The following is a 72,089-nucleotide window of genomic DNA, read 5'->3' as shown; positions in this document are numbered from 1 at the left end:
AGAATGTTGTCAGATTATAAATAGAACAGAATGTTGTCAGATTATAAATAGAACAGAATGTTGTCAGATTATAAATAGAACAGAATGTTGTCAGATTATAAATAGAACAGAATGTTGTCAGATTATAAATAGAACAGAATGTTGTCAGATTATAAATAGAACAGAATGTTGTCAGATTAAAAATAGAACAGAATGTTGTCAGATTAAAAAATAGAACAGAATGTTGTCAGATAAAAAATAGAACTGAGTGATGTCAGATTATAAATAGATGATGTCAGATTATAAATAGATGATGTCAGATTATAAATAGAACAGAATGTTGTCAGATTATAAATAGAACAGAATGTTGTCAGATTAAAAATAGAACAGAATGTTGTCAGATTTTAAATAGAACAGAATGATGTCAGATTATAAATAGAACAGAAAGTTGTCAGATTATAAATAGAACAGAATGTTGTCAGATTTTAAATAGAACAGAATGATGTCAGATTATAAATAGAACAGAATGTTGTCAGATTATAAATAGAACAGAATGTTGTCAGATTTTAAATAGAACAGAATGATGTCAGATTATAAATAGAACAGAATGATGTCAGATTATAAATAGAACAGAATGTTGTCAGATTTTAAATAGAACAGAATGATGTCAGATTATAAATAGAACAGAATGTTGTCAGATTATGAATAGAACAGAATGTTGTCAGATTATAAATAGAACAGAATGTTGTCAGATTAAAAATAGAACAGAATATTGTCAGATTATAAATAGAACAGAATGATGTCAGATTATAAATAGAACAGAATGTTGTCAGATTATAAATAGAACAGAATGTTGTCAGATTTTAAATAGAACAGAATGATGTCAGATTATAAATAGAACAGAATGATGTCAGATTATAAATAGAACAGAATGTTGTCAGATTAAAAATAGAACTGAGTGATGTCAGATTATAAATAGAACAGAATGATGTCAGATTAAAAATAGAACTGAGTGATGTCAGATTATAAACAGATGATGTCAGATTATAAATAGATGATGTCAGATTATAAATAGAACAGAATGTTGTCAGATTAAAAATAGAACTGAGTGATGTCAGATTATAAACAGATGATGTCAGATTATAAATAGATGATGTCAGATTATAAATAGAACAGAATGATGTCAGATTATAAATAGAACAGAATGTTGTCAGATTATAAATAGAACAGAATGATGTCAGATAATAAATAGAACAGAATGTTGTCAGATTATAAATATAACAGAATGTTGTCAGATTAAAAACAGAACAGAATGTTGTCAGATTATAAATAGAACAGAATGTTGTCAGATTATAAATAGAACAGAATGTTGTCAGATTAAAAACAGAAGAGAATGTTGTCAGATTATAAATAGAACAGAATGTTGTCAGATTATAAATAGAACAGAATGTTGTCAGATTATAAATAGAACAGAATGTTGTCAGATTATAAATAGAACAGAATGATGTCAGATTAAAAATAGAACTGAGTGATGTCAGATTATAAATAGATGATGTCAGATTATAAATAGAACAGGATGATGTCAGATTATAAATAGAACAGAATGATGTCAGATTATAAATAGAACAGAATGATGTCAGATTATAAATAGAACAGAATGTTGTCAGATTATAAATAGAACAGAATGTTGTCAGATTATAAATAGAACAGAATGATGTCAGATTATAAATAGAACAGAATGATGTCAGATTACAAATAGAACAGAGGGATGCCTCAAAATTTTGTTATATAAGATCAAGTGTTGGGACTGATCAAATAAGATGATGGGTGTCATATGCAACTACCTTTTAATTGTATGCAGATTTCATGTAAAGTTTCCCTATTTGTATTCCAATATTTCAAAAAAGAGGGTAAAGCAGAAAAAAAACTATAGGGGGCACAAAGATCCACCTGTGATCTCTTCATATGAATGAAGGTCAAGGTCATTCATTTGAACAAACTGGGTAGCCCTTAATCTCAGCATGCTATAGGCCCGATAGGAGTATCCTGGGCCTTCTGGTTCATGAGAAGAAGTTTTTTTAAAATGATTTTAGCCTTTTTGACCCCTGTGACCGTGAATGAAGGTCAAAGTCATTCATTTGAACAAACTTAGTAGCCCTTCATCTAAGCATGCTACATTTCCAATATGAGTATCCTGGGCCTTTCGGTTCTTGAGAAGTCGTTTGAAGATTTAAGACTATTTGACCCCTGTGACCTTGAATGAAAGTCAAGGTCATTCATTTGAACAAACTTAGTAGCCCTCCATCCCAGCATGTCACAGGCCCAATATCAGGTCACTAGGCCTCTTAGTTATTCAAAAGAAGTTGTTTAAATATTTAAGACTACAATGGTCATCCTGACCCTTATGGTCAGATGACCTCAAAATCTCTTTTTGACACTGAATGAAGATTTTTTTTCTGACACTTGATTATTTGCTTACAGGAAAGGACAGTGCAACAGGAAACAAACCAGCTAACTATTTAGAATACATAAAATCTGAGAGGGACTATAAGCGCCGTCGTCAGACCTACAGAGCCAAGAATGTCTACACAACAAAGAAATCCTATACTGAGGCAAGCATCAGATTCTCCTTTGTTCATTATCTGTATCTCCATTGTTGGAATGTCGTTGGGTGGAACAGCATAAAATACTTGTACATTGTAATGGTAGAATGGTTGAGATGTCTGACATTCTACCAAAATTTTAATCAAGTTAATCATATTCGATTGAAACTTAGTCGGGTTACCCTTTGCAACAAATAGGCATCAAAGACTACCATGTAAATGTTCTGTAAGGTTCTGATGTTTTTGGGGTGAAGCCATAATCTTACACTTTCCTGGTCCACTTGGCAGACCCATGTAAGATCCTATTACTATATGTTTTGTGATCTTTTACAGGTTATAAGAGATGTTATAGAAAATCAGACAGATTTGTTTGCATCCTTCATGAATCTCGGACAGCAGGGAGGTACAGAGAAGGAGGACTCCGAAGATATGTCAATAGATTCAAGTCGGACTGGTGTTCAATCTGAGGAGAAAAATAAAAATTCCACGTCTTCAAGAGATCAATTCAGAGATAAAAGTGTAGATAGGCCGAAGGAAAGAAAATATGACAAATCAAAAGAACAGGGGAGTCATTGGTCAGGGAATTCAGATCATATTTCAAGTCCATCTGATGAGCGAAGAAAGGAAAGAGTTGTCGAGAATTCTATAGATAGAGACTTTTCAGGGTATGGTTATGGAGATCATAGATTGGGAAAGGAAAAGAAAAGATCTTTATCTGCGTCAGAAAGCAGTGATAGCGATTCCAGCAAGAGACGTAAAAAACATCACAAGAAACATAAGCATAAAAGCAAGCATAAACATAAGTCAAAGTATGCTGAATAAGGTTAGCAGTATAAGACATGTACATAAGGTAGATTGTAAAGGGACACTATTCATTAGTGCTATGTCCCAATGGAAAATAAGTATGGCCTTGTTCAATAAAAATATTAGTAAAATGTTGATGTTAAAATGTTTGTTATAATTTGAGTACTCAGGCGGTACCTAGGTAAATACAATCAAATACATTAACTGTAATCCTTTTAGGGTTTTTCGCATCAGTATTGTTCTGCTAAAATGTGATTGCACTTACCTATTGTATTTTTTTGTATCTAGTTATTGTGGTGACCGCTCTTCATTGTGCGTAACTCTCTTAGAATGTGAATAGGACAAACTAAGTATGTTTACAGTAAACCAGATATATCAAATATCAGAGAAACATTTAAAATATTCATGTTAATCACTTTTTAGCTTATGCCATGGCGCGGCGTCCGTCGTCCGTCCGTCCGTCAACATTTCCTTTAAATCGCTACTAGTCATAGAGTTCTGCATGGATTGTAACCAAATTTGGCCAGAAACATCCTTGGGTGAAGGGGAACAGAACTGTACAAATTTTGGCTCTGACCCCCCCCCAGGGGCAGGAGGGGCGGGGTTTATTAGGGGAAATAGAGGTAAATCCTATAAATCACTACTTGTCCTAGAGTTCTGCATGGATTGTAACCAAATTTGGCCAGATACATCCTTGGGAGAAGGGGATCAGAACCTGTATACATTTTGGCTCTGACCCCCCGGGGACAGGAGGAGCGGGGCCCAATCGGGGAAATAGAGGTAAATCCTATAAATCGCTACTTTTCCTAGAGTTCTGCATGGATTGAAACCAACTTTGGCCAGAAACATAATTGGGGGAAGGGGAACAGAACTTGTATAAATTTTGGCTCTGACCCCTCCGTGGGCAGGAGGGGTGGGGCCCAATAGGGGAAATAGAGGTAAATCCTATAAATTGCTACTTGTCCTAGGGTTCTGCATGGATTGTAACCAAATTTTGCCAGAAACATCCTTGGGGTTAACAGAATTGGTATAAATTTTGGCTTTGACCCCCTGGAGGAGAAAGAGTGGGGCCCAATAGAGGAATTAGAGGTAAATATCCAAATTCCTTCAGAAAAGAAACAATGAACTTATATTCAGAACATTACTTGGCATTACAAACCAGGTGAGCGATACAGGCCCTCTGGGCCTCTTGTTTTGACTTCTACATGTATTTGTAACGAAGCTGCGGTGCGCTTCGGTGCTATATTTTCCGGAAATTATATCAACCGAGACTTTGGCGGGAATTTGCTGGGCACGAGATCTCGGGACTGCGCCGAGACTTTCAGTTTTCTACCGGGCCTTGAGAGGTGAGGGTTGTGTTTTTGAATCCTATGTAATTTTTATATATTTATCGCCCATCCTTTCCCTAATTTGCTGTTATTGTATAGTATGGAAATGCATTAACATTACTGTGTGTGTATTTTTCGCTGTCAGTCGATATTTTTGCTATATTTTTGAGTTTGAAATACTTGTGAAATTGTGCAATGTTGGACTCGTTTTTAGACGGGTTTCGATAGTAATTAAAAGTCTTCACTCTTGTGTTGAGAGCTGTTGGTAGGCTGGAAAAGAGTGGGAGCCTCCTGTGTTGAGTTTCAGGGTTAACCGTTAAGGAGATATTTTGAGAATCTTCGCTGGAGAACGGTGTTTGTGAAATTGGAGGTTAAACTATCGATAATTGGCCCGGTGTGTAGCGCCATGTGCACGGTCTTTCATTGATGGGTAGGAGTTTATTCTGATAGCGAAGATGTGAGAATATTAGCAGCAAAACTGTCCATTACACACTACTTCCCACTGCGGGTATTTTCTTGATGTCGCCTTTACACATGTTAAATATTAATAAACTTTAAAATGAATTTGATATTGTCCATTGTCCATACTCACTAGTACCTTTGAATATTGTAGCGAGACATAGGAATCTGCAAGCTAACGCAGCAGTCGAACCCAGAGCAAAACAAATTAATTGTATCATTCTTACTCTATGGTAATGACTACGGTCGTAGCAAATCAAGTCGTTACAATTTGGCGCCCAACGTGGGGCCCTAATTAACTAATTAATTGAATTTTTGATTGTTGACTTACTTACTCGTTTATTTACTATGCGGTGTGACGAATCCCTGTGGTTGTGAAATTTATACAGGTATACTGTTTACGTTTCGGTTGAGTGGTTACGCTTGTGTGTATAATTTCTCAGGTGTGAGCTATTTATAGCTTGCACTGTGTTTCTCTTTTATATTCTGGACTTAGTCTTGTTGGCTTGATTAACGAAACTTGTGTAGGCGTTTCACATTAGTACTGGTGAGAATATGGACAGTGCGGATTTGGGAAATGAAATATAGGCTTTACAATCCTGGGTAAAAACTTTCATTGCGAATGCTCATGGGAGGTGTCGTGTAACAGGGTACAGCGGAAGGATGGGCGACAGTATTACTGGGGAGGCCGCTCATGGGTAAAAGGGACTAAGTAGGATTTATTGTAGTAACTGATATGGGGTAAGAGTGGGTTAAATTCTGAAACTGATAGGCCAGCACTGAAAATACAAACTTGTGATTTGGATATTTGAGGGGTTGTTGTTATTTAGTAGTATTGATATTACATTTTGATAGGACTAACATTTGTTGTTCAACTTGTTTTTCATATCTACTATATACTGGTGCCCCTGACCTGGGGGGAGGAGCCAAGGAAGAGGACCCAGGCCCCTGTGTCATTGCTGGTGCCACAACGTCAAAGCGGTTTGGGGAAATGCGTGCAGTCCTGTCCGGACCCAGACGTCCTTATTAATATTCCTGGAAGTACAAAGTGTGATATAAAGTGCCCGGAGGAACTTTGATGTGATAAGTGTCGGGACATTGGGGTGTTGCTTTTGGCCATGGTAACAATAACCCCCAGTGCTTGATTCCAGGAAATTTCAGTGTTACACAAGGAGAACATTATAGTTTGGGCCCGATCCGGCAGGGTAATTACCCCGAACCGCGCAGCACAGGGGTCTGGAGGACACTGTGTCGAGCCCTGAATATCCCTTCCCCCAGGGGGCATCGGAACCCTGAATATCCCTTACCCCAGGGGGCATCGGAACTATTGGATAATGTGCATATAGTGAACATTCAAATTTCAATGTATTGATAAGTATTCCTGAAATGTTAATATCAGTTATATATGTTTTTCGTTTCGTTATTGGTAGGCTAAATATAGCTATAGTCATGTAGTGTTAGGTATAATTGGGGGGGGGGGGGGGGCTGTTTGTAATATTGTCTATATAATGGGGGTTGTAATGTAGGTGAACCGGGGGGTATATAATGTTAGGTGTAATCGGTGGGGGCAACCAGGGGCATTTAGATAGGACTTGGGGTAGTTGTAGTTAGTTAGGGAGAAAGTCCAAGGACTTCTCCTATTCAAAATTGTTGGGGAGGGTATTTTTGGCTGTTAGGTATTCTGGCCACTGTGGGGACTATGGTTCTGGTGGTTAAAGTTGATATGACCAACACTGGGGTCTTGTACTTACGTGGTCAGACTTAATTAGTTTGGGAGGGAGCTATACTAGGTAACGGGAAAAGTCACTGGTCTACCCCAAATTTTCATTCAAGTTGGCTTAAGTAAAATCATAAGAGTGGCTTCCCCAGTCTTGTAGGATCGTTTAGGGCCCGGTGGAAAACTTTGTTTTGTTAATTGTATGTTTTTTGTATTTGTGTTTTTTTTCCCCATAATGTCATATTTTTTTTCCTTTTGTTCTAAAAATCGTGTAAAAAGGAGGTGGTGTCCAAGGCAGGAAAAAAAAAATTATCTAAGGGTACTTTTCTGGTTTTGGAATTGTCTAAAAGTATAAGGGTAATTTAACATGGTTAAAAGACTCTTGGGACATTGTTCTGGTTTTTTTTTTATAAATGCTGGACTGGTTCGCCCGTTGTCAGTATAATGTGACCAGGTGGGGTGTGGTGCTTGGTGTCTTCGGCGGCATGCTTCAGTGATATAGCACTATAAAAAGGGCAACAGTTCCACTATACAAGAAGACACTACATGAATATACCGCAGTCTCCCAAAACACGCACCTCGCACAACATACACGCAACAGACCGCATACATGGGAGGCCGTCCTTACATGACCATAGCTGTTAATAGGACGTTAATCAATCAAACAAACAAACAAAATATAAATGCTGGAATCTTGTGAAACCAACAAGGTTAATGACTGCAAGGGATTATCACGTTTATCTATAATCTTAAAGTTTTCGTATACGAAGTTCAGGGACATGGAGCTTAAGCTTTTTCTGCCTTGGAAAATTATTCAGCTCTCTATTATTATATAAGTTATGTTTGGTGGTGTCTAACTTTGCACAGTGGAAAGTGTAATGCGTGCAAATATATATGTTAGGGGTAAAATCAATTGCTGATTGATGTCCATTTCACAATGACAATTATTATGGTCTCACCATGGTAATACTCGACAACATCTTCTAATATACATTTATTGCAAAAGTAAGCAAGGACCCTTGCTTACTTGCCTGTTACAATTCGTTTAGCACCCATTTCTGCGCTGAAATTCTCCAGTCTGCTCCGAGGTCACTTGGCATTGTACATACGTCAGGTGGTAGTACAATATATATATATATACATGGCATTTGCAGTTGATTGCTAGGGCTGTAAAACAAGTATACAAAGAGAAAGAAATACAAAAGAAAAGGAATGAAAAACAACCATGCCCTAAGCTATATATATATAATCACTACTAAACAGAAGTGATTGATGTACTCGTAGAGAAAATAAGTGATATTACAGGTGAGCGGAGTATTGAATTTTGCTAGCCACCAGCTACTACCTATACCAAGGGCACATAACTCATGTGACTCTCTGAGCTGTCTGGGGGTTTCATAGCTTGTCGCTGCCAATACTACATTTGATACAACAGGTTTGGCTATAGTGGATGTTTTCAGGTACATACCAGTGGTGTTACAGAATAAAGATGTTGTAATAATTAGATATCTGGAAAAAAAACATAAGAGAAATAAAAAATAAGGAAATATTACTTGTAATTGGTTGCAAATGAAAAGTCGTAGATTTGCACAGGATTCCTTGATGAAATATAATGTTTTCGTTGTTTTAACCTTTGATGCACTAGCATTGTGGTTATTTAGCAAAAATATTAATATTGAACATCTTAGGGATAATTAATCGGTGATACTTGTACATGTTCTATACTTGTTATGTGATATAATTGTGTACTGGCATTGGGATGATTGTGTTTTTTTAATTCCCAATTCCACTTCAGTATATTTGTTATATAGAGAGTCCACCTCCTTTGTTTTTGGTACCTTGTTGTTCAATTGTTTTTTTGTTGTTGTTATGATTGTGATTTTGGCCAGTGAGGGATAATTTAAAGATAATGACATGTTCTATCTCCTGTTTAGAATGGCTGCGGTATGTTGATGCATTTCCGTCCTCTGTAATTGTAGGAAGTTCTCACATTATTTATTTTTTATCTTGCAGTAGGTTGTTAGTGGCTGCGGGTCGCATCCTGTGTAGGTGGTTGGGGGGACAATATACAAACTTGGTGTTTTTTTTTTCATTTTTTTCCCTTAGCTGACCTTTCCTTATTAAGGCATGTTTGTCTTTGTGCAAAATTTTGGGTTTTATTTTTTTTTCTCGGATTACCTCCCTTTATTAAGAAATGTTCGACTTTGTAGACTTAAGGTTTTTCTTTCCTTAAATTACCTCCCCTTGATAGGTTCTTTAAAATTTAGTTGTTTTTTTTTATTCTATTTTTATTGTAGTTCGAGTTCGTGAACTGGATACTTCCAAATTTGAAATTTGTGCAACTTACTTTCGGCTTTAAATGTTTCGACTTTTGGCCGGAAACATCCTTGGGGGAAGGGGAACAGAACTTGTATAAATTTTGGCTCTGACCCCCCCCCCCCCCCCCCGTGGGCCCGTGGGCAGGAGGGGTGGGGCCCAATTGGGGAAATAGAGGTAAATCCTATAAATTGCTACTTGTCCTAGGGTTCTGCATGGATTGTAACCAAATTTGGCCAGAAACATCCTTGGGGTTAACAGAATTAGTATAAATTTTGGCTTTGACCCCCTGGAGGAGAAAGAGAGGGGCCCAATAGGGGGATTAGAGGTAAATATCCAAATTCCTTCAGAAAAGAAACAATGAACTTATATTCAGAACATTACTTGGCATTACAAACCAGGTGAGCGATACAGGCCTCTGGGCCTCTTGTTTTGACTTCTACATGTATTTGTAACGAAGCTGCGGTGCACTTCGTTGCTATGTTTTCCGGAAATTATATTAACCAAGACTTTGGCGGGAATTTGCTGGGCACGAGATCTCGGGACTGCGGCGAGACTTTCAGTTTTCTACCGGGCCTCGAGAGGTGAGGGTTGTGTTTTTGAATCCTATGTAATTTTTATATATTTGTTGCCCATCCTTTCCCTAATTTGCTGTAATCGTATAGTATGAAAATGCATTAACATTACTGTGTGTGTATTTTTCGCTGTCAGTCGATATTTTTGCTATATTTTTGAGTTTGAAATACTTGTGAAATTGTGCAATGTTGGACTTGGCATGTCTCGCTTTTAGACGGGTTTCGATAGTAATTAAAAGTCTTCATTCTTGTGTTGAGAGCCGTTGGTAGGCTGGAAAAGAGTGGGAGCCTCCTGTGTTGAGTTTCAGGGTTAACCGTTAAGGAGATATTTTGAGAATCTTCGCTGGAGAACGGTGTTTGTGTGAAATTGGAGGTTGAACTATCGATAATCGGCCCGGTGTGTAGCGCCACGTGCACGGTCTTTCATTGATGGGTAGGAGTTAACTCTGATAGCGAAGACGTGGGAATATTAGCAGCAAAACTGTCCATTACACACTACTTCCCACTGCGGGTATTTTCTTGTTGTCGCCTTTACACATGTTAAATATTAATAAACTATAAAATGAATTTGATGTCGTCCATTGTCCATACTCACTAGTACCTTTGATTATTGTAGCGAGACATAGGAATCTGCAAGCTAACGCGGCAGTCAAACCCAGAGCAAAACAAATTAATTGTATCATTCTTACTCTATGCTAATGACTACGGTCGTAGCGAAACAAGTCGTTACATATTGTAGCCCAAGATACTCTGGCTCTGACAACAGACTTAGACCTTATGACAAATAGATGTCTGGTGTAGGGCCTGAGCGCACTGCTATATGAAAACGTGGAATTCACGACACTGTTTGATATTTGCCCAGGTCCTTTTCAGACTGCTTACAAAACATACTACAGAGTAACGCTGCTTGCCTTGCTCTTTTCAACAGTTGAGTAATTTATCTACCCATAGCAATCCATTGAGATTTGAGGCAATTTACATATTATGAGAAAATGGTGACGGCGACAATGGAAGTTTAAAGTTGCGTCAAAAGAAACTACTCTATTGACATAATAGAATGTGCATGCCTGATAAAATGGATTGCTATGGGTAGATAAATTATTCGTTTGATATCTATCCGTCATAATGTCCAAGTCTGGTGTCAGGGCCAAGGTATCTCTTGCTGCATGTATTGTAATCCAAGGTTTGTTTATGTAGGAGAGTAGATGTTCCACCGCTGACAAATGGTATTTTTTCACCATCAAAAACAGGAGCAGACTATTTAGTATTTTTCTTCAGTTACAAAAGTTACTTTACATCATTACCACCATTGAAAAGTTTGAGCTTCTAATTTTACTTCAAGTTAAAAATATGAAAAAAATAATAAATTGCATCCTGAAAAAATTCCGTGGCACTATATCCTATATGGAATGAAGCATTGCACATGCACCAAAGGCGAAATAAGTTATTTTATGTTATTTTTTGTGTTAATTAGGCATATATATACATGATTAAACACCAATTATTGTTCAAATGATGAATATCATTTATGCTCTGTGGGCGGTGGAGCATCTTTAAGTTCTGAGTTTCCTTTTGTCCAGTGCTGGTTATCTGTATCTTTTCATTTACATTACTTGGTCATGTGCTAGATTGACTTTAGCTAAGTTTTGGCAGAAACATCTTTTGGGAATGTCATCAGATACTGCATAAATGGGAACACCCCAGGCCAGAAAGGCAGAAATAATCATGCAACTACAGTAATCTAGTCATTGAGATTTTAACCAAAATTGGTCAAAAAGATTTAATTTTTTTTGGAAAGGGGATCAGATTATGCATAAATTATGATTTTGACCCCCCTCAGTCATTCCTGAGAATTTTTTTTAATCAATTTCATATTGATAAGAACTACAGTTGTTATTAGCATGAGGTAGGAACTTAACATTTACTTATATTTCAAAATTATTCTCAACTTCCAGATAAAATAATTCTCTTCACGGCCACCAGTTCTAAAAGTGTGCAAAGGTGTTCATTTTACCAATTTTTAGGTCATCTGACCCGAAGGGTCAGGATGACCTATAGTCATCATGTTTCGTCCGTCGTCGTGCGCCGTCCGCCGTGCGCCGTCCGCCGTGCGCCGTCCGCCGTGCGCCGTCCGCCGTGCGTTAACTTTTCACATTTTGAACTTCTTCTCAAGTTTGACCAGTGGGATTGAGCTGAAACTTACCTGAAATGATCCTGAGATGGTCCCGACAAAGTGTTGATATTTTTCGGGTCGATCCGAAATCCAAGATGGCCGCCACAGCCGCCATCTTGAAAACACATTTTAAACTTCTTCTCAAGTTCTACCGGTGCGATTTGGCTGAAACTTGCATGAAATGATCCTGACATGGTCCCGACAAAGTGTTGTTATTTTTCGGGTCGATCCGAAATCCAAGATGGCCGCCACAGGCGCCATCTTGAAAACACATTTTGAACTTCTTCTCAAGTTCTACCGGTGCGATTTGGCTGAAACTTGCATGAAATGATCCTGACTGGTCCCGACAAAGTGTTGTTATTTTTCGGGTCGATCCGAAATCCAAGATGGCCGCCACAGTCTCCATCTTGAAAACACATTTTGAACTTCTTCTCAAGTTCTACCGGTGCGATTTGGCTGAAACTTGCATGAAATGATCCTGACATGGTCCCGACAAAGTGTTGTTATTTTTCGGGTCGATCCGAAATCCAAGATGGCCGCCACAGGCGCCATCTTGAAAACACTTTTTGAACTTCTTCTCAAGTTCTACCGGTGCGATTTGGCTGAAACTTGCATGAAATGATCCTGACATGGTCCCGACAAAGTGTTGTTATTTTTCGGGTCGATCCGAAATCCAAGATGGCCGCCACAGGCGCCATCTTGAAAACACTTTTTGAACTTCTTCTCAAGTTTGACCAGTGGGATTGAGCTGAAACTTACCTGAAATGATCCTGAGATGGTCCCGACAAAGTGTTGTTATTTTTCGGGTCGATCCGAAATCCAAGATGGCCGCCACAGCCGCCATCTTGAAAACACATTTTAAACTTCTTCTCAAGTTCTACCGGTGCGATTTGGCTGAAACTTGCATGAAATGATCCTGACATGGTCCCGACAAAGTGTTGTTATTTTTCGGGTCGATCCGAAATCCAAGATGGCCGCCACAGGCGCCATCTTGAAAACACATTTTGAACTTCTTCTCAAGTTCTACCGGTGCGATTTGGCTGAAACTTGCATGAAATGATCCTGACATGGTCCCGACAAAGTGTTGTTATTTTTCGGGTCGATCCGAAATCCAAGATGGCCGCCACAGGCGCCATCTTGAAAACACATTTTGAACTTCTTCTCAAGTTCTACCGGTGCGATTTGGCTGAAACTTGCATGAAATGATCCTGACATGGTCCCGACAAAGTGTTGTTATTTTTCGGGTCGATCCGAAATCCAAGATGGCCGCCACAGGCGCCATCTTGAAAACACTTTTTGAACTTCTTCTCAAGTTCTACCGGTGCGATTTGGCTGAAACTTGCATGAAATGATCCTGACATGGTCCCGACAAAGTGTTGTTATTTTTCGGGTCGATCCGAAATCCAAGATGGCCGCCACAGGCGCCATCTTGAAAACACTTTTTGAACTTCTTCTCAAGTTCTACCGGTGCGATTTGGCTGAAACTTGCATGAAATGATCCTGACATGGTCCCGACAAAGTGTTGTTATTATTCGGGTCGATCCGAAATCCAAGATGGCCGCCACAGGCGCCATCTTGAAAACACATTTTGAACTTTCTCAAGTTCTACCAGTGCGATTTCGCTGAAACTTGCATGAAATGATCCTGACATGGTCCCGACAAAGTCTTGTTATTTTTCGGGTCGATCCGAAATCCAAGATGGCCGCCACAGCCGCCATCTTGAAAACACATTTTGAACTTCTTCTCAAGTTCTACCAGTGCGATTTGGCTGAAACTTGCATGAAATGATCCTGACATGGTCCCGACAAAGTGTTGTTATTTTTCGGGTCGATCTGAAATCCAAGATGGCCGCCACAGTCTCCATCTTGAAAACACATTTTGAACTTCTTCTCAAGTTCTACCGGTGCAATTTCGCTGAAACTTGCATGAAATGATCCTGACATGGTCCAGACAAAGTGTTGTTATTTTTCGGGTCAATCCGAAATCCAAGATGGCCGTCACAGCCGCCATCTTGAAAACACATTTTGAACTTATTCTCAAGTTCTACCGAAGGGATTTGGCTGAAACTTGCATGAAATGATCCTGACATGGTCCAGACAAAGTATTGTTACATCTCTGGTTGATCCCAAATCGAAGATGACAACCATGACACTATGTATAATTAAGTTCCTATATTTAAAGGCCCTTGGGCCTCTTGTTTGAAATAAAATTTGTTGAAAGAAATTGAAAATGATCCTGACATGATCCTGACAAAGTGACACCATATATAATTAATTTTACTATTGTCAAGGTAGTCAGATGACCGTTAAGGCCCTTTGGGCCTCTTGTTTATATGTCAAAGCACTTGCCTAAATTTGAATGAAAAAATGAACAAAGCCTGTGTATGGTCGCCAGGTGTCCATTGAAATCAATTTGTTTGAAAAGATAAAGTCATGTTGCACATCTACACATGGTACTGAAGTTTCATCGCAATTGGTCCAGTAGTTTAGGAGTTGTCTAGACGACTGAAGGACATCCAGACAGGGCGACTACAGTACACACAACCCAACTTTGTTGTAGGGGTTCAAAAACAAAACAACAAAACAAGCAAGTTATACATGTTTTTTATTTATTTATTGACATTTTTGGCATTTTTATGTTGAATTCTTCCCTTTCCACATACATAAAATATAGGAGCTGTAGTGTGTAGAGATGCAATATACAAAGCATGATAATTTGGTGCTGATATTCAAATTAAGTATAATAAAGCAGCAATATTGACAGCAAGCATAAGTACATAGTGTGAAATGATATGTACACCGTGAATGTCTACCATAAACGACAGAAACATTGATATTGGTTGAAGCAAATAATAAATTATTAACATATATATATAATATATTATATATATAACTATAGAAATTGAATCCATATACTATGTAAAGAATGTGATTTATCATGGTGTTTTTTTTCCAATTCTATAATACATCTTCAAGCACTTACAAGAACTTCACCACCCTATTTGTATACATTGTATATGTAATATGTAATATATGTCATAGTTTTTTGACAAAACAATAATTTCATTTAAAATGTTGTTCCAATAAATTGTAATTATTATGCAAACTTAATCGTAATTCTGACTTTAATATCCTACACTGAGAGAATAAATCATGCCACATTACAGAACAGATATAATACAAAACATTTCCTTGGTTGTTTTCTTATAAACAGATTTGATTTGAATTCAGAATAACTGTTCGACTTGAGTGAAATAACTGAAACAACGTCATTTTTGTCTAACTCTGTGTTAAATAATTGAAACAAGGTCATTTTAAAAGAAAAAACAGAAGGGATTCAAGATACAAGGAAAGTATCAACACCAACTTGACCTGCATGTTGTGGGGGAAAGAAGAAAAACAAAGAAAAAAATATCTCTGTTTTTTCTCACTAGCTATACCTTTGTGACTTCCCGGAATTTCTGCAGTTCGTTAAGTCAGCACCTTTGAAATGAGTTCCAAGCGAGCACCATGAAGTCAAAAATGTTGGCTCCTAATTCAGCAAATTTTTTTTCTCCTTTTCTTGGTTCAAATTATACAGAACAATTTTTTTAATGTTCTACCAAGACTAATTCTTCAGTGATTTGTTGCAGCCCTAAAACTGGATGAATTTAAAGGTGTTCCGAGGGGTTAAATGAGTGTTTTTGTCCTTTGGTATATATGTAATATAGGGTGACTTTATATAAATTTGATCACTGCCTCCACTAGGGATCGAACCCTGGACCACCTGGATTATTGTCAATTATTCAAGATAAAGAGAAGTGTTCGTTTGCCGAAAGGACTATTTAGATTAGTATTGTTTACCACTATCGTATTCAAATTTATATCACTTTTAAAATCCAATAACATAAGAATTGGGGTTCCCTACATACCTTCACACAAAAAAAAATCTTAATTGGAATATAATATTTTCTAAATACAGTATAATGTACCGAGTTTTTGTTGCACAAAGTTCTATTATTCTACCATTATAAACTATGAAATCTATATAAAATGTGGCACATACACCTATCACAAATAATTCGTTGGATTTTACATAAAATCAGAAAAAATTTCTGTGACTTCATAACGATTCATCAACAATAACTTGAACTACAATATTTCAAAAACAATTATACAAGGTATCTAAACAAGAATTGCACCATTATAGATTGGTATAATAAAACATTTATAACACTCTGTATCGGGCTATATCCAGAACCATGTGAGGGTTTCCTCTCTGTCTCGGGTTAAACCCTCAATCAACACCAGGAACATGACTTTGGCCACTTTCCTACACAGCGGGACCTAATTTGTATTATCATATTCATGTATGAGTAGAGAACAGAGTACTGGTCAGTAACGAGACGTATAGTTTTCATTTTACCATTTCATTGATGTGTGAAAATTTACAATGGGATATAAAAGTGCATTAAATGATATCATACAAGATGTCGCTAGCAACGATAAAAAAAAATAATAATACAAAAAAACAAGAGATCCCAGAGGGATCTTGGCACCCACCAAAGAATGATCTATGTCTGACAAACAAAAGAGGGATCTTTTCTCTGCTTTTCAAACTTTTTGTACAGCTATACATATTACTACATATGAAATGTGAGAATGATCTTTTGAGTACTTTCTGAGTAACAAACTTCAATTATCAATATCCAAGATGGCTACCTGTCGGCCATTTTTTTGACTGATTAGTCCGAAAATGCAATATGCACAAATAAGGTCCTAGGGGAACTTCCATATACAATTTGAGACAGATCACTTCAGTACTTTCTGAGCAATAGTGGTAACAAGCTTCAACTATCAAAATCCAAGATGGCGGCCTATATATCGGCCATCTTGTTCATCAATTTGTCCGAAAATACAATATGCACAACTAGACCCCTAGGGGAACCTGCAAATGCAATTTGAGACAGATCCCTTCAGTACTTTCTGAGAAATAGTGGTAACAAACTTCAATTGTCAAAATCCAAGATGGCGTCCAGTCGGCCAACTTGTTAACCGATCGGTACCAAAATGCAATATGCATAACCAGGGACCTAAGGGACCATGCACATAAAAATTTGAGACAGATCCCTTCAGTACTTTTTGAGAAATAGTGGTAACAAACTTCAATTGTCAAAATCCAAGATAGCGTCCTGTTGGCCATCTTGTTGACCTATTGGTCCCAAAAAGCAATATGCATAACTAGACCCCTTGGGGAACCTACATGTAAAATTTGAGAGAGATCCCTTCTTTACTTTCTGAGAAATAGCGGTAACAAACTTAAACTATCAAAATCCAAGATGGCTGCCTGACGGCCATTTTGTTGATCGATTGGTCCCAAAATGCAATATGCACAACTAGAACCCTAGGGGAACCTACATGTTAAATTTAAAAGAGATCCCTTCAGTACTTTCTGAGAAATAGCGGTAACAAGAATGTTGACGGACGGAAGGACGACGGACCACGGACAAAAAGCGATTTGAATAGCCCACCATCTGATGATGGTGGGCTAAAAAGAAGAAGATAAATTTAGGTAGTTATAAATGTATAAAATGATTGGTACCCACATGCTTGATCCAGTGTGCACAATTTGATAACTATAGTATCAAAAAGGGAAACAAAATGGGATATTCATGTACATAACTTCACTAGTGACGGTCCATATACATAACTTCACTAGCGACGGTCCATGTACATAACTTCACTAGTGACGGTCCATGTACATAACTTCACTAGTGATATGGTCCATGTACATAACTTCACTAGTGATATGGTCCATGTACATAACTTCACTAGTGACGGTCCATGTACATAACTTCACTAGTGACGGTCCATGTGCATAACTTCACTAGTGATATGGTCCATGTACATAACTTCACTAGTGACTGTCCATGTACATAACTTCACAAGTGACATTCCATGTACATAACTTCACTAGAGACGGTCCATGTACATAACTTCTCTAGTGACGGTCCATGTACATAACTTCTCTAGTGACGGTCCATGTACATAACTTCACTAGTGATATGGTCCATGTACATAACTTCACTAGTGATATGGTCCACGTACATAACTTCACTAGTGACGGTCCATGTACATAACTTCACTAGTGACGGTCCATGTACATAACTTCACTAGTGATATGGTCCATGTACATAACTTCACTAGTGATATGGTCCATGTACATAACTTCACTAGTGACGGTCCATGTACATAACTTCACAAGTGACATTCCATGTACATAACTTCTCTAGTGACGGTCCATGTACATAACTTCTCTAGTGACGGTCCATGTACATAACTTCACTAGTGACGGTCCATGTACATAACTTCACTAGTGACGGTCCATGTACATAACTTCACTAGTGATATGGTCCATGTACATAACTTCACTAGTGACGGTCCATGTACATAACTTCACTAGTGAAAGGCCATGTACATAACTTCACTAGTGACGGTCCATTTACATAACTTCACTAGTTAAAACGTAAGTGTAAATGCAAATAAGAAAGGCAGTATAATAGATATTCAAGAAGAATAATGCATTATTGGTAAAAAAGGCACACAAATGATGAACTTTCAGGAAGGAAATGAACAAGACTACCAACTCCTGTAAAACATAAATGCTGCTCCAGGGATCCTGAAATATCAAGTTGATTGATAACTCGTCTAGGTGAGGTTTTTATAGATTTGATTAACAGAAACTGGATGCTCCCAAAATGTGCAACCTGAACAACACATGAACACGAGTACAAAAGTAGGGATTATGTTATTGTAGATATTTTGAGATGAGATTTTTGTCCTGGAGACAAATCCCTCCAAAAGTTTATTTTCAGATACATGCATATATTATTTGGATAGATAAATTTCCATACACAACATTAGTTTGCTCACTGGAACAAATGGAAACACTTGACACTACACTTTTAAGTTGCTTTTGAAATAACTCTCATTTGAAAATTATGTTTATAAACTGCTCCTGTGTTGATAATGAGCTGTTACTAAGTTGACCTTAGAATTTTTATGTACATGTATAGAGTGTATAGAGACACATTTGTGACCTTGACAGTTGGTCACTGCTATCAATTTAAACTGACTTTTAAGACTTTTTTTGAAAGTTTAAATCATTCATCTAACTTGAAATTATATACAGCTAATGAAGACGAATGCGTGAAAAATGCCCTTATGATTTATGTGTAGGCTTCATGTCGGATGACTGAAGAGCTATAGCAATGCTGTAAACATATACAGTATTCACATTTTGACTTGCAGAAAAAACTTATAGAATGTTATCTTGAAGAAGTACTTTCAGGAAATCACTGAATATTAAGCCTAGGTAAAGATGTGACTTATCTGGACCACCAATTAGCACTGAACCAGGCACACACATCAACAAAATGTACTCTCAATATCCTTAGTGGTTAAGTACATCTGCCATAAAAACAGTGTAAATAAGGCTGAGGTAGTTCAAAGTGAATCAATTTTTATGTTTATACATGCAAAATCTGACACAAGAGTTTTATATGATGTAAATATCCTGACATCAAACATCAGCTTATACTGTCAAGTAGCATAATGTATAGACTGACAGGACCAAAATGTTTATATTTTGATTAAGATGAAACAAAATAACTATCTTTTTCTGTCAAGATTTGTCATTTAGTGAACATTACAAGTAGCTTTGGTCTTAGAAGTAAGTGAATCGTTGATGTACGGTATTTGTATGAGTTTATATAGACCATGAAATTCCATTTAATTTGCACTACATATGGTAGCACTTGAGAAATATCATTAAAGGGACAATTCAGTCTAAGAGAACATTAAAATTTGTACACAAATCAGAAAAAAAACCCAGTTCTAATGGAATCAGTTGGTTTTGCTGTGATATGCCAGAAAAGCCCATGGTGGTAAAATGCGTGTGAAATGTTAAAACTCGCTCGCTGTCGGCCATAACACATTGTGGTTGAACATCTTGAATGCCGAACCCTGTCCCTTGCTTGTAGAGTAATGCAACATTTATCTAGAACTGCTCATCATTTTGTCACCTCCTCAGTGGTTATGTAGTTCATTTGTTTAACGTGCGTGACTTTGGCTCGGGTTTGGGTTCAGCGTACATACTGTATCTGCTTAATCGTATTGATCAATGATTTGTAATTTGTCAATATTTTGTGTTATATATATGTTTCATAAGAAATGTAGAACAATACATTTAAGACATATTTTGCTTCTTGATTATGTAAAAGAATTAGCCTTAGTGAATTGTCCCTTTAACCAGTGTAGATACTACAATGTGTTTATAGATATTCCACAGGGTCCACACCGACTCTCTCACACCCCACTCTGCTAAACGCATAGAATATCTGCTCCGAAGGGGAGATAGCTGTATTACAATAACACTCAAAACCTGTTACATACACACATGTTTCCATGCGCTCGTTATATTGTAATGATGTTCAATATATATACATAAATTTACAAAAGGTTTCTGTAGGGTATTTACAATCACAGGAGACAAAAAAACAAAAAAGATACAGGTCATAAGTATTCCTATGAGATTGTGGAACAAATGGTAACAACATTGATGTAGAAATTCGTGACCCTAACCTAAACAGGTGTCCTACCACACTGATATCTACAGTTTGGCACGTAGGAACTCAGTAAATCACGTTTATAACATACACACTTTCTAAAAATTCACATAGAACTTTTTACCCACATCAAGGTTCCAAGAAGATGTTTGCAGTATGTGTGTAACGACCATGCTAACATAACACAGTAAGTTTGTTGGAGCCCAAAGGCTTGTTATAAGCGTGTTTTACTGTAGTAATTTACTGGCTTGTTAATAGGGAGTGAACATCCTCCCTTACATGTCTGTATTGATCAAGTCTACTTATCTCTTACTCAAAACTAAAATGCTCAAAAAGTGAAAAGAATAGATAACTCCTTCAAATATTGTTGCTATCAGTTGATAATACTATTCATTGCCATTCCCCTCTAATGAGCAATTATTGATTATTATTTTTTTTCCGAAGAAGGTGGGCAAACTAGAACACTGACACGTCAGAAAGGGCCCCGCTATGTGTCTGACGTGCTTAAGTGGAAAAGTAGTATTTTGACAACGAATTCTTCCGTGTTAGCTATATGTTGCTAATAAATAATTAATGTCAACATTAATTGGGAAACCGATGATGGTACATTATTATAATTCTTTGGAAAAAGTCTTCCAAGTATTTAACTTGAATCCTGATTCCAAGCTAACATTACATTAAGAGCATACAATTAACTCAAATAAATTTGACCTTGACCTTTGACTTAGTAACCTTGGCCCATGACCTTACCTTTGGACAGTCAACTCCTTGTTTAATTCTGAACAACTTTGCATCATAATGTTATAACAAAATGTTTATCAGTTAAGAGCAACAACATTGTGATTTTTTTAAATGTTAAAATCCAAGATGGCCGATTTTTTAATTCAATTTCAGCCTGAAAAATTACCAAGCAGATCTAGGATGGATGGGGAATCATCATGTAAAATATGGGGAAAATACTCCACTCCTTTCCATCATTAATGTGCAAAAGAAAAAAAATGGACAGACGGACGGACGGACGGACGGACGGACAACCTGATTACTATAGGGCACCCGCATCTCGATGCGGGGCCCTAATAATGATAATTTCGAAACTAACTTTACCTATCCAAGAAGAGTAAAACCAATTCAGGTCAAAATGGCTATTGTCTTTATTAAGTAGTGGTCTAATAGACCTTACTATTATTTTATTACTTCGATCAAGACAATACATAGATGCAGCTTTTTTCTGAAGTGTTTCACAGAAGTACAGTTAAGGCCAAAAAAAAATTGTGTGTTTAGACCTAACAGACCCTAATTTTTTACCCCCGACCCTATTTTTTCCCTCCCACTTTTTTACGAAAAAAAATATATTGAAAATTCGGGATTTCGATCAGACTTTGGTTCCGGCCATCATTTTAGAGTGAAAGAGACTAAAAGGAAAAAAAAATCCTCTCCGCCTACCGACCCCATTTTTTTTTTGCCAATGTAACCCTAACCAAACATATTCTTTTTGGCCTAACCATCAACTATTTGCGCTTCTTTTTTACCATGCACAACTGTACAGCTGGTAGTTTTTTGCGATTTCACTGGACATTGCATTGATTGCAGAAGAAATTGAGTCATATATGTATATACCCTTAAAGTAATTTAAATTTCTAATTTGATTTTCTCATTTTTTCTTTTAGTTAAGATCACAATAACTTGTATAAATAACTGTCTAAACGGTATGTTAATTAAAAAAAAACAACAAAAAAACAAATCGAAGTTATGAGAATGAAAAAGGAATTCTATTTATGAAATTTGGTGATATACATCAACAATTCATTTTAAGCACTTGAAAATGACCATGGTAAGTCTTTATATGTTATATAAATCTGATATAGTAAAACTTTAACAACAACCAGCTCAGTGCAGTGGTCACCTCTTTAATATTGGTATGACCGATTTCTTTGAGTCCTGAATGGTCAATTTCAATTCAATCTGACCTACCGATCTTTATATCCCTTGGTTTCACTGTATATCTTCATTTTGCAGTTTTAAGACGAATAACATAAGTTTGCTTCTCTAAACATGTATATAATTCTGCCTTTGTCCGTGGGTGGCTGCTATACAATCTAATATTTATATTCATATGAGCTTTATATATTTAAAATGTACATTAAGTATAGTTATTATCACATTTCTAGAACTAGAAATTTCACTGTAAATTCTTCCCTAGTGACAAGGTCACCAACAGAAATTAAACTTATATGAAAATAATATGTATACATATAGTGATATTTACAATAAATTATTTTAAGTTTACAAATAAAAAATGTATTTTCATAAAACTTGTTCTCAGAAATTATGATCACAAAGTCATCCATCTGAAATCAAATGGCAGACACAAAGAGACTTGTTACAGTTCAAAATATTCACAAAGATACATAAACATCCACATCCATGTATCGCAGTGAAACCTACAGTCTTCTCGACTCTCAATAAGGACAACAGTTATGAATGTGCAGGGGATGGTAGGCACTTGTTTTGATACATGACTGTGTTTGCTAAATCTGATGCCCTCAAACTTTCCCAGATTTACAGATAATTCTCAAAGAACCTTTAATTACTTCTTTAATTTATTAAAAGCTGTTCAATTCATTTTATAATATGTCTTGATTTTTTATTTTCTTTGCTGGTGTAAAATATTAGGTAAAAAAAAAAAAAGAAGAAAAATAAAAATATGCTGTTTTTCTTTCGTCTGCCATTAATTCCTGTACCTGTTAGAAGTACAGGGTAAGTAATCCTTCTACATTTACCGACAGACAAAAAACCTGTAGGATTCTCTAATTTAGTCTTTACATGCAAACATTTATCATTTAAATAGGTTATTTGAATGTCAACAGACTCCTGTACACTATATGGGTACCCACATTTACACAGTAACACAAATAAAACAGTTTGTTCTTTCAGTACAAAATCACATACTTCTTGATACTTTTGCTTTGGCAGATAGGTGATAAATACAGGACAACAGTAGTCAGTATACTTAAGTAATCCTTTACCAAAGGTAGCTATATATATGTAATCATAATTATAGTTAAGATTGGATAAAAATGATAAAACAATATTATGATTTAATTGTTTACAGAACACAGGAGATTGCTATGCAACATTGATATAAGACTTGGAACACTGAAAACTGAACCCATTGCTCGTGAAATATTAATTTCAATCCTAAATATCACATTTCACTTCTAGGAAATCTTATATCGCTAAGTTATAACAATTGTCTTCAGTAGAGTACATCATGTTTTTCAAAGTCGGAGTAGCGGAATTGTGATTGCGGCTGTATAAGTGGTGCGGTGATGTCTTGGCTTTGTCCTTCCACGTCAATGTCCAGGAGAGTAGTCTGATGAGCAATGTGCGGCGGAGTGTGACCAGGAGACAGACTCGAGCGAGTTGAGTAGTAAGGGGTGGTGTCAGAGTTTCCATCCTGCTGCCTGTACATTGCTTCATTCTTATCCACCTGCACAGGTGACGCTTCACTACCCGGCACCTTTATGTTGTTTTGTTGAAGCGGCGGTATTCTTACGAGTGTTGGTCTATGACGAGGCCCCACGTCCAGCGTTGACGGCCTCTCAGGCACTGGCACATCTCCATTTGTGTTGATTCGACGGCGAGGAGGAATAGGTGGAGGAGCATCAGACTCCTGTTGTCTAGAACTATAGTCACTGCGATGTAAAGAAGATCTATTAGGTGTGCCGCGGGCATCAAAATCGTGAGATGGAATACCAGAACCTGAGGAATTAGAGGGAGAGTGTCTACTTGTATTGACCTTACTTTCTCTGTTGTAATCTGGTCGGAAATCATCTTCAAAAGTCACAGAATGTCTATGGGAGTTTTTAGATGTTCTCGGTGTGTCGTAATTACTACCATCTGAGGTTTGTCTTTGAAGCGTGGCATGGCCCCGATGTTCAGGGTACGGTGAGGGAGATATGACAGTGCTTGTGTCGCTGTCACTATAAAAAGACTGGCGTTTTGGTGTGGAATGTGATGTAATTGTGCTTGTGGTGTGAGTTGAGGGAGTGGTCGAGTTTTGTTCGTTTTGTTCAGTAAACCTTATAGGCACCTCCATGTTAATGCTTGGGCGATGTCTTACGTTGTAGCCATGATATGTATTGTGTGGGTAGCCGGCAGTTGAGGTAAAACGATAAGCTGAGAATTCATCGGGTTCTATGAATGAATCCCGCACAGCTGCCATATAGGCATCACGTCGGTTACCTATGTACGAGTCCCTTTTTCTGCGCACAACACGATTGTCCTCCTTTGAGTTCTGTGGGGCAGGAGGGGCCGACCTGATGTCAAACCCTGCTGCCACGGCAACCAACATGGCTGCCATATTGAGCAACACAGACTCGGTTTTATTTTCAGTTTTTTTCTTGTCTGGAAGTGAAGAACTTTTCCCTGATTCCCCAGACTCGTATGGAATGTTTCTCCCACGGACCTCCTCAAAAAGTTCCACAGGCAAGTCGTTCTCATCACCGTCTAGAACAGTATCACAACAAAATATACAAACATGTCATAAAGTACAGGTCATTGGATTTTATGTTTCCAATGATTTCAAATTCTTTTTATTTTACAGCGATCAAAATTAAAAAAGTCAAAATTAAATCCAACACCATGTCCATGAAATGAGCAAGGCCTTTCTATTGGGCAACTCATTTTGACAAACAAGTCTCTACAATGTCACCACAGTACTTGGTTATTATCCTCATCAGTTATTCTGTATTTGCATATTACAGAGTTATCTGCCCTTGCCGGTAGCTATTGATTGTGACGCCACGTGTAAGTGTTAGTGTAAACTTTTCTGAGAAAAGGATGGGAATTGCGCCCAAATTTGTTTATGTTACAATGGATACCTACCTGCAAGGGTGCTAACTCTGTAATATGCAAAGGCGGAATACCCTGAAAGTTAAACCCAACACCTAATGTCTTCAACATTTTGTTACAACCAATAACTTTCTTGTATTATAATCAAAACTCGACTAGTTTAAGATTCAGGACAGTCAAATTCACAATTCATGGTTCAAATTTGTTATAGTCAGTCCCTGTCAACATAAAATATGCAAATTGAAATGTTTTAAACAAGATGTTTGATTCCAAGCAACAGTTTAGAAATGAAGCAAAAATGTCCCATCAATGCAGGAATGATTAAATTCATAACGTTGTCTCACCCAAAACCTTATTCTTTGAACCTAACTGGATGCTCTTGCCCTTAAGAGGCTACAGATTTGCTCACATTAATGTTGACCAGTTAGCACCTTTTCTGTATGTACCTATTGCTATTTCATATTAATACTGTACGGATAGCTTAACTTGACTTCCAACACCAAAAAAGGGAAAAAATTTAAAAGACGATTCATGCAAAATAGAGAAAATACAGAAAGTTTTTTATTTTATAAGAAAGAAAAAGGCGGTTCTGGGAAGAATCTATTTCTAAAGACAAGATGACCCATGACATCTGACATTTGGAGCAGTAACAGGGCTGTAATTTACAGCAAGCTTAACGCTGACGGATGTGTTAATTTACGAACCTAATATAATGATGATAAACTGTTCTATAGAGGATCTGATAAAACTTAATCAGAAAGTTTGGCATGACATTCCACTGGTAACCCAAAATGTGTTAATCTTGCCGAAACTTATTAGAATAACGGCAGAATACTTAATTTTTAACAAGTTTCGGCAGGATTAGCATATGTGCTTTTTTATTCAGTATTAACCCTTTATATTAAGACTTTTCCTCAGAATTCCAATTCGATTAATAAAATTAAGTATTTCTGCCGTAAAATTAAGTATTTTTCTGTCCGCCGTGGGTCATGACGGCTGACGGCCGAATAACAGAGGGTGTCAGTCACAATTACCCAACTTCGTTACGTGCACGGCTATTTATTGCTACATTGTCGGAGGTTGGGAATCGCCAAACTTTTCCGATGCGACGGTGAAATTAACAGATTCTGCGATAGAATTAAGAGTTTCTGCGTTTATATTCAGTGTTTCTGCATTTATATTCAATATTCTGCGCTAATATTAACACATTTCGTCGCTAACATCGAGCGGGCGCGCCGAGCCGTGACGGCCGAGCACACGGCTTACACAGGTAAACTTTACCTTGTGAAACGAGACTTACAGTACGTACAGCCGCCAGCCGATTGTACCTGTAAAATAATTATGTTTACAATTCTCTTTTCCCCTTTAAAAATACATATATCCTCATTATCCTATTCTCCTATCTTTTGTTGTTTTCTTTCCCGCATCTCGTCATTTGAGCTATGCATTTTGCACCTTTTTTCGGAAGAGTTCCGATACGAGCGGTAACAAATGAATAACTGTCTAGGTTATGTGTAAAATATGTGTATATACACGGGGATTAACTATGACAAACAAATTATGTGTTTGATTATGTGCAATTACATGTATGTATATTCTTCTCACAAATTTGAATTGTTGACGATATTAAAATAAGATCGTTTTCCATAAAATAAATAAATATTTGTTATTTACAGACGTTTTGAAAGATATTTTGCAGATGCCTTTGATTGTAAAATGCTGATTAAGTGTTATACACAATGATCTGCTTTTCAGGTTTGCTGAATTGATTTGATATACATTAAACGACCGATATCATATTCTGGTAATATTTGATGTACTTTGTGGCACGTAATTCCAGTATTTATTTATTTCTGCGTTCATATTCAATGTTTCTGCGTTTATATTCAATGTTTTTGCGTTTATATTCAATGTTTCTGCGCTAATGTTAACACATTTCGTTGCTTACATCGAGCGGGCGCGCCGAGTCGTGACAGCCGAGCACACGGCTTACACGGGTAAACTTTACCTTGTGAAACGAGACTTACAGTACGTACAGCCGCCAGCCGATTGTACCTGAAAAATAATTATGTTTACAATTCTCTTTTCCCCTTTAAAAATACATATACCCTAATTATCCTATTCTCCTACATGTATATTTTGTTGTTTTCTTTCCCGCGTCTCGTCATTTGAGCTATGCATTTTGCATCTTTTTTCGGAAGAGTTCCGATATGAGCGGTAACAAATGTACACGGGGATTAACTATGACAAACAAATTATGTGTTTGATTATGTGCAATTACATGTATGTATATTCTTCTCACAAATTTGAATTGTTGACGATATTAAAATAAGATCGTTTTCCATAAAATGAATAAATATTTGTTATTTACAGACGTTTTGCTGTTGCCTTTAATTGTAAAATGCTGCTTAAGTGTTATACATAATGATCTGCTTATCAGGTTTGCTGAATTGATTTGATATACATTAAACGACTGATATCATATTCTGGTAATTATTTGATGTACTTTGTTGCACGTAATGCCAGTATAGAGGCCAAACTTAACTGGTGAACTAATACGATAAAATTTAATTCATATTGTCAGAAACAATTATACATATATGTTTCTGATTAAATACATGTTTAGTTTTAAGAAGTATTCGTCAATTATTTATAATACAAGAGGCCCAGAGGGCCTGTATCGCTCACCTGGTTTGTAATGCCTAGGAATGTTCCGAATACAAGTTCATTGTTTCTTTTCTGAAGGAATTTGAATGTTTACCTCTATTTCCCCTATTGGGCCCCTCTCTTTCTGCTCCAGGGGGTCAAAGCCAAAAGCCAGAAGTTCTCTTCCCCTTCCCCCAAGGGTATTTGTGTTTAAATTTGGTTACAATCCATGCAGAACTCTAGGACAAGTAGCGATTTATAGGATTTACCTCTATTTCCCCTATTGGGCCCCACCCCTCTTGCCCCCAAGGGATCAGAGCCAAAATTTATACAAGTTCTGTTTCCCTTCCCTCAAGGATGTTTGTAGCCAAATTTGGTTACAATCCATGCAGAACTCTAGGTCAAGTAGCGATTTATAGGATTTACCTATAATTCCCCTATTGGGCCCCACCCCTCCAGCACCCGAGGGGCCAGAGCCAAAATTTATACAAGTTCTGTTCCCCTTCCCCCAGGATGTTTGTGGCCAAATTTGGTTACAATCCATGTAGAACTCTATGACTAGTAGCGATTTAAAGGATTTACCTCTATTTCCCCTATTGGGCCCTGCTCCTCCTGCCCCCGGGGAGTCAGAGCCAAAATTTATACAAGTTTTGTTCCCCTTCCCCCAAGGATGTTTGTGGCCAAATTTGGTTACATTCCATTCAAAACTCTATGACTAGTAGCGATTTAAAGAATTTACCTCTATTTCCCCTATTGGGCCACGCCCCTCCTGCCCCCGTGGGACCAGAGCCAAAATTTACACAATTTCCTTTCCCCTTCCCCCAAGGATGTTTGTGGCCAAATTTGGTTACATTCCATTCAGAACTCTATGACTAGTAGCGATTTAAAAGATTTATCTCTATTTCCCCTATTGGGCCCCACCCCTCTTGCCCCTGGGGGATCAGAGCCAAAATTTATACAAGTTCTGTTCCCCTTCCCCCAAGGATGTTTGTGGCTAATTTTGGTTACAATCCATGCAGAACTCTAGGACAAGTAGCGTTTTAAAGGATTTACCTCTATTTCCCCTATTGGGCCCTGCCCCTCCTGCCCCCGGGGGGTCAGAGCCAAAATTTATACAAGTTCTGTTCCCCCTCCCCCAAGGATGTTTGTAGCCAAATTTGGTTACAATCCATGCAGAACTCTAGGACAAGTAGCGATTTATAGGATTTACCTCTATTTCCCCTATTGGGCCCCGCCCCTCCTGCCCCCGGGGGGTAAGAGCCAAAATTTATACAAGTTCTGTTCCCCCTCCCCCAAGGATGCTTGTGGCCAAATTTGGTTACAATCCATGCAGAACTCTATGACTAGTAGCGATTTAAAGGAAATGTTGACGGACGGACGGGCCAGGTGAGCTAAAAATTATAAATAGTATACATGTGTCAATTTTCAGTTGTTTTTATTCATGCTAAAGATATATAATTCGTAATATATAAATGCGTATTTTCGAGTGTTCATGGGTCTTTTTGTGATATTTGGGTAGCCATGAAAATGGCTTTTTTTTATAAAGGATTGGCTGATTATAAGATCAAGCCCTCATGTGTCTGATGGCCCGGTCAATGCTGTTGGAGAAAGCAACTTCCGCCGACGGTTTCAGGTGTGTACCATCTTTAGCTCGGATTGAGGTTGTCTTCAACAAGTCTCCGTCGTGTTGCCAAATGATGTCAGGGTGTTGTTTCTTCATCATTCTGTTGATAAGTGATGCGGTCTTGTTGAATTTGCGATCGTGTCTTGGAAAAAGCTTGCCGAACATCACCACTTCTACACCCTGGGCGATAAACAGTTGATGGATTTCTTGAAGAAGTCCAATTGTACGGGCCGTTGACTGGTCAGCGATGTCATTTTCGCCTATCTGTACAAAGACGGAGTGATAGATGGAAAAATCTTCGGCTAGTACGATGTCTCTCAGCTGTCGAAGCTACAAACCACCTCGTCCGAAGGCATGGAATGACCAATTGGGTAGTGGTATTTCTTCTTTTCTCCATCGGGCGATGAGGCGTCTGATAAAGCTGTGACCGAGGATGCAGGTCTTCTTGGTGTCGCTGGTCAGGTATCGGTAGGTTGCTTCTTGAAAGGTATTCATGTTGTATGATACTATAAGGATTGTGTGAGGGAGTATTTATAGCCTTGGCCACTGATATTTTTTGTCGGAATGACAAAGACTATAAAATCAAAACAAGATTCCGGCAATTAAGAAGTTTAATTGGTCATTAAAAAGATCACTCTTTCTCACAATTGTTTTTTTTTTTATTTGATATTACATAATTACATGTTTGACTTAAATAAACAATGGTGATATACTGTCTTTGCTAATTAGTCAGTGTTATGGTAAAGGTTTTTACTACTACCCTAATTACGAGGCCATGCCCAGGCTTATGTTATTACAACGAAGCGAACTTAGCTTGGTCATGTATGATTTCTTTTGTGTCGTCAAAGAGAGGTACTCTGGATACGACCATAAGGAGAGTAGTGTAGGGAGCTGTATTCATCGATTGGTTAAATGATAAAACGTGTATATTTCTTCATATTCCAGTTTACACATAATGGTAGTGAGGTTTCAACAAATTTTTTTAAAATTATTATTTCTTTGTCGATTAACTTATTGAATCTGAAACTTAACGACATACATTAATTTTTTATACGTTTCTGATTCAGTATGCATTTTTTATACTCGTGACGTCGTTACACCTAAAAATATCTTTAAAAGGTTTTTTTCCTAATATTACTATCACTGGACAATATTAAAAACGTCTTTAAAAGCAACTGGTTAGCTGGGGATATTTGTTAGATCTATGTACAACTCGTTATAGGGAAAAGTGACATCGGGATATACCGGTGTCTGTATTAATCATCATATCTTATTTCTGAAAAAAGAGACACAAAAGTGAAAATAATATTGGTTTGAATAAATATCCTGATGAACCGTCATGGCACGAATCGAATAAAGCACTAATAAGAAGGTCACATAATAACAGAATTTTCATACAATTTTCAGTTTAAGAGCACACCTTTCGAAACCCAGTTACTGGGAGTTATCATAGCTGGCATGTTATTTATTACACCATAAAATACACATTAACATGGAATATTGTGTCAACACAAACCGACCAACAGCTAGCAATTTTTTCAAGGCTATATTTAGTGCGTGACATAATCGATACACAACGTCACTATGATAAACATAAAATATCATATGAACGATCACTGTGCTATACATTTGTTAAAAATTATATACTCAAAATGCTAATCAACGAAAGATAGAGACTAGATTGTCAGTGAAGTTCGGGAAGACCCTTTTTAACCCAGTACACTTTAATGGGGGTTTACAAAGAATGAACTTTACAAAAAAAAAAAACTTATTGCCAGTATATGTTCTTCTCTCTCTGTCAGGTGAATTATATTACCTGTACATTTACTTATATGTTGTCTCCATAGATACACCTCTCAGGTGTACTGTGTACCGCACACGTGTCATCCGACTAATTAACTCCACAGATAACGGACGCCGTGGACAAATTTAGCTATATTGCTTGCCCTATTGGGGCCATCCTGACACAACGGGTAGGAGCTAGCTAGCGGTACCCTGCGGGGTTACGAAGGGGATGCGTATGCATTTTGGGGAGCTCGAAGTGAGAAAAATGGCCGACGATAGTTGTATACACTTTTTCAATGCGATCATATGTGTATGATTTTTAACACCAGAAACACAGTCATACAGCTACCTAATGATTTAATGAGACCATAGTATATAGTTTCATATGTCTAATTTCTGTGAGCACTTTTTCACACCGCGGTCGCTTATAATAAGATGATAATATGATACTAAGGATTTTTGTCTAAAATACATCCTTGATGATACCAAGGACGTATGTGAGGTGAATAAGTCACGCTGGGTTTTGGGCAAGTACGATGTAGGAGCTTTTGCGTTTGTGTACTGACCGTGACGTTGGGCGATGACTGATTTTCCGTTGATATCCGCTGGCGCAGCCTTTGATGTAGCTTGTGGGTGCGAGGGTTACCGTCTTACTTTCTGAAGAGTCATTTCATGAGTTGTCGTATTTTTTAACAAAAATTTAAGACATATCTTCTAAATCTTCCGTCCTTAAAGCAAGTACTAAACGTTGTGAAATTTTATTAACTTTACATTGGTGTTTGGAATCGATTTCCCCGTTCGTCTAGCTTTACGCGTGGTGTTTAGTAGGGTAAAGAGACAGTTCTCACGTATAAATCCTTGATGATACTTTTGACGATGTTGGGATACAAAATGGGGGTGGTTTCAGTACCAAGTATTTATGAATTGGCATATATAATACATTCACTTGACTTTATATATATAATCATTGACACACACGCCATATTTAGTCAGCAATTTTAGGAGATTCACGTAACAGTACATCCGGGTACTCGGTAATCTGTACACATTTACATTTTTATTATGATAAAATGGTGCGTTAGTCCGATAACTATTAGGCCTAAATCAAGTTCAAAAAGTGTTAATAAAATACGGAACACGATTACATATATACAAGGATTTATAAGCATTTATAATTCCATGATATATTTAAAGGATTTGTGCAGTCAAAAATGATAATTTCAGTTTATGCTGGAAATGGCTTTATTAGACCGTGTAGAAACCTCTCCGTGCGGCGCGCGACCGGAATAACCTGTAAACCGCCGATATCGAGGTCAAATTTTCTGACCGCCCGATTATGCATATTTTCTAGCCCTAAACCGTGTGACGTCACAATAGTCCTTGGCTTATTGCTGTATCGACGGTCACAGGAAAAGCCGATCAAAGATTTTTTTATGATTACTTTTGAGTGAAGTTAATCGTACAATAACTTTGTCTCGAATATAAATAACTAAAAGAGTGAAATTCGATGTTTCAAATACTCTAATTTGTGCTCTAATAGCAGGTATCTTCGTGTAATTATGAAAGAAAATCCACACAGAAATAAAAGTTTCCGATTTTTTTTTTGTCGAGGAGTTCAGCAACGAATACGCTTTAATTAAATAATGTTTTCCTGTAGTCTGTATCTTTGATACATTGTGAATTGCAAAGTTTGTGACTGTAGAATGAAATTTTACGTAACAATTGAAGAAATTCTTGATTAAAGCATCAAGGATATGATGCTTGACATACGTACACACCGATGATTTATCATTACAAACATTGCGTTGTGTGTTGCTAACCGAATAAATCGAGATACATTTATTACAATACCGTAAAACGTTTCAACATGTGGTAGAAAGAATATACTTTCGATATTATAAAAGATCTAAATATTGAGATATTAAGCAAAACAAACTATTTTTTCAGACCGTGCGGTCGCTTTCAATTTTTAATCGATATACTAGTAGATACACAGACATTATAGATATATAATTAGCCATGCCTTTGGTTTGATGGTTATGTAATACCTTGACCAGGATGTTATTTACCTGTACACAACGCCATTCATCGAACTCACCTGTAATTACCTGGCCGCGGGCAATTTGCTATTCGGTGGACTATATCGGGTATTTGCTATTGTCTTACTGTCAATCAGGTTAGGACATCCGTTAATTGGATTGTGATTTGAATTATGGAAACCCCCTACATCTATGCTCTAGGTTTTTTTATTGTCACCTCCATTTTTAGAATGAAGTTGTAAAAAAGCAAATGGAAATAAAATATACCTGATCATACCTAGGAATACATATTACATACATATATATATATATGTCGTACGCAGGTAAAACAAAAATGGAAGGTGACTTATTCAGAAACAAAAATGGTTCTAAGAACTAGTTCAACTAAAGGTTTAACCTTAAAAACTATTCCGGTCTAGACTGTAATTACGGAATCGTGGCATATAGCAATCTCCAGTAATTTCTAAGGTATTAGTAAAAATTCTAAGCATGTATTTTCACCGTTTCGAATCTTAATGTACATGTATAGTCATACAAGAAGGGTTACAACATTATCACACTAAATATACTTATTTAAATATCACTTAGTATATTTTTAAAAAGGTACAAGATATTATATCTATTTTTAATGCCTGTATACGAGTAATTTCAATTTTCATTTGAACACTGTATGTGGTTACTTTTTGGATTATACAATAAATGTTCATATATCATACTATTAAATCTCGGTATGATATACAAAACGGTCGACAATGAATATACTATTAAGGATTTAGTATAATTTTGAAATAATGAATTTAAATCTACACTTAAACTGTAATATAGGAACATATATCAGAAATACCATTGATGTATTTCTGCTTTTTAGTAAACGTTATGGATAAAGTTTCAAAGGCAACAATATAGATATACATATTATTTTCGGTATAAGTTCGGTACTGTAACTCCAATATCACATAACTGATAACCGTCCACATTTTATTTTTACTCAAAAACGGTGCCGTGTTTTCATCATATCGTTATAGCAGAAGTTTGAATGAAATAAAAACACGGATTCTAGATATATTCATGCTAAATTTTGGGATTTTACTCGTAAAAAGATAGTGTTACATTATACTTTTTTTTTATTACACTGAAATTTACATCATATGCTATCTAAATCTCAGTCCAGACTGATCTGAACATCATTTTGATATCACTATCAAATTGGACTGATAATCTTATCTAAAGTTAAATATATGCTTGTTTGAATTTTTGAAGTGGTGTAAATGGAATGTTTTGAAACTGAAAATATCTACATCATAAAGCTAGAATAACCATTTACTCGAAAAACTCAAATTGTAGATCTAACGTATACTTTTATATGCTGTATACATGTATAGTACTAGGCTTACCTTGCGTCACGGCTCGGCGCGCCCGCTCGATGTAAGCGACGAAATGTGTTAATATAAACGCAGAAACATTGAATATAAACGCAGAAACACTGAATATAAACACAGAAACTCTTAATTCTATCGCCGAATCTGTTAATTTCACCGTCGCATTGGAAAAGTTTGGCGATTCCCAACCTCCGACAATGTAGCAATAAATAGCCGTGCACGTAACGAAGTTGGGTAATTGTGACTGATACCCTCTGTTATTCGGCCGTCGGCCGTCACGACCCACGGCGGACAGAAAAATACTTAATTTTACGGCAGAAATACTTAATTTTATTAATCGAATTGGAATTCTGAGGAAAAGTCTTAATATAAAGGGTTAATACTGAATAAAAAAGCACATATGCTAATCCTGCCGAAACTTGTTAAAAATTAAGTATTCTGCCGTTATTCTAACAAGTTTCGGCAAGATTAACACATTTTGGGTTACCAGTGTTCATATGGTCTTTATATAATAATGTAAAAACTACACTGTTGAACTGACTTATAAATTCAAAAGGTAAATCCACAACCCAAAATACTACAGTGACATTAACTCTTGTATTCATTGAAAATAAGAACAGAAAATATATTTAATGTATGTTATTTCAATGTATCCATCATATCTGTCAAGGCCCTAGGAGTAACACACGTTTTAGGTTTGTTTTTGACCTTCCAATACTTTATTCTGGTAGAAGCAACTCTAAGTTACCAAGCATGCAACACGTTGAGTAGGGAGAGCGTGCTAATTCCCATCTATACCAGCCCACAACCTCTCTTTAAACTGTTCATACCTTCAGAAAATAAGCTGCAAGTCGACTCATCAGTGACTGTCAATAGACCCATTACAACTACACATTAAATTAAAGTATACTCAAATGTGTTCACTTATTTACAAAATTTCCTTAGAACTCTTATAAGACATCCACCCAATCCATGATTTCAGGTTTAGTAGTGGATATTTACTTTATGATGTCCTGAGCTCAAGTAAATACTTTTTTACCATCTTCCCTATAATATACACACAGAAACTTCACATAAAATCATCATAACAGCAAAATTGTCCAATTATCAAAATCCGAGATAAGCAACTGATGACATGTACTTTTCTAATCAGTTCCAGAATGTAATATGCATTACTACAAACAAAAGAAAATGTTCTGAGAAATAGATTTGTAGCGGCAACAAATTTGAATAGGCAAAACCTAAGATGGCTAACTGTTTTAGCTTGTTGTCAATTGGTTCCAAAATGCAATATGCACAACTAGGGACCATAGGGTGTCTACTTATGTTTAAGAAATGAAACAAGAGGCCCATAGGCCTTAACGGTCATCTGACTCATTGCACAAAACAACAAAGTCACAGTATCAAGTATTGGTTAACGATTAATATAAACAATACAAGGAACTCCTTTGTTGAATATGTAAGTTTCTGAAATAGGTAAATGTCATTTGTTGAACAAACTTGGTAGCTCTTCATCCATATATGGTTGTAACCCATTCACGGATTAATATAAGAAGGAGTCAGATTTTAAAGCCAAATTTCAGCAAAGCCCCCATTTTGGACCTCCACCGTACTATCCCCATGGGTCTTAGCTCCGTCCTTTATAAAATATGATTGTCCTCACCTAATTCCCCCTTCTGAATCAATTAAAACCCCTATAGACCAATTTTCCTTGAGATCAGAGACTGAAACCTGAAAACAGGAAGTGGGCCAGCGGCCATCTTGGAATACCAAAATCTTTATAAAAATGTTTGCATGTTGTTAGGCATAAATTTAAACCCCTATACACCAATTTTCATTGAGATCGGAGACCGAAATCTGATAACAGGAAGTGGGCCAGCAAAAATTAAGAAAATTTCCCCTTTTGGGCCCCGCCCCTCTGCCCCTAGGGGTCGGACCTATCTCATTTATATAAAATATGATTGTCCTTCCCCAATGATATTTTACACCAAATATAGATGAAATCAATACAAGGATGAAGGAGAAGGATTTTAAAGCTAAAATTATGAAAATTTGCCCTTTTGGAGCCCCGCCTCTCTGCCCCTAGGGTAATTATGAAAATTTGCCCTTTTGGAGCCCCGCCTCTCTGCCCCTAGGGGTCAGATCTATCTCATTTATATACAACAGATCCCAGAGGGATCTTGGCGCCCACCAAAGAATGATCTATGTCTGACAAACAAAAGAGGGATCTTTTCTCTGCTTTTCAAACATTTTTTTTACAGCTGTACATATTACTACATATGAAATTTGAGAAAGATCCTTCTAGTACTTTCTGAGAAACAAACTTTATTATCAAATTCCAAGATGGCTACCTGTCGGCCATCTTTTTGACTGATCAGCTGAAAATGCAATAGGCACAAATAAGGTCCTAGGGGAACTTACATATAAAATGTGAGACAGATCACTTCAGTACTTTCTGAGCAAAAGTGGTAACAAGTTTCAACTATCAAAATCCAAGATGGCGGCCTATCGGCCATCTTGTTCATCAATCGGTCCCAAAATACAATATGCACAACTAGACCCCTAGGGGAACCTGCAAATGCAATTTGAGACAGATCCCTTCAGTACTTTATGAGAAATAGCGATAACAAATTTCAATTGTCAAAATCCAACATGGAGTCCTGTCAGCCATCTTGTTCACTGATCGGTCCCAAAATGCAATATGCACAACAAGACTCCTAGGGGAACCTACATGTAAAATTTGAGAGCGATCCCTTCAGTACTTTCTGAGAAATAGTGGTAATAAGCTTCAACTATCAAAATCCAAGATGGCGGCCTGTCAGCCATCTTGTTCATCGATCAGTCCGAAAATGTGATATGCACAACTGTACGCCAAGGGGAACCTGTACATGCAATTTGAGACAGATCCCTTCAGTACTTTCTGAGAAATAGCGGTAACAAACTTCATTGTCAAAATCCAAGGTGGCTTCCTGTTGGCCATCTTGTTAACCGATCGGTACCAAAATGCAACATGCATAACCAGGGACCTAGGGGACCATGCACTTGAAATTTGAGACAGATCCCTTCAGTACTTTCTGAGAAATAGTGGTAACAAACTTCAATTGTCAAAATCCAAGATGGCGTCCTGTCGGCCATCTTGTTGACTGATTGGTCCCAAAATGCAATATGCACAACTAGACCCCTAGGGGAACCTACATGTAAAATTTGAGAGAGATCCCTTCTGTACTTTCTGAGAAATAGCGGTAACAAACTTTAACTATCAAAATCCAAGATGGCTGCCTGGCGGCCATTTTGTTCATCGATTGGTCCCAAAATGCAATATGCAAAACTAGACCCCTAGGGGAACCTACATGTAAAATTTGAGAAAGATTCCTTCAGTACTTTCTGATAAATAGCGGTAACAAGAATTGTTAACGGACGGAAGGACGGAGGGACGGAGGGACGGAAGGACGGAAGGACGGACGGACGGACGACGGACCACGGACGAAAGGCGATTTGAATAGCCCACCATCTGATGATGGTGGGCTAAAAATATGATTTTCCTTCCCCAATGATGTTTCACACCAAATATGGATGAAATCCATTCAAGGATGAAGGAGGAGTAGGATTTTAAAGCTAAAATTAAGAAAATTTGCCCTTTTGGGGCCCCACCCCTCAGCCCCTAGGGGTGAGACCAGGCTCATTTATATCAAATATGATTGTCCTTCCCCAATGATATTTTGCACCGAAAATAGATGAAATCCATTCAAGGATGAAGGAGGAGTAGGATTTTAAAGCTAAAATTAAGAAAATTTGCCCTTGTGGGGCCCCACTTCTCAGCCCCTAGGGGTTGGACCAGGCTCATTTATATAAAATATGATTGTCCATCCCAAATGATGTTTCATAACAAATATGGATGAAATCCATCAAAGGATGAAGGAGGAGTAGGATCTAGCTTAAATTATGAAAATTTGCCCTTTTGGAGCCCCGCCTCTTTGCCCCTAGGGGTCGGATCTATCTCATTTATATAAAATATGATTTTCCTTCCCCAATGATGTTTCACACCATATATGGATGAAATCCATCCAAGGATGAAAGAGGAGTAGGATTTTAAAGCTTAAATTAAGAAAATTTGCCCTTGTGGGGCCCTACTTCTCAGCCCCTAGGGGTCGGACCAGGCTCATTTATATAAAATATGATTTTCCTTCCCCAATGATGTTTCACACCAAATATGGATGTAATCCACTGAAGGGTTACGGAGGAGTAGGCTTTTGTATAAATAGTCTTACGCACGACGCACGGCGGATGCACGAAGACGGACGAAACACGATGACAATAGGTCATCCTGACCTTCAGGTCAGATGACCTAAAAAAAGATCCCTTCCTTACTTTCCAACAAATAAACCGTAATATTCGTTCAACTATTAAAATTAATAATAGCTGTTTGCCATCTGTCATCCTGTGGTCCGATTGGTCTCATGATGCAATATGATGTACAACTGGCTATAGGACCCAAAGTGAAGCTACACATGAAATTTGAGACAGATCACTTCATTACATTTTGAGAGAAAGAAGTAAGAAGAACTGTTTATGGACAGAAGGACGGTTGGACAATGGATGAAATCAACTTGTATAGTTCACCATCATTACTATTTTTAATATCAATGATTTTTTATCTGTAAGCTTTAAATTCTCCACTTTTGTTTTTTCTACACTATTTAGATTGTAATACTGGGTACTTACACAGCTCCTGAAGTGCCCCTATATTGGAATGTCCACCTATATGTTTCAGAGAGCGCTCTAAGTTTGGAGCACTTTTTGACCACCGTCCTTCACCAAAAAATACTGATGACCTCGGATGGCGGTCCTTTTTGGCAGAGCTTGGTCCCCAGGTTTGACCTTTGATCCCATCAGCTGGATCTGAAGTGTAACAATAACAACCCAATTAATGGTTTCTGGTATCCAAATTAGTCTTCATATGTATTTACAAAATTAAATAGGTTTAACCTCTGCAATACTATTGCTGTCAGATAAACATTATCATGAAACTTCAACTAAAGAAGCTTAATTTGATAATATCTGATATTTTATGTGAAAACAGAAATAAGTAGTTGTTCATAAGTAAGACCCAGTTTAAAAACAATGAGGACGGATAAATTAAAACATGTGAGTTATGTGGGCTTTGAGTTAGGTAGACATTGAATATTACTTACAAGCTATGGCCCGTAGCCAGGTTGGATAAAATGAAGATGGTGAGTTGTTGGGTAGACTTTGAATAATTACTTACAAGCTAGCTATGGCCCGTAGCCGGGGAGGATGAAATGAAGTTGGAGAATTAGGTAGAATTAAATATTACTTACAAGCTATGGCCCATATCCTGGGAGGATGAAATGAAGTTGGAGAATTAGGTAGACTTTGAATATTACTTACAAGCTAGCTATGGCCAGTAGCCGGGGGTGAAATGAAGTTGGAGAATTAGGTAGAATTGAATATTACTTACAAGCTATGGCCAGTAGCCAGGAAGGATGAAATGAAGTTGGAGAATTAGGAAGAATTTGAATATTACTTACAAGCTATAGCCAGTAGCAGGGGAGGATGAAATGAAGTTGGAGAATTAGGTAGAACTGAATATTACTTACAAGCTATGGCCCCTGGCCAGGTTGGATAAAATGAAGATGTTGAGTTGTTGGGTAGACTTTGAATATTACTTACAAGCTAGCTATGGCCAGTAGCCGGGGGGATGAAATGAAGTTGGAGAATTAGGTAGAATTTGAATATTACTTACAAGCTATGGCCAGTAGCCAGGAAGGATGAAATGAAGTTGGAGAATTAGGAAGAATTTGAATATTACTTACAAGCTATGGCCCGTAGCCGGGGAGGATGAAATGAAGTTGGAGAATTAGGTGGGCTGTCTGGACTTGCTGGATGACCATGGTGATATGGCGACTCATGCTGAACAGTGATATTGTGTCGAAAGTCTGAAAGTAATTGATATACATTATAATTTCAGCTTTCAAGTCTCATTATTATTATTCCTTATTCAAAACACTAGAACTTTAAGCAATTGGTATATTAATACCCACACTACCCCTAATTAACATACTAATACCCACACTACCCCTAATTAACATACTAAACCCACACTACCCCTAATTAACATACTAATACATACCCCACACTACCCCTAATTAACATACTAATACCCACACTACCCCTAATTAACATACTAATACCCACACTACCCCTAATTAACATACTAATACCCACACTACCCCTAATTAACATACTAATACCCACACTACCCCTAATTAACATACTAATACCCACACTACCCCTAATTAACATACTAATACCCACACTACCCCTAATTAACATACTAATACCCACACTACCCCTAATTAACATACTAATACCCACACTACCCCTAATTAACATACTAATTCCCACACTACCCCTAATTAACATACTAATACCCACACTACCCCTAATTAACATACTAATACCCACACTACCCCTAATTAACATACTAATACCCACACTACCCCTAATTAACATACTAATTCCCACACTACCCCTAATTAACATACTAATACCCACACTACCCCTAATTAACATACTAATACCCACACTACCCCTAATTAACATACTAATACCCACACTACCCCAATTAACATACTAATAACCCACACTACCCCTAATTAACATACTAATACCCACACTACCCCTAATTAACATACTAATACCCACACTACCCCTAATTAACATACTAATTCCCACACTACCCCTAATTAACATACTAATACCCACACTACCCCTAATTAACATACTAATACCCACACTACCCCTAATTAACATACTAATACCCACACTACCCCTAATTAACATACTAATTCCCACACTACCCCTAATTAACATACTAATACCAAACTACCCCTAATTAACATACTAATACCAAACTACCCCTAATTAACATACTAATACCAACACTACCCCTAATTAACATACTAATACCCACACTACCCCTAATTAACATACTAATACCCACACTACCCCTAATTAACATACTAATACCCACACTACCCCTAATTAACATACTAATACCCACACTACCCCTAATTAACATACTAATATCCCCACACTACCCCTAATTAACATACTAATACCCACACTACCCCTAATTAACATACTAATACCCACACTACCCCTAATTAACATACTAATACCCACACTACCCCTAATTAACATACTAATACCCACACTACCCCTAATTAACATACTAATACCCACACTACCCCTAATTAACATACTAATACCCACACTACCCCTAATTAACATACTAATACCCACACTACCCCTAATTAACATACTAATACCCACACTACCCCTAATTAACATACTAATACCCACACTACCCCTAATTAACATACTAATACCCACACTACCCCTAATTAACATACTAATACCCACACTACCCCTAATTAACATACTAATACCCACACTACCCCTAATTAATATACTATTCCCACACTACCCCTAATTAACATACTAATACCCACACTACCCCTATTAACATACTAATTACCACATACTAATTCCCACACTACCCCTAATTAACATACTAATACCCACACTACCCCTAATTAACATACTAATACCCACACTACCCCTAATTAACATACTAATACCCACACTACCCCTAATTAACATACTAATTCCCACACTACCCCTAATTAACATACTAATACCCACACTACCCCTAATTAACATACTAATACCCACACTACCCCTAATTAACATACTAATTCCCAACTACCCCTAATTAACATACTAATTCCCACACTACCCCTAATTAACATACTAATACCCACACTACCCCTAATTAACATACTAATACCCACACTACCCCTAATTAACATACTAATACCCACACTACCCCTAATTAACATACTAATACCCACACTACCCCTAATTAACATACTAATACCCACACTACCCCTAATTAACATACTAACCCACACTACCCCTAATTAACATACTAATACCCACACTACCCCTAATTAACATACTAATACCCACACTACCCCTAATTAACATACTAATACCCACACTACCCCTAATTAACATACTAATATACCCACACTACCCCTAATTAACATACATACTAATAATAACATACTACTATCCCACACTACCCCTAATTAACATACTAATACCCCACACTACCCCTAATTAACATACTAATACCCACACTACCCCTAATTAACATACTAATACCCACACTACCCCTAATTAACATACTAATACCCACACTACCCCTAATTAACATACTAATACCCACACTACCCCTAATTAACATACTAATACCCACACTACCCCTAATTAACATACTAATACCCACACTACCCCTAATTAACATACTAATACCACACTACCCCTAATTAACATACTAATACCCACACTACCCCTAATTAACATACTAATACCCACACTACCCCTAATTAACATACTAATTCCCACACTACCCCTAATTAACATACTAATACCCACACTACCCCTAATTAACATACTATACCCACACTACCCCTAATTAACATACTAATACCACACTACCCCTAATTAACATACTAATACCACACTACCCCTAATTAACATACTAATACCCACACTACCCCTAATTAACATACTAATACCCACACTACCCCTAATTAACATACTAATACCCACACTAACCCCCTAATTAACATACTAATACCCACACTACCCCTAATTAACATACTAATACCCACACTACCCCTAATTAACATACTAATACCCACACACTACCCCTAATTAACATACTAATACCCACACTACCCTAATTAACATACTAATACCCACACTACCCCTAATTAACATACTAATACCCACACTACCCCTAATTAACATACTAATACCCACACTACCCCTAATTAACATACTAATTCCCACACTACCCCTAATTAACATACTAATACCCACACTACCCCTAATTAACATACTAATACCCACACTACCCCTAATTAACATACTAAAACCCACACTACCCCTAATTAACATACTAATACCCACACTACCCCTAATTAACATACTAATACCCACACTACCCCTAATTAACATACTAATACCCACACTACCCCTAATTAACATACTAATACCCACACTACCCCTAATTAACATACTAATACCCACACTACCCCTAATTAACATACTAATACCCACACTACCCCTAATTAACATACTAATACCCACACTACCCCTAATTAACATACTAATACCAACACTACCCCTAATTAACATACTAATACCCACACTACCCCTAATTAACATACTAATACCCACACTACCCCTAATTAACATACTAATACCCCACACTACCCCTAAATTAACATACTAATACCCACACTACCCCTAATTAACATACTAATACCCACACTACCCCTAATTAACATACTAATACCAAACATACCCCTAATTAACATACTAATACCAAACTACCCCTAATTAACATACTAATACCAAACTACCCCTAATTAACATACTAATACCCACACTACCCCTAATTAACATACTAATACCCAACTACCCCTAATTAACATACTAATTCCCACCCATACAAACTCCCCTAATACCCACACTACCCCTAATTAACATACTAATACCCAAACTATTACCCCTAATTAACATACTAATACCCTCACACTACCCCTAATTAACATACTAATTACCCACACTACCCCTAATTAACATACTAATACCAACACTACCCCTAATTAACATACTAATACCCACACTACCCCTAATTAACAACTAATACCCACACCTACCCCTAATTAAACATACTAATACCCACACTACCCCTAATTAACATACAAATACCAACACTACCCCTAATTAACATACTAATACCCACACTACCCCTAATTAACATACTAATTCCAACACACTACCCCTAATTAACATACTAATTCCCACACTACCCCTAATTAACATACTAATACCCACATTACCCCTAATTAACATACTGAATACCCACACTACCCCTAATAAACATACTAATCTCCCGACACTACCCCTAATTAACATACTAATTACCCACACTACCCCTAACTTAACATACTAATACCCACACTACCCCTAATTAACATACTAATACCAACACTACCCCTAATTAACATACCCCCAACTACCCCTTTAACATACTAATACCCACACTACCGTGATACCCCCCACACAACCCTAATTAACATACTAATCCCCACCCTACCCCTAATTAACATACCTAATACCCCACACAGACCCCTAATTAACATACTAATTACCCACCCTACCCCTAATTAACATACCTAATTCCCCACACTAGACCCCTAATTAACATACTTAGTCACCCACACTACCCCTAATTAACATACAAATACCAACAATACCCCTAATTAACAATACTAATACAACACTACCCGTAATTACCACACTACTACCAGTGTTATTTTCCATGCAGAACATACTTGGACAAGTAGCGATTTATCAGATTTACCTCTATTTCCCATATTGGGCCCCACCCCTCCTGCCCCCGGGGGAGTCAGAGCCAAAATTTATACAAGTTCTGTTCCCCTTCCCCCAAGGATGTTTCTGGCCAAATTTGGTTACAATCCATGCAGAACTCTAGGACAAGTAGCGATTTATAGGATTTACCTCTATTTCCCCTATTGGGGGCCCCGCCCCTCCTGCCCCTGGGGGGTCAGAGCCAAAATTTATACAAGTTCTGTTCCCCTTCCCCTAAGGATGTTTGTGGCCAAATTTGGTTACAATCCATGCAAAACTCTATGACTAGTAGCGATTTAAGGAAATGTTGACGGACGGACGACGGACGGACGACGGACGGACGGACGGACGGACGCCGCGCCATGGCATAAGCTCACCGGCCCTTTGGGCCAGGTGAGCTAAAAACACTGATTACCCACACTACCCCTAATTAAAGACAGTGGCGACAAAATATTATGTTAAGAATTTATAAATACGTTTGACCTAATGTCTAGAAATAGGACTGTTATAATTGTCATCATTTAACATAAACTTGGATAAAAACAGAAGCCATTATTATATATGTCCATAGTAAACGCTATTGAAACATGTAATGTGTCAAATAATAGGCATCTTTATGTTACATCAATTTACCAAGTTTTAACAAAATTGATTCAAAGACTAATGCCGTTGTCGGTTATTACACAAAAACTTGTGTATGGTGACCTGGTTATGGCAATTAAAACTTTCAGAAAATTATTGTACATCTACAAATGGTCCTTATCACTCTTGTGTAGTTTCATCATCAGAATCTTTGAACAGGTATAACAAAACACCCAGACAGATCAGATTATTCCAGTAACTAATTATTAGTCAATAGTATATTTCTGCTAGACATACTGATGGCAGGCGACCAGTTCGCGCCGTATACTAATTCTCACTACCAATTTATGTCAATAAAGTCATCCTCTGATAGAAAATACTCTCATACTAATTTCCACAAAAATTGACAAAAACCATTTGTGTGCGATCATCGACAAATACACATGGCAATGGCAAAAACTGGTACTCAGCGAGAACACTGGGTCACCTTGCCAGTACTTTTTAAAGCATAAAGAAAAAATCACTTTTATAACTTTAAATCGAGTCTTTAACAAGTTCTAAATAATCAAGGCAAAAAAAGACCATTCCGTCACATCTCTGTAAACCCAGACTTACTGTCATAAGGCTGTCAACATTTCCTGTAGAACTGACTTACTGTCCAAAGCTGTCACATCTCCTGTAAATCGACTTACTGTTAAAGCTGTCACATCTTCTGTAAATCGACTTACTGTCAAAGCTGTCACATCTCCTGTAAACTGACTTACTGTCAAAGCTGTCACATCTCCTGTAAACCGATTTACAGTCAAAGCTGTCACATCTCCTTTAAACGGACTTACTATCAAAGCTGTCACATCTCCTGTAAACGGACTTACTGTCAAAGCTTTCACATCTCCTGTAAACGGACTTACTGTCAAAGCTGTCACATCTCCTGTAAACGGACTTACTGTCAAAGCTGTCACATCTCCTGTAAACGGACTTACTGTCAAAGCTGTCACATCTCCTGTAAACTGACTTACTGTCAAAGCTGTCACATCTCCTGTAAACTGACTTACTGTCAAAGCTGTCACATCTCCTGTAAACGGACTTACTGTCAAAGCTGTCTTATCTCCTGTAAACGGACTTACTGTCAAAGCTGTCAAATCTCCTGTAAACTGACTCACTGTCAAAGCTGTCACATCTCCTGTAAACGGACTCACTGTCAAAGCTGTCACATCTCCTGTAAACTGACTTACTGTCAAAGCTGTCACATCTCCTGTAAACTGACTCACTGTCAAAGCTGCCACATCTCCTGTAAACTGACTCACTGTCAAAGCTGTCACATCTCCTGTAAACTGACTCACTGTCAAAGCTGTCACATCTTCTGAAAATCAACTTACTGTCAAAGCTGTCACATCTTCTGTAAATCGACTTACTGTCAAAGCTGTCACATCTTCTGAAAATCGACTTACTGTCAAAGCTGTCACATCTCCTGTAAACTGACTCACTGTCAAAGCTGTCACATCTTCTGAAAATCAACTTACTGTCAAAGCTGTCACATCTCCTGTAAACCGACTTACTGTTAAAGCTGTCACATCTTCTGTAAATCGACTTACTGTCAAAGATGTCACATCTCCTGTAAACTGACTCACTGTCAAAGCTGTCACATCTCCTGTAAATCGACTTACTGTCAAAGCTGTCACATCTCCTCCCTCCTGTAAACTGACTTACTGTCAAAGCTGTCACATCTCCTGTAAATCGACTTACTGTCAAAGCTGTCACATCTCCTGTAAACTGACTTACTGTCAAAGCTGTCACATCTCCTGTAAATCGACTTACTGTCAAAGCTGTCACATCTCCTGTAAACCGACTTACTGTCAAAGCTGTCACATCTCCTGTAAATCGACTTACTGTCAAAGCTGTCACATCTCCTGTAAACTGACTTACTGTCAAAGCTGTCACATCTCCTGTAAATCGACTTACTGTCAAAGCTGTCACATCTCCTGTAAACTTACTGTTAAAGCTGTCACATCTCTGTAAAGACTTACTGTCCTGTCACATCTCCTGTAAATCGACTTACTGTCAAAGCTGTCACATCTCCTGTAAACCGACTTACTGTTAAAGCTGTCACATCTCCTGTAAATCGACTTACTGTCAAAGATGTCACATCTCCTGTAAACTGACTCACTGTCAAAGCTGCCACATCTCCTGTAAACCGACTTACTGTCAAAACGTCACATCTCCTGTAAACTGACTCACTGTCAAAACTGTCACATCTCCTGTAAATCGACTTACTGTCAAAGCTGTCACATCTCCTGTAAAGGACTTACTGTCAAAGCTGTCACATCTCCTGTAAATCGACTTACTGTCAAAGCTGTCACATCTCCTACTGTCAAAGCTTCACACTCTATGCAAAGCAACATAGTTTTGTATTTCCATACTATACTACTTTATCTCGGTGTCAGATTAAGTTTTGGAATTTTAAGTCATATGGTTTTATACTGTACCTATGCTTGAAATGTTTTTGAGCCATTTTTACCTGCCAACGCAACGCACTAAATTATGAGCAGGCCATTTATACGACAATTAAAGCTTCATCTTAGAGATGCTCCACCGCTGACAAATGGTATTTTTTCAATATCAAAAACAGGAGCAGGCGATTTAGTATTTTTCTTCAGTTACAAAAAAGTTACTTACTTTACAACATTACCACCATTGAAAAGTTTGAGCTTCAAGTTTTACTTCAAGTTAAAAATATGAAAAATAATTAATTGCATCCCGAAAAAATTCCGTACCACTATATCCTATATGGAAGGTACTACTGAATGTGCATGCACCAAAGGCAAAATGAATTATTTAATCTTATTTTTTGTCTTAATTAGACTATTATATACACGATTAAACACCAATTATTGTTAAAATGATGAATATCATTTATGCTCTGTCAGCGGTGGAGCACCATTAAGTACAGAGGATTCCGCTTATTTTTTTCCAGAAGAAAATATGCAAATAACCGGAGTATTCGAATAGGCGGAGATGACATTTTGCACCTTCGTTTGACTCCACACATATGTATGTGACAGGCAAATAGATATCATTTTGTTTACTTGATAAATACGTAAATTATTTACACTTAAAACGAACAACAAGTAATTATTTTCGAAGTTGTAAATCGATTTTAATTGTTTAATAACAAAAAACATTCCAATATTAGATTCTTGTTTACGTTAGATCGATACGTGAATCTTTGAGAAACAGCCAAGCGATCGATATAAAATGCAATAACTAAACAGGATTGAAATTGTGTCTACAATTCTGAACCTAAATAATAGACAAATTTACGTACATTTGCCTGGCAAAATGAACTTACGATGGTGATTAAACTTCAAAGTGCCGATCATCTAGTAGTGTTGTTTTTACACATGTGTATGAATTCGGAAATGGCGGCAGGTGATAAAGCTATGCGTTCACTGGACCTAAATGTGTTTCAAGAATTCTCCGTGTATTGTTGATCTATACAGCGAATAGCTTGATAACATTTCAGAAATTAATGCATATTCAAGTAGCAATGAAACAACGTAGCAAGTATCTTTGTATCCTACATACTGTACGAAACTTGCAGTAGTCATTGCACGCCGACTTCACATGCTTTTATGTCTCATTCAATGAGACGCTTAATCGCACGTCAGTCGTAGTCAACAAGACTCTGGTTGAACCAGATTACTCATGAATGGCGATTGTTGTAAGGCATGGTTTCTTCAACCGAACGCGAAATAAGGTATGTTACGTTAATAAACATATTTGAAAGTGCAAATGCTTTAATTAGATGTTTGAGTCAGTTATTATACTAAAGTTATGATCAACCGCTGCTGATGTAAATCGTAACAGCATCGAATACCTTTACAGATTCATGCATAAAATAACAAGCAATACAATAAAGTTAATCTGTCACCAAGATGATTTCTAGTAAAAGCGAAGTATCTTGAAACATATATCGGCAAATTTAGCTAAAAATATATTGCAAAATTGAAAAATATTCAATTTTATTTTTAGAATTTCCCAAATTTTTTATTCAAATAACTGGAGGTCATGTAAAAGTCTATTCAAATACACGGAGTTGAAATACAAAGATAAAGAAGGAAAAAATCAGGTCCACAGAATTTTATGCAAATAACCGAAATATTCAAATAACCGTTATTCAATTATGTGGAGTCCTCTGTATATGCATTTCTTAATAATTACCTGACGGTTCGCTAATTGAACTACCCCCATACTTCAGAAGTTTTAGGCGGCTCTTTTTAAACTTTCCCTTTCGTGTGCGCGGTTTGGGGTTACCCATGATCTGCTGCAGGATCATAATATTTAGTTCACGCTCAACCAGCTCAATCTCTCTCTCCTTTAATTCTTGTTCTCGCTTGTGAAGGAGTTCCTCAATTTTCTTTTGCTGTAATGCTGCTTTGGTCAACTCCTCTTCCCTGCATCGGAGTTCCTGAAATCAAAACCTTTAGTTCAGCATATCTGCATCAAAAAATTTTCCAGCAAAGAATTTTTATTTCATTTCATGCAATTCATTGAGTTTTTACCTCATCTTCTTCACGGCATCATGGCATTTACTATATATACCATTATGGCCCACTGTACATGTGGAGGTATATATCTAGATTATCAGCTGGAAATTTTGTAATTATTATTATTATCAATATTTCAAATTTATGTATAAAGAAGCATTCATATCCTTTTTTAAGATGTCCAGTTCAGGTTGGTTTTTTTTTCAAACCTTTTCTTTGAGTCGAAGTTCGTTGAACATTTCTTCTATTTCTAAGCGCCAATCTTCTTGCATAGTATGAAAGGATTCCTGAGGGGTTGTCATGAACGGAGAGGAAGCAATCTCACTAAGTCGATGTAAGATCTCTGCAAAGGTCGGCCGCTGATGAGGCTCTTGATGCCAGCAGTCTGTCAAGGAATGGAAAACACTGTCAATGATACTATGTATGGTAAATTGGAATGCATATTTTCAACCAAACCAGTGAATATTAAGTACTGTTTCACCACAACTAGATGGACAAAGTTTTTCTTTTTTTTTTTTTTTTTTTGGGGGGGGGGGGGGGGGGGGGGGGGGGGGGTGTGTCTTTTTTCTCCTTCAGTTTACTGTTTAACTTAAACTTAACTTCCAACTCTGTTTTTTTAACTTTCATAATTTAAACTCAATTTTTAATGAAATAGAATAAAACTGACTGGGGATGAGTTTGTAAGGAGTAGAGCTAGGGGGTAAGGATGAGAACATGACAATTTGTAGAGGAGTAAGCTAGCTAGACTAGCTAGGGTAATATTGGTGGTAACTGGAGAGTTAGGGTATAAAGGTGAGAACACGAATAGCTAGGGATGACAGTTTGTTGTGGGTAACTGAAGGGTTAGATGTATGGGTGAGAACAAGAATAGTTAGCTATATAGGGATGACAGTTTGTTGTTGGTAACTGAAGGGTTAGCTGTATGGGTGAGAACAAGAATAGCTAGAGATGACTGTTTGTTGTGGGTAACTGAAGTGTTAGGTGTATGGGCGAGAACAAGAATAGCTAGCTATATTAGGGATGACAGTTTGTTGTGGGTAACTGAAGGGTTAGGTGTATGGGTGAGAACAAGAAAAGCTAGCTATAGGGATGACAATTTGTTGTGGTAACTGATTGGTTTTAGGTGAAGGGGTCAGAACAGGAATAACTAGGGATGATTTTGTTGTGGGTAACTGAATGATTAGCTGTGGAGGTGAGAACAGGAATAGCTAAGGATGAGTTTGTTGTGGGTAACTGAAGGATTAGCTGTGGAGGTGAGAACAGGAAAAGCTAGGGATGAGTTTGTTGTAACTGAAGGGTTTGGTGGAGAGGTGAGAACAAGAATAGCTAGGGATGAGTTTGTTGTTGGTAACTGAAGGGTTGGGTGTAAGGGTGAGTAAAAGAATAACTAGGGATGAGTTTGTTGTTGGTAACTGAAGGGTTGGGTGTAAGGGTGAGTACAAGAATAACTAGGGATGAGTTTGTTGTGGGTAACTGAAGGGTTAGGTGTAGGGGGACAACAAGAATAGCTAGGGATGAGTTTGTTGTGGGTAACTGAAGGGTTAGGTGTAGTGGTGAGAACAAGAATAGCTAGGGATGAGTTTGTTGTGGGTAACGGGTAACTGAAGGGTTAGGTGTAGTGGTGAGAACAACAATAGCTAGGGATGATAGTTTGTTGTGGGTAACTGAAGGGTTGGGTGTAAGGGTGAGTACAAGAATAACTAGGGATGAGATTGTTGTGGGTAACTGAAGGGTTAGGTGTAAGGGTGAGAACAAGAATAGCTAGGGATGAGTTTGTTGTGGGTAACTGAAGGGTTAGGTGTAGTGGTGAGAACAAGAATAGCTAGGGATGAGTTTGTTGTGGGTAACTGAAGGGTTAGGTGTAGTGGTGAGAACAACAATAACTAGGGATGAGTTTGTTGTGGGTAACTGAAGGGTTAGGTGTAGTGGTGAGAACAAGAATAGCTAGGGATGAGTTTGTTGTGGGTAACTGAAGGTTAGGTGTAGTGGTGAGAACAAGAATAGCTAGGGATGAGTGTTTTGTTGTGGGTAACTGAAGGGTTAGGTGTAGTGGTGAGAACAAGAATAGCTAGGGATGAAGTTTGTTGTGGGTAACTGAAGGGTTAGGTGTAGTGGTGAGAACAACAATAACTAGGGATGAGTTTGTTGTGGGTAACTGAAGAGTTAGGTGTAGTGGTGAGATCAACAATAGCTAGGGATGAGTTTGTTGTGGGTAACTGAAGGGTTAGGTGTAAGGGTGAGAACAAGAATAGCTAGGGATGAGTTTGTTGTGGGTAACTGAAGGGTTAGGTGTAGTCAAGTGGTGAGAACAAGAATAGCTAGTGATGAGTTTGTTGTGGGTAACTGAAGAGTTAGGTATAGTGGTGAGAACAAGAATAGCTAGGGATGAGTTTGTTGTGGGTAACTGAAGGGTTAGGTGTAAGGGTGAGAACAAGAATAACTAGGGATGAGTTTGTTGTGGGTAACTGAAGGGTTAGGTGTAAGGGTGAGTACAAGAATAACTAGGGATGAGTTTGTTGTCGGTAACTGAAGGGTTAGGTGTAGGGGGAGAACAAGAATAGCTAGGGATGAGTTCGTTGTGGGTAACTGAAGGTTTAGGTGTAGTGGTGAGAACAAGAATAGCTAGGGATGAGTTTGTTGTGGGTAACTGAAGGGTTAGGTGTAGTGGTGAGAACAACAATAACTAGGGATGAGTTTGTTGTGGGTAAACTGAAGAGTTAGGTGTAGTGGTGAGATCAACAATAGCTAGGGATGATAGTTTGTTGTGAGTAACTGAAGGGTTATAAGGTGTAAGGGTGAGAACAAGAATAGCTAGGGATGAGGTTGTGGGTAACTGAAGGGTTAGGTGTAGTCAAGTGGTGAGAACAAGAATAGCTAGTGATGAGTTTGTTGTGGGTAACTGAAGAGTTAGGTGTAGGGGTGAGAACAAGAATAGCTAGGGATGAGTTTGTTGTGGGTAACTGAAGGGTTAGGTGTAGTCAAGTGGTGAGAACAAGAATAACTAGTGATGAGTTTGTTGTGGGTAACTGAAGAGTTAGGTGTAGGGGTGAGAGCAAGAATAGCTAGGGATGAGTTTGTTGTGGGTAACTGAAGAGTTAGGTGTAGTGGTGAGAACAATAGCTAGGGATGATAGTTTGTTGTGAGTAACTGAAGGGTTATAAGGTATAAGGGTGAGTACAAGAATAACTAGGGATGAGTTTGTTGTGGGTAACTGAAGGGTTAGACGGAGGCGTTAATATAATAAAGCTTAGACACAGAGTAATACAGAATGGCACTGGTTAACTGTATAATCAAGAGGACTTAATTACTAACTGAGGAATTAGGAACTGTTGACACATAGCTGGTTGATAAGATAAAGCTGACAGACAGATCAGTTGGATTAGAATTTCAGAAGCACATTATATATTATCATTATATCTTCAATAATTTTTTCAAGTATTTAAAGCACATCATATTGACAAGGATACTGTACATGGATGCAAAACATTCCTAGGTGAATTAATTATAACTCGCCTTGTAAAATAAATCAAACATATACTGTATGCAAGATGATAAAATTCTAAATATCGTCTCAAAATCCTAAATGGGCTATTCACTAAATGTTAGATGCATGGTTATGGTTCAACATCTAGTGAAAACATAGTAGCACTTAAAGTAATTAAGGAGAATACAAAAACTTTTCATACAAAACAAATCCATGCAAGACTATCTTTTCATAAGTTAACAAACACAATATCAACTCACAGGGATATGCTGTCTGAAAAATTGTACGCCAATAACTACAGCCTAGATACCTACCTGACATGAGTTTGGCAAAGAGGCTGGGGCAGGTACTAGGGATGGGGAGGGTGAGTTTGTTCACTGCCACGCCGTACGCCACCCCCAGGGCATCTATGCCCTTGTACGGCGTCTCACCAGTCAGTAACTCCCATAGGACTACACCATAGCTGGAAAAGAAGACAATATGTATTGTTGTAATGTGTCCAACCCTTGACTCATGCCAGGGCTGAAGACAACATGCAAGCAGAGTGGTACTCGGTTAAATCAATATCATTGTCTGTTTTTGACAGATGCCAATATCCCAACCATACACCAATGCAAAGCCATATGCCTTCTTTGAGAAAACAATCACTACTTCAATTTCAAATTGGAAATTCTCCAGATCTCGCATACAATACAGATATATTTAGTATACTGTTGGATGAGCTTTCGTTATTTTTTAGTTAGCCATGAAAATAACATGAGCAGATGACAAATTCAATTGAACGGTACATGAAAACTTACATTACATTGACTAAAATCAATTTACTGCTAGTGCTCTAAAAATCTATCCATACAAATGTAAAAGTTTGAAATAATTTCTGTTCAAATAAATTTAACTTATATCTATATATAGAAGTCCCATTTTCTTTTTTTCTAATCATCATTAATTTCTTCTACCCTAATTAAAGTGTTGCCTATAATCTAATAGCTCCAAAGTATTGGGAAATAATCAAAATTAAATCAAGTAATTACAGCACTGCATATGTGTCTCAAGTCAGTCACAATTTGTTAAGATATTTGGATGTACATTTCAGGTATGAGTATTCTCATTATGCACTCACAACATCGATTTCAGCCACAGGCATAGCATGTTTTATATCTGTGATTGTGTATACACATACATATAGTGAACCTATAAAATATAAATGAATTCACCAAACTTCTACAAAACACCAGTATCATTTTATCGGATATTTTACAGAATGCACAGGATCTGTTGAAATGTTCTAGTCATGCTTAAAATCAACTTTATATAAATATTAAACCATTATAAAATGACAATAAGGTTTTTATCATAGAATCGTCAATGTCTGTGGTTAGGAAAGTGGTCAGGCTGCCATAAACTTTCAAGTTAATTAATTAACTTTAAGTTTATATTTTTTGAAATCCTTATCCCAGCTTCAGGAGACATTTTTAAACATCATAACATCCCTGTATCTACACATACCGCATCAACTTTTTGTAACTAAAACCCATCAATCAAAAGTTAGCACCTTAACCTGGTGATTTCAGCCCATTGGGCCTCTTGGAATTTTCCAAATAGAGCATTGTCTTCCATAAAATGATTGTTCAGACCCATCACAACACTGTCACATAAATATATTATCATCCTATATAGCTAATGTAGAAATCAATGTCAGTTGTTACGGATAACAGTATTTCAACACTTGCACCAAGCCTTAACCTGGATTTCTGGCGCCGATGGCAATGTCAGGGATATTCTATAAGTCCCTCATCTCTTGATCTTCACCAAATTACGGATGAAAGGCAGTTTGAATGTGACATTATCATCATAGACCAAGAGAAGCCTACAGTGGACCCTCGATAATCCAGACACCTTCGTTCCCAGCCGAAAACCTTCGTTCCCAGCTGAAACTGTCCGACTTGCGAGTTTTCCGGACTGCAGAATTCTGTGTTCTTAGTCAATTAAATTGTCACGTACGAAATAGTCCCCTTAACCTTGTAATCGACGATAGACTTTTATGTTATATATGTATGTGTATTATAATAATACTTCGTGTGTTATGTTTTATATGTGTTTTTTTTATATTAGTATGTTAAGAATATTAAATAAACATATTTCTTTTTCAAAATACAAAACTGAAAGCCATCGTTAATGGTGTACTATGTATGCATAATAGCTACGTATCACACTCTTGATATGTCGTAAGGGAAATTATGTTTCAAAATGCCTAACCAAGGATCAATATCATCTACGTTCTTGGCATAAAAAACTATGATAACAAATAGTTGTGAATATTTTAAGAACTATCATTATTGTTATTTTGTATATTGTGTGCTATTATTGACCATTTTCACAAGTATTTGCTTTCTACGTGTGTAACAACCACGCGCCAGGGCCCGTTCACGTCTAACTTCGTGCACAATGTCACACACGTGTAAATGGCTTGTGCCGTAGTCTTTATATCTTATACCATAGACGATAATGTTAATATATAGCTCTGGCAATTTATCTTTTTAGTTGTGAAAAGACATTTCTAATGCATGTAGGTGTCACAGATACTTAATACTTCCTTTTTGTTGATATGCTGGTACTTCAATGATGTTTTACTTTTAGAATAAATTTGGTTTGGAATTTCCCATTTTTATAACGAAAATGGTAGGTTGAGTTTTAAAATGATACGATATACAGCATGTTTACATATCAATAATCGATACACTGATGAAAACCGATACGTAATATCGATATATTGATCCAGCCCTACTAACACATATATATATAGGAGGTGGATAGCTATAGTAAAACATCTTATTTGAGGTCCCCCCCCACCTACCTCCAGACATCACTACTCTTGGAGAATGTGGAGGTTTTGATCACTTCAGGAGCCATCCAGGCATAGGTACCAGCAGCAGACATACGAGTTGTTCTCGATACTTCTCTTGCTAATCCAAAATCTGTAATCTTCAAAGTTTTCTTCTCCAAAGAATCACTAAGAATCTTTTCTTTTAAGAGTACTGAAAAGAACAACAAAGTTGTTATTTAACATCATATATTAAGAATCCTAAAATGATATATATACTTACAGGGAAGAACATTCAAGAACTTTATACCAATTCAATAAAGCTAAATGCAATATAATATAATACAACCACTTTTTTTTAGCTCTTTCAATTTGACCCTGCACATATATAAGAGAGGTCCATTTGTACAATTTTCAATCTATCAACTTATATGCCTATTATAACATACCAAATATATACAGCATTATATTTATATATCGATTCATATTTTAGAAAAGTCATTCTTTATAGCATTAGGATTTGGTGAGATGATAATTTCACTGGTCATGATCATGGGCTAATTAAGAAGCATAATAAATAACTTCTCATGAATCATAAATCACCAAAATGTCAGTGCTTTTCCTCGGTATTTTGGGAAATTGCCACCTGGTGAAAAATGGGAAATTTTGTGCGATAAAAGTATACGTAGGAAATGAAAAATTGAAACGGTGTTTATGGAAATTTTGGAAAAGGTAAAAATAGACAATTATGCTTCTCTAAGAATCAAGTGTAAGAATGGATACTAAAATACGATGTTCAGACTTGTGATTTCCGGAATTTTTTAGTTTTGTTGCACAAAATATGCATCAACTCACTGATTTGGGAAATTAAGACATAGACTTGGGAAAAAATAATAAGAAATACAATTGGGAATGAGGCCTTATTTTAGCCCCGAATATATAGGCAGGAAAAACACTGAATGTAGTCAATGTACATATATCATATCTTATTACGTATACCAATACACTGAGTCATGCTAACCATGCATACATATTTTATTTATTCATCAAACAAAAAGCACAGAGATCAACAATGAAAGCAACACTAACATCTTCCCCAGTTCTAACACTCCCAGTCAATGACCTAGTTCTCATGCACTGTGTGTGTATATATATATATATATATATATATATATATATAATACATAGGCTATTCCCAAAGCTAAAAAGACTTTTCATGATCATCACACAAACTTATCTACATATCCTGATCATGATCAGCAAGAGTTTATAGACATGGGAACAAACCCACACTGTCCAATTATGAAATGTCTTTATCTAATCCAACTAAGTAGCAAGATTTGGATCCAATAACGATCCATGTATTTGTACTTCTTTAGTTTTAAATTTATATTATAATTATATATAGTTTATAATAATATAACATGTACATTGCCCTGGTGCCTACATCCACGATCTAAAAGCTTAAGATAGTCTAGCTTTTTTATTCATGATCTAAAAGCTTACACTGAAAGAAATGACTTAATTTAACAAATTATAATAACTAGAGTACTTCATCTTGTGTATAACTGGTGTAAGAGTAAGACCTGCACATGTACTGTAGACCACTACTATACCTCAGAGCATGCTCCCATATGTTTAACTCCATACATGTAGAATGATCATATACCCCCGTAGTAAGAATTTTCAAATTTGATGATAATTAGGAGAGTGTAAACTTGTATTTCTGATTATATTGATGGGAAATGATCTGTGTATGTAACTTTAACCAATCTGAAAGCAAATCGTGACATCTTGGAAATTATCATCAGCATCAATTCGAACTTTTTAATTAAAATTTCTTCACAACTTTGTTGAAATAATATATCAAAGTAGGGAAATAAAAGTTTACAGGCTTTATTGTTTCTTTCAATAATATTTTGATATTACTTTACAAGATTGAAATAATTACTGATGTTGTTGGTAAAAGACATCATTCAGGGTCTAAACTTAATTAAAAGTGAATTTTACCATATGATTGTGAATGAAAATATTGAATGAGTTTGGGAAAATACAGACCTATGTGTGCTATTTCAATTTTTCAATTGGAAATTAAATGGTTCCTTCTACTGGAACCTATAATAAAGGCCTGGCAAAAACCCTGGCTATTTACATATTTACAAAGAATACATAGCTATATATAACAAAATAGTAAATAAATGCTGCTTTAGCTACAGGGAGTTAATATAATCAATCGAGTAGTGCTACACCCTCAGTTGTAGAAACTTGAGACTACTGTATGTGGTTGTACCTACTTACATTGAGTCAGTACATGCATATTGTGTACACCCATCACTAGTTACTTCTACTTAACAATCAGGGGTGTTGCTCTTTCCCAAGATAACATTCTATATATACCATGTGCACCAATCTGTTGCTATCACTAAGAAATGAGGTAAACTTTATCCACAAAAAAGATTCAGCTGTTTTCCCAATTAGGGCATATACGAATCAATTTGGGTACACTGACATTAATTATTACTCTATATATGCACCTATAATAACAGCTGTAGAACTTTATTTTCAAAAACATACTTCACAAATCTATTATGTGATTGGCCTAATTAGTTTAAATCTCCTTCTCTGAGTCTGTGCAAAATTTAATTTTATCAAATTTGCTCATAATGAGCTACGAGGGGTTCTGAAGAAGACAAAAATGTTAGGCCTAAATACGGAGGTGATAAACTGCGGGGCAATACAACATGTAGTGACTGTGTAGGATATACCCAGGCCATGCATACTCAATACAGCATATACTAAGTGACATTAAATAATTCTCATTTTAAACAAAACCAGTACTCTTTTAAGTTTATTAAATGAAATCCCTCAAATTCACTACTGTATCATAATGAGGAAAAACGGTATAAAGCTAGTATATTAATAATCCGAAATAAAAGGCCAAAATAAATTCAAAGTAAAATCAAAATCATTTCTATGGAATATATATTCAGCCACTATAGGGCCTTCTTCAGTCCGAAATAACACTAACACAACGTGTTCGTCTTCATGTTTGTTTACATCTATTGTGTGCAGGTACGAAATGTCTCGGCCCGTTTGATGTATACGGCGGGTTATTTCGACCCAACATGCTATGTGCACTTAATCAACCCCAGTGTTTAAACGATGGTTATAACCGCAAGATACTTTATCAGATAGACTTGTGTAGCCATAAACATAACACTGACGTATGAAAAGGGGATATTATATGCAATAACATGCACGGTCGAAATGTCAGACATACCAGCTTTTCGAGGTGGCAATCGAAAGAAAAGTTTGACAATCGACTAAGGGTATGTTATTGATTTGAGACAACTCGTACCTCACACTATTCTGTAGACATAGTGCCTATTACATCAAATCTAATAAAATAAAACACAGATTCCCATTATCATTACGTTTGATAAAAAGGATCAGAGAAAATCCCACTAGGGGCCACGTCCACGTGATCCTTGATAAAGACCAGTCAAATTGCTGCCCCCAAAACTTTCACACCTAAGGTCATCTCGCCCCAAGAGAACAACATAGCTTACCGTATATGTATACTGGGACGAAATGTTGTTTACACTTGATGCAGCAAGGTGCAGAACCTACACGTGGTCGTGAGTACACGTGGTATAAAGGTCACCTGAACATGACATGACCCCCCATGGGACGCTGTCAGATCCTCTAATCACCGGAGTGGTCATAAAGATCTGTATTTTAATCAGATTTCCTATCACATATTGCTATTCACAGTCGTGGTTCCCTAGTGACCACCAATCTCTCTACGGCAGGTTGCTCCCATTCTGACTTAGAATTGAGGAGCTTGTCAGCAACTGATCCGTGTATAGCGACCGCCTCTGAAACTTGTCGTTCGAGTGGCTTGGAGAAGGTCTTGAGGTCACTACTGTATAGTTGTTAAATTTTGCGGGTGTAAAATTTCAGGATTTACTATTTCTGACTTACTCTCATTTCACGGGGGCTTATTTTCGCGAATTATCTTTCTAGCGTTTTATAGTCCCATTCTTATTGACCATAATTTTGATCAATTTCGCGAGGTCTTAAATTTCGCAATCTTTTGATGGGCCTGCAAATTTAGCGCAATTAAAACCCCAACAAATTTTAGCAACTATACAATAATCTACGAATCCTCAAACTTTCTTGTGTTTTCTCTGATACTCTTTTTCCTCTCCTTTTTAGATTAATTAATTCCATCTTGTTCAGTCTTTTATTGTTCATTTTCAAAGATGCAAAATGCTTATGCTACTCGCACAATATTTCAAACGTTACATTACATATCTGTGAGGCAGATCAAATATTTTCGAGACTCCTCAGGAGTTTACGTCTTCATGGAGTTCCGAAACCATTCACATTTTCACAAATATGATAAATAAGTTGTTTCCGTTTTACATTTCTCTTTTTTTTCATCACGAGTATTGAATAAATATTGATTGAAGAAAAACATTTTACATAATAACAGGGAAACAACTTGTTAATGTTTTCACTTGTCCGTCAGCAATCTATAGCCTGGTATCAGGCTAGCAGACAAGTATAATATCGAACCCTCCAGTATTTATCATTTCATTATACTGGTATGGTATCGTACCGTTTTATTCTGAACAGTACTAGTATCAAACCCTTACAGCATGGTTTTCAAATGCTGTTTATGCATATACAATTATGTAGATTCACTGTGAATCACACAGTGTGTTTTCCTTTCGCAATCAATTATTAGCATTGTTGTTGCTTATTCAAATCAATCATTGTCGAAAATCGTTTCAACACGAATTTGGATAAAACCATGTTCTCCAACCATTAGCTTTAACAGCTATTAAATAATTTCTATAACTAGACTAATACTAAATGTACATAGTACAGAACATCCCTGATACTCCAGGGGTCCGTCGGTCTGATCACTTACGATCTCTACATCCCTGGACTATCTCATAATAAAACTGGATGCAACAGCTACAGAACAGGTAATTTTAGTCCTTTGATGCACATCAAAAGAGGCATATAACAGTACACTGGTTGACTGCACTTTATATATATTTTTCAAAGGTACTATAGCTTAAATGTTATGGGTTTCGATACTTTGACTAATTTTTTTCTTTATAGCTGTTGAAATTTACAAAATAAATTACAGGGGAAATAAATTATTTTATATTAATTTTTGTGTTAATTAGGCATATATATACACGATTAAACACCAATTATTGTTCAAATGATGAATATCATTTATGATCTGTCGGCGGTGGTGCATCTTTAATAAAATGCATGACATAGTAATTTTACATCACTTTATAAATTATACTTACTATTGCTAGATTTGAGGTCACGATGTATTAGAGGGATAGGTGATTCTTCATGAAGATAATGCATCCCCTTAGCAATTTGTACAGCCCAATCCACTAGAATATCAGGAGGTATCCTTCGTCCATTTAGCACCCTGTTCAGAGAACCTCCCTCCGCAAATTCCATTACTAAACACAAATTCGGTTCTTTCAGACATACTCCTTTCAGTGCTGCTATGTTTGTATGATCTAAGAACCAAAACACTGTAGCTTCCTGACGGACACTTTCAACTGTAGCACTTATGGGTTCATCTGGATCTTGACGAGCTGCTTTCACAGCAACTGTCTCCCCTTTCCAGACACCCCTGTAAACTTTTCCAAACCCCCCAACTCCAATAACTTCCTCCAGCTGCAATTCATTGAAATCAATTGCAATGTCGGGCGGGATAGTATGTTCAATACGATAATTGTTCGTGACAAAGTTGCTTGGAAATATACCAACATGGTTGTCAACCCTGCCAGTCCACCAGCCTTCATCTCCCGATATGTGTTTATCGGTCGACAAAACTTCAACCGTGATCCCTCTTCTGAGCGTCAACTCATCTTCGCGTTTAGCTTCATAGTCGAATACGGCAGTCCAGAGACCAGAACCGTTTTCGATCGATCTTCTATTAAACTTTTTATCATGATGTGATGCCATCGAATCTGGCACCGAGGATAATGCACTAGGCATTAGACAATGCCGTGCCTTTGTCTCCTCTCGGCTCCTTTACGGAAAACACCAGTTTTGTTGGTGTTATGGCAGGGGTAGGTTCCAACATGCAAATATTCGATGTTTTGGTCGAACAGCACTCCCCTTAAATTAGCCATAAGAATATAGTAAATAAAATACGGATGGGCTAAACTATAACATAATTACGTGTAACCTGGCATTGTTTGTTTGTCATGGTAAGAAATGGGTCTTTTTGGGTAGATTTTCCCATCTTTTCACACCTTTGTCTATCTCTCAAGTTTGACGAGCCGCCATGTTCATGTACTTTGACCTTGAGGCCATTAGCAGGGTGCGGTATTTGCGATTTGATTGGTTAAAAATAAATATGTTTGAAGAAAAATATATAATGTTATATATATCTGACTAGGATAAAATAATATAGATTTATTAAGCAATAGTATTTTTCATTTTAAGAGTTTTTGCATATATTTCTTCGACCATGTTCACATGAGAGGTCAAAAATCCAAGATGGCTGCGCCCATCAGAGTGCTTTGGAACACTTCAAGGCGGTTGTTTTTAGACAAATGTAACATTTCATCGGTATGTATTGTGAAGGAAGCGTTAGTTCTTCTAAGAAATCAATCTTTGTAACTTTTTTATTACAAACATTCCCATACAAAATGGTGCAATTCCGCTACATCCCAATAACTCGACTTTCTGACTTGATGGGGACGAATGCAGGAATGGTTCTCTGGACATTTTGGAACACTGTCACATTTTTAGTGAAATTCATTATGAAGATAAGTTTTTTCTCACAACAGGAAAAAAAAAAGAAATCTACCAATATGTAATGTACTAGGCCTAATGTCATAAATTCTTCTATTGACGATTAGGTTATGATTTGTGATCAATATCAGAAACGTATATCCTAATCCAATAATATTAGATCTCGATATTGAGAAACTTCTGATGTGCAATATCGAGATCTAATGCCCGAACCCTATACGAGTCTTCGCAAGTTCCGCCCTCGAATTAGAGCGGAACTTTGACGCTTAATTACCAAGTGAAAAACTTACCAGAATGTCAAAAAACATGTATATCGTGAATCAGTAGTTATCCATGAACACATCCTGGTATAAGAATAGGTATGACATAACATTAATCCACGGAATAATCACACATTTAAGAGCTGACCCATAGCATCGCTGTATAATCTAGGTTAATTCCTATTCAAATTTTCGTCACTTCCGGTTTATCAAATTATAGTACAGTGAATCAAATGGAAAGATAATATTCACTGGTAGCCCTGTTCTGTTAATTTTCGTTCTTAAACTGTTATTTTAACCATATTCGTGATTTGTTAAATATTTATGTTGGTTATATCTGTTTTACTGTTATTATCAAAATTTTAGTTATCTTTAACTAAAAGTATGTTATTATTTTCTAGCACACGTTATATTTTTGCTGCTGTGTTATCTCTATCTTTGCATGCGTTTGTCTTTTTTAAATGATGTTAGATTTAGTGGCTGATGTTATTATTTATTTTGCATTGTTATTCATTTCATTTCACGTGTTAGTGTCAGCAATGATTGTTAATGATTTTGTTTCCCATGTTATTGCCAGAATGTTACGTGATTTTTATGTGAAACTTTGTTAGCATCAACAGAACATGTGATTATTTACGTGACCACGTTACGAGTATCGTTGGAAACGTTATTTTTTTTTAAAGCGTTATTTTTTTTCGTGGAAATACCACTGCCTATTGTTCTCATTGACCCCCTACGGCGACAGCGCAGTGAGCCGGCGGGCGAGCTTCGCTAGTGTGTTGACCACTCACCCATAACGAGAGCACGGCTCCCAATATATAGTCGACTGGCGGTATCGCTGTCACTGTATCGCTACCGTATCGCATGTGCTGTGCAACTGAACATGGAATATATATAGTTTTCAGTTACTATATTTACAGTTCTTTTTCTCCAAAGTTTGCATTCACTGTATAAATTATTGAAAATTCCTTACATATTAGGGTTGTGTTGGAATCGGCAAGGACGTTTAAATCCTTGGAATCGGTCATAGTTTAACTACACTGTACAAAGATTTGATGTTTTTTAACATATTGTGTTTTTCAAGTTTATTGATTATTACGTTATAAATATATATATAGATATGTTTCTGATAACGTACGTAATCTGTTTTGATTAACGAAATTGTGTACATTTCTTGAATGGCTAATTATCAAAATTATTTGTCGAAGTTATGCATATTATGGAATCTGTTTTGATTTCGAAATTGTGTACATTTCTTGAATGGCTGATTTATATATATCACAACATTATTTGAGGTATATTTTGGAACAAGTGCTATATATTCAAAATGAACATTAAAATCTACTATACCGATGGTAATTCTATATGATATGTCGTATCGTACAGGGAAGACACAAATAAATATCAAATGCACATCCCTTGAATACAGTTACAATAAGCATGATGCAAACTGACATGCATTTATTTAATTAAATACACTGTGTTGTACGTTTTGTCTACGTTATGAAAAGTGAAATATATATTCAAGTTCATGCTAAAATCACTGTCAAAACAAACTCCATTGTATCCGACTTGCTACGCGCAGGGACATGTAACCTGCGCAGCGACCCGTGAAAATTGCCTGCGGGTCAAGCAGTCGTGGATCTTTTATTTTCGTCAAGTATTATTATCTACGCTAGAAGGCCGTTACCATTAATTTGTATGTACTGTTTGGAATCGGCTTGTTAACTTAAGCCGTTTACTTTTAACTTCAACAAAGATTATTGAAAAATGGTACCGCGACATAGAGTCATCTACTATCAAAGAATTTGTGTCACGATAACATGAGGTTTGTTCTCCTTTCAAGACACTCGGAGTCATTAGTTTCCGGACACCTAGATATCCGCATTTCGGTGTCAGGACATGTATTGTGGTAACGAGACTTATTTGGTGCGTGACGTAATCGACCCTTTGCGAGGCAGCGCAGCTCATCACTATCAATGCTTGCATACGGCGCTCGACACACCTACCTGTGATTTTCAAAAACGTCTTTTCAGCGATTGGGGATTGTTGCTACGTTTCTCTGATATTTTTTTATTATTAAATAGCATTGTCATGTTAAGCAATGCGGGACGAAAGCGTAATTGTGAGAACCGCGATGAATAACGTAACCCTGTACAATTTCACCTGGATGCGGAGGCTGGTGGATAATTATGTATATTTAATGAGGGTAAAACTTTCGTGTAGATTTCTTACTTTTTTCCCAATGATTTATGCATTCTTTCTAAAGACTGTAGTAAAAAGTAACACATACTTGTATTCATCTTAGCGATTAACATTTTTCTACATATTTAATTCTCCCTTTCTCTTTCTTTCTTTCTTCCCTCCCTCTCTGAGTGACAGGTCACCACTTACGGTTCTCGCCATGTCTGCTAGTGTGATTATCCTGTTGAAGACAGGAATTCACACTAGACCTATACACGGTGGAGAAGGTTAACGGAATCGTGATGCGCCCTGACTTACGAGGCTCGACTTACGGGGCGCTTATATTAAGGCGGCACTAGTAGGAGCACGAAGCGAGAAAATAGCCGACAATAATTGTATACACTTTATAGACAAAGATATTGAAAGGGAACATTAACATTGAAAGTTGCTTGTAGACGTAAAAATTTCTCTTTATGAGTTGCAAATTGGTTGAAATCTTAGCGAAGTACGGGATTAGCTGGGCGGGTGGTTACGTTATGTATAGTAATCTTCAGAATGTGCACACAAGTCATCTACAAGTATTTAAACCAGAGACTTAATAGTTTTACTGTAATTTAGTAGACATGTAATATTCTATCATAAATTTTGATTCATATATTGTATATACACCAACAACAGTTAATCTACAGTCAGAACTTCTGGAAATCCATGTTACAACAGAAGAAGTGTTTAAAAAGCTATCAAAATTAGATGGATCCAAATCCCCCGGACCAGATGGGTTACATCCTAAAGTCCTAAAGGAACTAAGCCAATGTATTAGTCTCCCCCTATCAATAATCTTTAATAAATCACTACAAGAAGGAGTTCTACCATCAGAATGGAAGGAGGCAAACATAACACCAATTTTTAAAAAAGGAAATAAAAGGAAAGCGGAAAACTACAGACCAATTAGTTTAACCAGTATCGTTGTAAAATGTTTGGAATCTATTCTTAGAGACAATATGATGGGTCATCTAGATAGGAACAATATTATAGCGGACGAACAATTTGGCTTCATCAAAGGAAAATCTACAACACTTCAACTTCTGGAAGTCCATGATGAAATAACTAAAAAGCTGGACGAGGGTGGAAATTTAGATATGATATATTTGGACTTTAAAAAAGCGTTTGACACAGTGCCGCATAAACGTCTGATAAAAAAGCTAATAAATGTTGGAGTACGAGGGAAAATTGTGACATGGATATCAAAATTCTTAGAAGGGAGACGTCAAAGAGTTGTAGTCAACGGAATACATTCCGACTGGGTAGAAGTAGATAGTGGAGTACCACAAGGTAGTGTTCTGGGACCTATCCTCTTCATCGTGTATATAAATGACCTGCCAAAAGCTATACTTGGAAAATCAAAGCTATTTGCGGATGATACGAAAATTTACGGATCATGTAACCGACTTGAAGATTCCGAAAAAATTCAAAATGATTTGGACAAATTAAGTGAATGGTCAACACTATGGCAATTGAAGTTTAATTCATCTAAGTGTAAGACACTACATTTTGGACAAAGAAATCCCAACTTTGAGTATATCATGCGAGAGGAAGATGGATCCATACAACAAATTACTTGTGACAAATATGAGAAAGACCTTGGAGTTACTTTCGACACAGAACTTAAGTTTAGTCTACATGTGGCAAATTGTGCGAAAAAGGCGCGAATAGGCTAATTGGAATGATAAAGCGATCATTCACATTGTTGGACAAGGATATGTTTCTTCCACTCTATAAGTCTCTAATACGACCACAACTGGAATACTCAGTAACAGTTTGGAACCCAGTTCTGAAAAAAGATATAATTGAGTTAGAAAACGTGCAAAGACGTGCAACAAAACAAGTGCATGGACTCCGTGAAACACCATATACGGAAAGACTAAAACTTTTGGGCCTACCAACTCTACAATACAGGAGACTACGATATGATATGATCCAAGTGTTTAGAATTATTAACGGTTTCGACAAAACGAGCCATTCTGCTAATGGATTACTCCCCCTGAACGAAGATATGAGAACGAGAGGTCACAACAAAAAGCTTAAAAAACAGCAGTCAAGACTTCGGTGCAGGAGTAATTCCTTTGCTATAAGAGTAGTGAACTCTTGGAACAATCTATCGGACAAAGTGGTAAACTCGGAAAGTATTAATATATTCAAATCAAACTTAAACAACGAGTGGAAGAATCATCCTTTGAAATTCAAGCCAGATTGCTACAGTGACATCTAACAGCTAGTCCAAAACTCGTGTATTTGTGTACATACGACTGAGCTGTTGTGCCAGGTGAAGAGAACTTTATTTCACCGGAAGTACATTATTTTAATATATGTAAAATGGAGTGGACATGACTTTTATCAAGTGTTTGTACAAAAGTTTTTAGGAAAATGGAAACAAGTGCCATTAATGTAAAGAACAGACTTTATATATATATTGGATCGGAAGATCTAAACAAATTTAATAGAGGAAACGATCTTGATTACATCGGACATGCGCAACTCGATGAAATCGACATGACCGAAGTCAAAAGTAAAGGTGGTCTAGAAGCCAATGGCTTATCAATAGACCGAAGATCAGGTAAATCAGGTAAATCAGGTGGGGGTTTATACGTATCGACATTAGATCTACATTGAAATCACGCAAAAACTGCAGATAATTATAACATTTAAATTTTGTGGAAATACACGTGTCAAAATTCATGTCAGAAACATTTTAATCTGTTTTAGTGCATTACAAACACAATAATTACTTATTTTTATTTATTTTGAATTCCAGAACGGTTTAAGAAACAACAACTATGTACATAAATTATAGGAATGAATAAAAATCACGATTTTGATCAGATATTAATATTTCCATTCCAGGTTCTGCATCCCATTGAGAACATCTTGGGAAATTTCTGTAATCGTTGAATCCATTTGTATGTGTATGCTTATAAGAAGTTTACTTGAGTAAAAAGTATTGTTTAAACTAATAAATAAACAGGCCGCGATATTTCCCGGGAGACATTGGGATGATCTTTCCTCGTGAGCTTTGAATCGATCCAAACTTAAAGTGGAACCTTAAGTACTAATTGCCATCATTTACAAGTATGACATCGAACAAGTTTTATGTTGACAGCTGACGGCGGAATTTGAAGATAAAGTACATACTTTGTAGGACGTAAGACATTCGCTTCCTTTTGTTGATAAATACAGTTTTATACGGACCCAACAGAGGGCCCTAAGACCAATTTTAGAGGTTTCTGATTTTTGATCTAAACCTCTTAAACGTCTATAAATGGTCTCTGGTCCATAAATAAAATATATCAAATGTAGCTAATTTTCGGATCCCTGTGATATTACCATATATACATGAAAACAAGTCGATGCTTTATTTATGTATGTATGACAACAGAAACATGTACAAATGTATTGGTTTATGATAAATTGACATTTTTTATCCGATTGTGTGTCAAAGAAAGATTTGTTTTCCAGCACCAATATTCAGAATTTGTTAGAATAACGGCAGAATACTCAATTTTTAACAAGTTTCGGCAGGATAAGCTTATGTGCTTTTTTATTCAGTGTTAACCCTTAATATTAGGACTTTTCCTTAGACATCCAATTCGATCAGAAAAATTAAGTATTCTGCCGTAAAATTAAGTATTTTCTGTCCGCTGTCGCCGCCGTGACGGCCGACTAGCAAACCATCAGAGGCTATCAGTTACAAGTACCCACCTTTGTTTACATGCACGGCTATCTAATGCTACATAGTCGGGGTCAAACTTTTCCGATGCGACAGTGAAATTAACACATTCGGCGATAGAATTAAATATTTCGTCGGTTATATTAATACTTTCTGCGCGAAGATTAACAGATTTTCTGACTGGCGTTGGTAATTATCGAGCGGATGCGCCGAGCCGTGACGACCGAGTACACACGGCTTGCACAGGTAAACATTAGGTTTGTGGAACGGGCCAAGCTATCCGATTGTAGACTACCTCTATAATATTTATGTTTACGTCATGCATGCACTAAAACTACTTTATTTTTCTCTAAATATACAGTTACTTGTTTTACTCTCGTCATTCTTGCTACCTGGCGAAACATGCATTTTCAACCTTTTTTCGGGAGAGTTCCGATACGAGCGGTAAAATATAATATGAATTACTGTTTGTACTGATGTGAATTGTGTTGATACTAAATGCTGTTCGAGGTTCTCGTTTCAGATATCGTAAGACCAGAGAAGATCGAAGAAAATACCAGGCTGACGTTATGATGCAGAACTTATCAGCTGAAGAGGATTAATCTTGAAATAAATGAAATTATACGACATAAGTTCACGTGTTCATTTTTACCAATTTCCAATTTGTAAAGCTTGTCTACACACCTTGTATACATGGCTTCGATCTGCGATTGAAGACGTTTCTGTAGTTCTAGATCATTGATATTCAATTAATATAGTATACAAATGTACCTGAGGTTCTCGTTTCAGATATCATAGTGTAGGACAAGAGAAGATCGGAGGAAATACCACAAACTGACGTTATCACTTATGTTAACTGTTGAAAAGCTGACAAATAAAAGAGGACAATAAAATTGATCGTGTTGATTTTTTTTTTTTTTTACATCCCTGAAAAACTTTGATATATTTTCCCTATAAATGGCGTTTTGTAACACCAATCACAGAGTTCCTTTGATGTGGTCACAGGTAACCTTCAACCCCTCACCGATCTGTCGACACCCGAATGCCAATCCCACTCGAAACTTCTAACGATTAACAATGGATTTCATCAGACCCATATCACGCTTGCGCGTCATTGCGTAAAGAAATCAATCTGATCATCAAATCCATTACAACATCTGTCAGTCTGGTTTAGACTATGTTCCTAATTTGATCAGTAATTAAAATAGTGATATCTCTGCAAACTTTGCATTTTATTACTGCTTATCCATACATCGAATTACAGATAACATATATACAAGTATTATCTATAAGTATCATATTTTAATATTAATGAATTAAGTGTATATCTTAATCAGTGCCGTCTATGAACAATAATACCTTTTAGAAAACAATTAGGGGCGTAATTAAATGCTCGACATATCATTGAGTAATAATACAAAGATTTTTATACTATACAGTTGAGTTCTGGTGATTTTTATGAACGTATTAATCAGTATCAATTTCTAAAAATATCGAAGAAATGTCTGCATCCTCGACTCACTCATGTCACACAAACGCCACCGCCCCATGTATACAGACCGCACACCCCTCCCTGTCATGAAATAACTATCCACCCAGCGTGAACCATGATGACCTTTCTGTTCCTGTCAATTTTATCAGTACCTGGACATCACGTGTTCAGCCACGCGTAAACTGTAATACGGTGTGTTTTATTTCAGTGACTGCGGACCAAATCGAGTTACCAACAGAATTTAACAACTTTTCATTTCAAAATACAAGTCAACGTATTATGAGATATTTTATATAAAAGACTAAATGGTAATATTTCAAAATAAAAAAGAAGTTTCACATTCTAATACGTGTATACGACTTTTCAGGACACGCACGTCTTTGTTTATCTACTACACTAAACCCAGATATATGAACGATTTTAACAGATTAAAAAGAAATTTTCTATCTAGTTACTGAAGTACAGTTTTTGGTTTTGGAGTCCTTGACTATTCATTTAGGTACGACGATGTGTTCCGATAAGAATGAGATAAAATAAATAGTATTGTGTAATATTAGCACACAGTTGTGTAGTCCAAGGATTTACTTATGTATATATGTTCTTCGACTACTATTTTATGGTGTATGGGGAACTGGGAAGATTCCCACTCGAAGTAAATATCAAACTGAGAATGCTGTGTTTTTGGAATAGACTTATACAAAATGAAAATAAATTAAGTAGCATACTTTATAAACTAATCTAGAAGTTACATTTCGAAGGAATATAC

The 72,089-nt window shown here is 36.8% G+C and overlaps 2 protein-coding genes across 2 annotated transcripts in view; one reads left to right on the top strand and one right to left on the bottom strand.

Moving 5' to 3' along the window:
• LOC138317247 (U11/U12 small nuclear ribonucleoprotein 48 kDa protein-like) overlaps window positions 1-3,521 on the top strand; it is a 19,818-nt gene extending 16,297 nt beyond the window's left edge. Inside the window, exons 7-8 of the mRNA XM_069258800.1 lie at window positions 2,461-2,591; window positions 2,916-3,521. Coding sequence (XP_069114901.1) covers window positions 2,461-2,591; window positions 2,916-3,404 — 620 coding nt within the window. The 3' untranslated portion in view covers window positions 3,405-3,521. The remainder of the gene's footprint in view (window positions 1-2,460; window positions 2,592-2,915) is intronic.
• Window positions 3,522-14,541: 11,020 nt separating this feature from the next.
• On the bottom strand, window positions 14,542-63,210 carry LOC138317246 (mitogen-activated protein kinase kinase kinase 11-like). Its single transcript, XM_069258799.1, has 8 exons — window positions 62,190-63,210; window positions 56,887-57,067; window positions 54,347-54,495; window positions 50,758-50,933; window positions 50,223-50,469; window positions 40,721-40,843; window positions 39,609-39,785; window positions 14,542-25,068 (listed from the first exon to the last, which is right to left on the bottom strand). Exons 1-8 carry the CDS (start codon window positions 62,896-62,898, stop codon window positions 23,816-23,818), a joined length of 3,015 nt encoding a protein of 1,004 aa, XP_069114900.1. The 5' UTR covers window positions 62,899-63,210; the 3' UTR covers window positions 14,542-23,815.
• Window positions 63,211-72,089: the final 8,879 nt, after the last annotated feature.

The sequence above is a fragment of the Argopecten irradians genome, chromosome 3 (assembly GCF_041381155.1).
Source record: "Argopecten irradians isolate NY chromosome 3, Ai_NY, whole genome shotgun sequence".
NCBI lineage: Eukaryota > Metazoa > Mollusca > Bivalvia > Pectinida > Pectinidae > Argopecten > Argopecten irradians.
The sequence above is the reverse complement of the archived record's forward strand: the minus strand, read 5'-3'. Positions and strand labels throughout refer to the sequence as shown.

Excerpts from the sequence above, each read along its gene's own strand:
- LOC138317246 (XM_069258799.1), bottom strand. The coding sequence starts at position 62,898 with ATGCCTAGTGCATTATCCTCGGTGCCAGATTCGATGGCATCACATCAT. Across the intron at positions 39,786-40,720 it reads CCGGCTACGGGCCATAGCTT|ATCCAGCTGATGGGATCAAA; the intron begins GTAAGTAATATT and ends GTTACACTTCAG. Across the intron at positions 25,069-39,608 it reads AGGGGCACTTCAGGAGCTGT|ACGGTGATGAGAACGACTTG; the intron begins GTAAGTACCCAG and ends ATACTGTTCTAG.